Source organism: Gossypium hirsutum, chromosome A05, assembly GCF_007990345.1.
Source record: "Gossypium hirsutum isolate 1008001.06 chromosome A05, Gossypium_hirsutum_v2.1, whole genome shotgun sequence".
Lineage (NCBI taxonomy): Eukaryota > Viridiplantae > Streptophyta > Magnoliopsida > Malvales > Malvaceae > Gossypium > Gossypium hirsutum.
The window spans coordinates 20,296,706-20,368,335 of record NC_053428.1 but is presented as its reverse complement, the minus strand read 5'-3'; the positions used below and the strand labels follow the sequence as shown (position 1 = coordinate 20,368,335).

General features: G+C 34.6%; 7 protein-coding genes and 1 pseudogene across 9 annotated transcripts in view; 3 read left to right on the top strand and 5 right to left on the bottom strand.

Annotated features, from left to right (window-relative positions):
- The first annotated feature begins 25,858 nt into the window (after positions 1-25,858).
- Positions 25,859-32,263, top strand: LOC107958119 (abscisic acid 8'-hydroxylase CYP707A1). Its single transcript, XM_016893793.2, has 11 exons — positions 25,859-26,175; positions 26,297-26,552; positions 27,030-27,033; positions 29,667-29,728; positions 29,929-30,078; positions 30,168-30,416; positions 30,614-30,703; positions 30,828-30,906; positions 31,104-31,210; positions 31,366-31,484; positions 31,859-32,263. The coding sequence occupies exons 1-11, from the start codon at positions 25,976-25,978 to the stop codon at positions 31,956-31,958; spliced, it is 1,416 nt and encodes a 471-aa protein (XP_016749282.1). The 5' UTR covers positions 25,859-25,975; the 3' UTR covers positions 31,959-32,263.
- Positions 32,264-33,065: 802 nt separating this feature from the next.
- On the bottom strand, positions 33,066-35,457 carry LOC107958118 (thioredoxin-like 4, chloroplastic). Its single transcript, XM_016893792.2, has 4 exons — positions 35,168-35,457; positions 33,968-34,585; positions 33,723-33,776; positions 33,066-33,342 (listed from the first exon to the last, which is right to left on the bottom strand). Exons 2-4 carry the CDS (start codon positions 34,436-34,438, stop codon positions 33,223-33,225), a joined length of 645 nt encoding a protein of 214 aa, XP_016749281.1. The 5' UTR covers positions 34,439-34,585; positions 35,168-35,457; the 3' UTR covers positions 33,066-33,222.
- Positions 35,458-35,614: 157 nt separating this feature from the next.
- On the top strand, positions 35,615-37,404 carry LOC107958117 (sterol carrier protein 2-like; annotated as a pseudogene). The gene is made up of 4 exons (XR_001700583.2): positions 35,615-35,914; positions 36,008-36,068; positions 36,826-36,928; positions 37,050-37,404. The product of XR_001700583.2 is annotated as a sterol carrier protein 2-like (transcript).
- Positions 37,405-38,482: 1,078 nt separating this feature from the next.
- On the top strand, positions 38,483-40,865 carry LOC107958116 (alpha-amylase). The gene is made up of 4 exons (XM_016893790.2): positions 38,483-38,765; positions 38,843-38,975; positions 39,593-40,383; positions 40,476-40,865. The coding sequence occupies exons 1-4, from the start codon at positions 38,634-38,636 to the stop codon at positions 40,725-40,727; spliced, it is 1,308 nt and encodes a 435-aa protein (XP_016749279.1). The 5' UTR covers positions 38,483-38,633; the 3' UTR covers positions 40,728-40,865.
- A 1,264-nt stretch (positions 40,866-42,129) lies between these two features.
- Positions 42,130-45,211, bottom strand: LOC107958115 (protein WEAK CHLOROPLAST MOVEMENT UNDER BLUE LIGHT 1). The gene is made up of 2 exons (XM_016893789.2): positions 44,282-45,211; positions 42,130-44,094 (listed from the first exon to the last, which is right to left on the bottom strand). Exons 1-2 carry the CDS (start codon positions 45,041-45,043, stop codon positions 42,382-42,384), a joined length of 2,475 nt encoding a protein of 824 aa, XP_016749278.1. The 5' UTR covers positions 45,044-45,211; the 3' UTR covers positions 42,130-42,381.
- Positions 45,212-54,425: 9,214 nt separating this feature from the next.
- LOC107958114 (UDP-glucuronate:xylan alpha-glucuronosyltransferase 2) lies at positions 54,426-57,569 on the bottom strand. 2 transcript variants are annotated; one of them, XM_016893787.2, is made up of 3 exons: positions 57,308-57,569; positions 56,562-57,195; positions 54,426-55,650 (listed from the first exon to the last, which is right to left on the bottom strand). In XM_016893787.2, the coding sequence occupies exons 1-3, from the start codon at positions 57,503-57,505 to the stop codon at positions 54,707-54,709; spliced, it is 1,776 nt and encodes a 591-aa protein (XP_016749276.2). In that variant the 5' UTR covers positions 57,506-57,569; the 3' UTR covers positions 54,426-54,706. The 2 variants fall into 2 exon arrangements, with proteins under 2 accessions (XP_016749276.2, XP_016749277.2); XM_016893788.2 differs by having other exon boundaries at positions 57,303-57,442.
- A 2,510-nt stretch (positions 57,570-60,079) lies between these two features.
- LOC107958112 (phosphatidate phosphatase PAH2-like) lies at positions 60,080-67,386 on the bottom strand. Its single transcript, XM_041113878.1, is given in 13 exon segments — positions 60,080-60,549; positions 60,645-60,784; positions 61,078-61,173; positions 61,266-61,394; positions 61,807-61,850; positions 62,579-62,651; positions 62,820-62,906; positions 63,148-63,232; positions 64,148-64,221; positions 64,355-64,662; positions 64,741-65,509; positions 65,736-66,149; positions 66,152-67,386. Coding segments are annotated over 12 exon segments (3,051 nt in total). The 5' UTR covers positions 67,067-67,386; the 3' UTR covers positions 60,080-60,549; positions 60,645-60,727.
- Positions 67,387-71,047: 3,661 nt separating this feature from the next.
- The window catches only part of LOC107958111 (BRI1 kinase inhibitor 1), a 1,342-nt gene continuing 759 nt past the window's right edge, over positions 71,048-71,630 (bottom strand). Inside the window, exon 1 of the mRNA XM_016893786.2 lies at positions 71,048-71,630. This exon is cut by the window's right edge and continues 759 nt beyond it. Coding sequence (XP_016749275.2) covers positions 71,171-71,630 — 460 coding nt within the window. The 3' untranslated portion in view covers positions 71,048-71,170.

The window sequence follows — 71,630 nt, the reverse complement described above, 5'->3', positions numbered from 1 at the left end:
ATACCTTGTCGCCGACCTGAAATTCTATCTCTTTCCTTTTAAGATCGGCATACGACTTTTGTCGATCAGAAGCTGCTTTCAAGCTGTCTTGAATCACCTTTACTTTCTCTTCGGTTTCCCGAATCAAATCAACTCCATGTATCTTTTTCTCGCTCAGTTCAGTCCAATATAATGGTGTTTTACATTTCCGACCATACAAAGCTTCATACGGTGCCATTTTAATACTAGGCTGATAACTATTGTTATTGGCAAACTCAATCAAAGGCAAATACCTTTCCCAACTACCTTCAAACTCTAATAACAACATCGAAGCATGTCCTCTAATACCTGAATTACACGTTCGGATTGGCCATCTGCCTGAGGATGAAATGCAGTACTGAAATGCAACTGAGTCCCTAATGCTTCTTGCAACTTGTCCCAGAAACGAGACGTGAACCGAGGATCTCTATCCGAAATAATAGAGACTGGTACCCCATGTAACCTGACAATCTCAGATACATATAATTCAGCAACTTATCTAAAGAAAAATCCATATGTACCGGTATAACGTGTGCCGACTTTGTCAACCGGTCAACGATTACCCAAATAGCATCTTTCTTCTTCGGAGACAAAGGTAATCCCGACACAAAGTCCATTGTGATCCTTTCCCATTTCCATTCCGGTATCGTTGTAATACCCCGAAAATTTTTATATTAAAATATTATCCGTGATATAGTAAAATAAGGAAATAAAGTGACAAAAAGGGAAGTTTTGAGTTATGTCAATATTGGGAAGTATATTATGACATATTGATTCAAGAAAGGATTAAATTGTAAAAGTGAGAAAAATTTTGTGGCCCAAGAGTAAATACTCAAAATTTGAAGGATTAAAGTGTAAATATGAAAAGTTGGAGGACTAATAGTGCAAATATTTTAAGCGTGGAATGATCTAGAAACCAAGGAAAATTGATGAATTAGGACCAAATTGAATAGGTGAAGAATTATGAGAGACTAAATTACAATTTTACCAAATTAAGTGATGACTCAAGATTGGAATTTTAGAAGATCACAAAGGGCAAAATGGTCAATTGGAAGAGAGAGAGATCTAGAGACAATGATGATGTTGGAGATATTTTAGATAAAATAAATAAATAAATATTAGTTTATTAATACTTTAAATTAATTTTTAAATGATATTTTATTATTTTATTATTTTATTTAATATATATATGTAAGGAAAGAAAGGGGAGGATGATCACCATTCTCATGCAACTAATGTAAGAAGAAGAAGAAGAAAGAAAGTTGTCCTTTTCTTACAGTTTAGTCCTTCCTCCAAAAATTCATTATTTTCACCTAAAAATTGAAAGAATTTCTATAGCCATCAAGAGAGAAAGATAGCAAGGAGATGATGGGGAGCAAGAATATCAAGTTGGATTCAAGAAATAGAAGCTGGAGGAGAGAGAAAAATCAAATTAAAGATTAAAGTCAATAAGAAAAGGTAAGTACATCAAGATTTCAATATGTTTTTAAGTTTGTTATTATTAACAAAGCATGGAAATAATGTTATAGTAGAGTTTTCTTACATAAGGTCCTATGTTCTTGATATGTTAGTGAAGAGAAAATAAGAGAAAGTGATGAGAAATGGTGTAGAAAAAGAAAATAAGGGTGTTATAACATGGTAATTGATATCTTGCACTAAAACAGTTATGGACAGCAGCAGTAGTATAATTTTGAAAAATCACCCAAAATTGTAGAAATCGAATTATAGGATGAATAAAATATGAGGTTAAATCTTATTAATTCTAGTTTCTTATAGAAGAAACGGTGTAAGTAATAGATTTGTAAATCATGAAATATAATGAATTTTGTGAGACAAGGTCAGAATGAATTCGGGTTCCCCTATTCTGACTTTGGAAAATCATCAAAAATTGGATAGAAATAATTAGGGGCTTAAATTTATATGTTTAGAATATTGAACGAGTCTATCTTCAATATAAATAAACAGGAATACCATTCAAATTATGTACGAGAAGATAATTAATTTTTAGTAAAGAAGGGTCAGAACTGTTAGACAACAGAATAACGGTAAATTTAAAGAATTAACTGTACTTATTGGCTAAACCAAAAATTCTTAAAATTTTATGGAAAGAATATATATGAGTCTAGTTTCATGGAAAATTTTTGGATCTTAATTTGGAGCTTTATAGCTCCAGATATAAATAATTTAGTGACTATGACACAGATGGACAGCTTGAATATTCATCAAAGTAAAAAAAAATATAGATAATGTTACTTACAAGTGTGTTATATACATTAAGGATGTGGAATAGAGAGGAGGAGGAGGAAAACATATATGAATATTCATTTAGCTTGGCTAATTTGCATATTTTAGGCTCAGGGACTAAATTGAATAAAAGTAAAACTTTATGGGCAATTTTGTAAAAATGTCAGAAATGAACAAATTGCATGAAATGGATTATTTTATTATTTAAATTACAAAATTGAATAAAATTATTAATTTAGTTCAAGATAGGGGGAAAACATGTTTTAGGGATTAAATTGAAAAGTGTTGAAATTATGGAAAATTTTGATATTTTATAGAATTCATGGACTGTTATCAATATGTATGAGAATAATAGCTGAAAATAAGGATTAAATTGTAAGAATTTTATTTTCCTGACCCTAAGGATGAAATCGTCATTAATTAAAAGTTTATGGGCAAAATGGTAATTTTTCCTAGAGCATTAATTAAATGCATTAGAATATGAAATGAATGAAAATGATGATCAAATTTATTTATAAAGATCCGGACGACTCAAATATGAGACTTGATCGTGGAAAAGAAAATATATCGGATTAATGAAATTATAAACACAAACAAGCAATGAGGTAAGTTGGTGTAACTTGAATTGTATTTTAAATACTTGAAATATATGGTTATGTGATGAAAATATGATTTGAATGTTCAATTCATGATATTTGATGAAATATTGATAATACTCGATATAAATTGAAAATAAATCCCGGTTGAATGAAAGGAAAATTCGATGGATCTCTGAAAAGGGATTGACGGTAAAAAGGATCTAGCTCGGACGGGTGATCCTATTCTGATATAGCCCTCCCGAAGAATAAGTGTGAAATGGATTTAGCCCGGACGGGTAATCCAAATTAGGGTCTGAATTTAGCCTAGACTGGTAATTCAGATCCAAGCTCATTAGAGTAATTGTCATTGCAGGGGATTTAGCCTGGACTGGTAATCCCGACAATACTCTATGAGTTTATATTACAGGGGATTTAGACTGGACTGGTAATCCCACTGTAAGGATGAGGTTCGCGGGAGTGTGCTCTCTGATATGAAATGTGTAAGGCCATGGTTGAAAGATACCATGGCAGCCTGATATGAAATGTGTAAGACCATGGTTGAAAGATACCATGGCAGCCTGATATGAAATGTGTAAGACCATGGTTGAAAGATACCATGGCAGCCTGATATGAAATGTGTAAGACTATAGTTGAAAGATATCATGGCAACATGACAGAAAATGAGTAAGACCATAGTTGAAAGACACTATGACATCATGTCAAAGATAAATAAAACCGTGGATGGGAGACGCTATGACATTTGTTGAACAATTGATATTCAGGTAATATGTATCAGATGACGAATGGTTATATGAAATAATTATGAAGATAGATAAAAGAAATAAGTATAAGTACATGGAATATAATTTATGTTAAGTTTGATATAAGCTATTACCGGAATAAATATACATAAAATATATGGAAATGATGGAGCATGAAATATTGATATAATGAAATGAATGATATATGCTTATGAAGAAACGGTAAGAGAATGATATGTTTCATGACATGTACATATATGATTATCTTTGATATGTTGATACAAGGAAATTATGTAAGTAAAGACAATTATTAAACTCAAGTGTGACATGTCGAGAAAATAAGTATATCAATGTTGTATTTATATGAAATATGTGCAAGTATACTAACAATGATGTGGCTTGACACTTAGACAAAGGTCAAGCTATTGATTGAATGGTAACATGTTTAATTATAAGAAGCACTGAAATGGTAAGTACTTGGATGAAAATAAAATTTAAGATTTTGCGAAATTTTTTTATGATCCCGATTTAATTCCGGTTGGTTTTTAATGTATGTTTGGGGCTTCGAGGGCCCAATAAAGAGACGTTGTGATTATTTTCAAAATATGAATAATAAATGACTCAGAATTATCTGAAAATGTTCAGAAAACTCCGGTAATGCCTCGTACTTATTCCGGCAATGGATACGGGTAGGGGTGTTACAATCGTAATTGGCTGTAGTAATCCCGAAGGTACTTGATGTTCAGCTTTAACCTGTTGACATATCAAATATCTTGATACAAACTTAGAAATATCAAGTTTCATCCTCGGCCACCGATACATCCTTTTTAGATCATTATACATTTTATTACTCCCCGGATGTATAGACATAATACCACTATGAGCTTCGTGCAAAATCTTTTGTGTAAGCTTTGAATTCTTTGGTACACATACCTTGCCTCTAAATAGTAAACAACCATCAGATCTGATCTGAAATTCTAAATCAGTACCCGATTCACACTGCACCCGTTTAGCTTGTAATTCATTATCACTTTTCTGAGCTTCACAAATTTGTTGTAGAAACATTGGTTTAGCTTTCAGTTCAGCTATAAGTGTACCATTATCAGACAATGACAACTGAGTATTCATAGCTCGTAAAGCAAATAGAGATTTTCGGCTCAAAGCATCAGCAACTATATTAGCTTTACCCGGATGATAGTCAATAACAAAATCACAATCCTTTAGCAACTCAAGCCACCTACGCTGTCGCAAATTCAAATATTTCTGTGTCATCAAATACTTTAAACTTTTATGATCGGTATAAATATGACATTTCTCACCATACAAGTAAAGACGCCATATTTTCAATGCAAACACAATGGCTGCTAATTCAAGATCATGTACCGGGTAATTCTTTTCATGTGGTTTTAGTTGTCTTGAAGCATAGGCTATTACTTTACCTTCTTGCATTAAAACACAACCTAAACCATTTAATGAAGCATCACTATAAATAATAAATTCCTTACCTGGTTCAGGCTGTACTAAAACAGGTGCTTTCGTCAATAGATTTTTCAATCTGTCAAAACTCTGCTGGCATTCATCAGTCCACTCGAACTTTACATCTTTCTGCAATAGACGTGTCATCGAAGAAGCTATCGTAGAAAATCCATGTATAAATCTCCTATAATATCCAGCTAATCCCAGGAAACTTCTAACTTCGGACACATTCTTCGGCGGATTCCAATTGACAATAGCTGAAATCTTACTTGGGTCTACCCTGATGCCTTCAGCAGATACAATATGTCCAAGAAACCCAACTTCCCGAAGCCAAAACTCACATTTATTAAATTTAGCATACAACCGCTTTTCAAGCAAAGTTTGCAGTACAATTCTTAAATGATCTGCATGCTCATTTTCATCTCGAGAATAAATCAGAATATCATCAATAAATACTACCACAAACCTATCTAAGTACGGTCTGAATATTCTATTCATCAGGTCCATGAATACAGCAGGTGCATTTGTCAATCCAAACAGCATCACGAGGAACTCATAGTGCCCATACCTGGTTCTAAAAGCTATCTTCGGTACATCAGACTCCTTTACTCGTAACTGATAGTAACCCGATCGAAGATCAATCTCTGAAAATACAGTGGCACCCTTCAGTTGATCAAACAAGTCATCAATCTGAGGCAATGGATACTTATTCTTTACTGTAACTTTATTGAGCTGCCTGTAATCGATACATAGTCTTAAAGACCCGTCTTTCTTTTTCACAAACAAAACCGGAGCACCTCAAGGTGAATGACTAGGTCGAGCAAAACCCCTGTCAGTAAGCTCTTGCAACTGTGCTTTCAACTCTTTCAACTCGGTAGGAGCCATTCTATAAGGTGCTATAGAGATTGGAGTTGTTCCTGGAACTAAATCTATAGAAAATTCTACCTCCCTTTCCGGTGGTAACCCAGGTAATTCTTCTGGAAACACATCAGGAAATTCACATACAACCGGCACTGATTGAACTTTTGACTAAGATACTTTATTGTCCAATACATAAGCAAGATATGCATTACACCCTTTTCTGACATACCTCAATGCTGTTATGACTGAAATCACATCAGGCAACTCATTTAATTCATCAGATTCAACCCGGAGCAATTCATCATTCTGACGTTTTATTACAATGTACTTCTGTTTACAATTCACTACTACATCATGTTGACTTAGCCAATCCATTCCCAAAATCACATCAAATTCGTCAAAAGGCAATAGCATCAAGTCAGCTAGAAAACAATAACCCTTTACCATCAGTGGACAATTTTTACAAATTTTATACACTATCACATGTTGGCCCAGGGGATTTGAAACTTTAACTGCAAATCCAGTGAATTCAATAGGTAAATTTTTAACAGATGCTAACTTTGTACATATGTATGAATGTGTAGAACCTGGATCAATCAAAGCAATAACATCAGTATCAAGTAAAGAAAATGTACCAGTAATGACGTCTGGAGCAGAAGCATCTTCTCTGGCTCGAATGGCATACGTCCTGGCAGGTGGCCGTGCTTCAGATCTAACTGTTTCTCTCACCGATCTTGTACTACTATTTGTGCCACCAGCAATTCCAGGTCGTCTACCTCTTTGTGAAACCGAGCTACCTTTTTCAGACTGTTCTGCAACGCTTTCTGACATTTTTAGACAATCTCTGATTAAATGATATTTCGATCCACATCAAAAACAAGCTCGAGAATTCAGTCGACATTCTCCCCAATGATATCTTCCACAATACTCACATGATGACAACATTGGTTTTCTTCTGAAACTCCCAGTACTAACCTTAGAGGTCGCCTGCTGAATTTGTTTTGTCTGACTTCTGGATCTTTACCCAACAGTTGTAATACCCCTACCCGTATTCATTGCCGGAATAGGGTACGAGGCATTACCGGAGTTTACGAATTAATTTTTTTTCAATTCAACATATTTTCATGATAGATTTATGCATTTATATAAGATAACGTCATCACATATCTATAACCAAGTTTGTTAACCATACTAATGGCTAACTTTACATTCATTTCACGTTAACATTTACTTTGTTAGCTTCTACATGCCATTGATTTCCAAAATAAAGTTTCTTTATATACCGAAATCCTGAGGTTGACAGTGTGATGTGTCTCCGACCAAATCCGACCTCCGAGCTCTTAACACTACAAAACAGGGAAAAAGGAAACGGGGTAAGCACTTTGTGCTTAGTAAGCTCATGTAACAAGAATTATACTTACCTAATATTTTCAATACAATATAATAAACATTCATATATCCTTTCAATGCATTATTACCCTAATATGCACAAACTCAACATTCAAGTTAGTACAATAATTTCCATGTACCAATAATATATACTATGATTTCCATTTCCTTGTTATTTTTCCATATTTATCCCGTTGAATTTCTTGGAATTTTCGATGGAATTTCAGAGGTACACTTTTAGTGTACAATTCCGGGTCCGTCAATTCATATTCATGTGCACACATTTCCATTTCAGAGAGCACACTCCCGCGAACCTCAACCTTGCAGCGGGATTACCAGTCCAGGCTAAATCCCCTGTAATATAAACTCATAGAGTATTGTCGGGATTACCAGTCCAGGCTAAATCCCCTACAACGACAATTACTCTAATGAGCTTGGATCTGAATTACCAGTCCAGGCTAAATTCAGACCCTAATTCGGATTACCCGTCCGGGCTAAATCCATTTTACACATATTCTTCGGGAGGGCTATATTAGGATAGAATCACCCGTCCGGGCTAGATCCTTTTTACCGTCAATTCCTTTTCAGAAATCCATCGAATTTTCCTTTCATTCAAACGAGATTTCTTCCCATTTTATCAAATATATCAATGTTTCATAAATTTTCATATAATGAACATTCAAATCATATTCATATCAAAAACATGCATTTCAAGCATTTAAGAATATAATTCAAGTTACATGAACTTACCTTGATACTTGTTTGTAAACAGTAAAAATCTATTAATCCCGAACTTTTTCCTTTCCTCGATCTAGCTTAGTATTTGAATCTTCTGGATCTAAATAAATAAATTTAATTATCAATTTAATACATTTCAAGTTCATATGCAACATTCTCTATAATTCAACTATTATTTATAGTTCATTCAAAGCTGTCTACTTGAGTCATAGTCACTAAATTATTTATAACTTGAGCTACGAAACTCAAAATTAAAATCCGTTAATTTTCCCTGAAACTAGACTCATATATATTTTTACCATAAAATTTTCAGAATTTTTGGTTTAGCAAATCAGTACAGTTTATTCTTAAAAGTCACCCCTGTTCTGTTGTCTAACAGTTCTGACCCTTCTTCACTAAAAATAAATTATCTCTTTATACAGAATTCAAATGATGTTCTTGTTTGTTTCTATTAAAAATATACTCATTCAGAATTCTAGACATATAAATTTAAGTCCCTAATTTTTTTATTCAATTTTTTATAATTTTTTAAAGTCAGAACAGGGGAATCCGAATTCATTCTGACTTTGTCTCACAAAATTCATTATATCTCAAAATTTACAAATCCATTGCTTATAATAATTCTTCTATGAGAAATTAGACTCAATAAGCTTTAATTCCATATTTTTTTCATCTTCTAATTCGATTCCTACAATTTTTGGTGATTTTTCAAAGTTAGTCTACTGCTGCTGTCCAAACTGTTTTAGTGCAAGCTGTTTATTACCATTTTTCCCCTAAGCTTTTAATAAATGATAATTTCGTCCCTACTCAATTAGCCTCTCAATTGAGCTGATTTTTCTCAATTAACATTTTATTCTATCACCTTAAACTAGTTTACAACCTTTAGGGATCAGAATTTCAGCAATAGACTTTAATTCCAAACATTTTCACAATTAGGTCCCAAAAATCAATTTCCATTGAAATTGCCTAATAAAATCATCTCATAAACAAATTAAAGCTTTAATTTCATTCTATTTCATCATAAACTTACAGCACTCAACCATGGTGACTTTAAATTTCATCCATGAAATCAAAAACTAATGAATTTAAATGTAGGATCTAGTTGTAAAAGTCTTAGAAACACAAAAATTACAAGAAAAAGGCAAGGATTAACTCACTTGGTGCAAAAATTATGAAATACCAGCTTAGCGAACCCTCCTATGGCGTTTTTAGCTGCTGGAATTGAAGAGAAATGAAATTTCCTATTTAGTCCTAGTTTTATTTAGATAATTTTGCAATATTACAATTTTACCCTTAATTTATCAATTTTTCTGCTGATTTCATACCATTGCCGTCCAGCCCAAATAAATTTTGGGTCTAATTTCCTTTTATATCCTTTCTCATTAGACTAATAAGCTATTTAATCACTCTAGCAACTTTTACACCTATTACAATTCAGTCCTTTTCATTTAATTGACTACCCAAACATTAAAATTTCCTAACGAAATTTTAATACCACATTAATAACATTTCATAAATATTTATAAAATTATTTTTGACTCGGTTTTACGAGATAGAGGTCCCGATACCTTATTTTACCCAATTTCTTCAATAATTTCTTTTTCTAACTAATCACTAAATTGATAAAATTTTCCTATCAATATTTTCATACGATTTTCCTATCATATAAATTTTCAAGCAAAAATATTGAAATAAATCTCTTTAAATCGGATTTGTGGTTACGAAACCACTGTTCCGATAACATTGAATTTACACCATTACAACTCTCCCCCCTTTTAAGGATTTTCGTCCTCGAAAATCTTACCAGTAAAGAGGTTTGGGTATTGTTTCCTCATTGCCTCCTCCGGTTCCCATGTTGCTTCCTCAATCCCGTGCTTTTGCCACAATACTTTTACCAAATTTATCTTTTTATTTCTAAGCTCTTTTGTCTCCCGTGCCAATATCTTGACCGGTTCTTCACTGTAAGTCATATCCAGTTGAATCTCTACTTCTGTCGGAGAAATAACATGTGAAGGATCTGATCGATATCGTCGTAACATAGATACATGAAAAACATTATGGATTCTATCAAGTTCCAGTGGTAATGCCAATCGATAAGCGACCGGTCCAATTCTTTCTATGATTTCATAGGGCCCGATAAATCTTGGACTCAATTTACCCTTTCGACCGAATCGAAGAACTTTCTTCCAAAGAGACACTTTCAGAAATACCTTGTCACCGACTTGAAATTTAATCTCTTTTCGCTTAAGGTCGGCATATGATTTTTGACGATCGGAAGCTGCTTTTAGACTATCTCAAATAACCTTTACTTTTTCTTCTGTTTCCCGGATCAAATCAACCCCATGTATCTTCCTTTCACTGAGCTCTGTCCAATATAACGGTGTTCTACATTTTCTACCATACAAAGCTTCATACGGAGCCATTTTAATACTAGACTGATAACTATTATTGTAAGCAAATTCAATCAAAGGTAGATACCTCTCCCAATTACCTTCAAACTCTAGTATACAACATCGGAGCATATCTTCCAATACTTGAATTACACGGTCAGATTGACCATCTGTCTGAGGATGAAATGCAGTGCTGAAATACAACTGAGTACCCAAGGCTTCTTGCAATTTGTCCCAGAAACGATACGTAAATCGGGGATCTCTATCTGATATAATGGAGACAGGCACTCCATGTAACCTGACAATCTCAGATATGTACAGTTCAGCTAGTTTATCTAAAGAATAATCCATACGTACCGGAATAAAGTGAGCTGACTTTGTCAATCAATCTACAATCACCCAAATAACATCTTTTTTCCTCGGAGACAAAGGTAGCCCCGATACAAAATCCATAGTGATTCTTTCCCATTTCCATTCCGGTATAGTAATTGGCTGAAGTAACCCCGAAGGTACCTGATGTTCAGCTTTAACTTGTTGACATATTAAACACCTTGATACAAACTCAGAGATATCACGTTTCATTCCCGACCACCAGTACATCTTTTTCAGATCATTATACATTTTATTACTCCCCGGATGTACAGACATAGTACTACTGTGGGCCTCGCGTAGAATCTTCTGTATGAGCTCTGAATTCTGAGGTACACATACCCTACCTCTGAATAATAAACAATCATCAGAACCAATCTGAAATTCAGAATCATTACCTGACTCACACTGTGCCCGTTTAACCTGTAACTTCTCATCATTCTTCTGAGCTTCATATATTTGCTGTAAAAATGTCGGTTTAGCTCTCAATTCAGCTAGGATTGAACCATCATCAATCAATGATAACCGGGTATTCATAGCTCGTAAAGCAAACAGAGATTTCCAGCTCAAAGCATCAGCTACAACATTAGCCTTACCCGGATGGTAATCAATAATAAAATCATAGTCCTTTATCAGTTCAAGCCACCTGCGCTGTCTCAAATTCAAATCTTTCTGTGTCATCAAATATTTCAAGCTTTTATGATCAGTATAAATATGACATTTCTCACCGTACAAGTAATGCCGCCATATCTTCAGCGCAAATACAATAGCAGCTAATTCAAGATCATGTACTGGGTAATTTCTTTCATGTGGTTTAAGTTGTCTTGAAGCATAGGCTATTACTTTACCTTCTTGCATCAAAACACAACCTAAACCATTTAATGAGGCATCACTGTAAATAACAAATTCCTTACCCAGTTCAGGCTGCACTAATACAGGTGCTTTCGTTAATAGGTCTTTCAATCAGTTGAAACTTTGTTGACATTCATCAGTCCACTCGAACTTTACATCTTTCTGCAATAATCGAGTCATTGGAAAAGCTATCATAGAGAATCCCTGTACAAATCTCCGATAATAACCAGCTAAACCCAAGAAACTTCTAACTTCAGATACATTCTTCGGTTGACTCCAATTGACAATAGCTGAGATTTTTCTTGGATCTACCCTGATACCTTCGGTAGATACAATGTGTCCAAGAAAACTCACTTCTCGAAGCCAAAATTCACATTTACTGAATTTAGCATACAACTGCTTCTCTCGTAAAATTTGCAACACAATTCTCAAATGTTCTGCATGTTCTTCTTCATCCCGAGAATAAACCAAAATATCACCAATGAATACTACTACAAATCTGTCTAAGTACGGTCTAAATATCCGGTTCATCAAATCCATGAATACTGCAGGTGCATTAGTTAGCCCATACGGCATAACTAGAAACTCATAATGCCCGTACCTGGTTCTAAAGGCTGTTTTTGGAAAATCTGACTCCTTTACCCGTAACTGATAATAACCTGATCGAAGATCAATCTTTGAAAACATAGTAGCACCTTTCAGCTGATCAAATAAATCATCAATCCGGGGTAACGGGTACTTATTCTTTATGGTTACTTTATTAAGCTGCCGGTAGTCGATACACAATCTCAAAGACCCATATTTCTTTTTCACAAACAGAACCGGAGCATCCCAAGGCGAATGACTCGGTCGAACAAAACCCCTGTCAACAAGCTCTTGCAATTGTGTCTTTAACTCTTTTAATTCTATAGGAGCCATCCGGTACGGAGCTATAGAGATCGGAGTAGTTCCCGGAATCAAATCTATAGAAAATTCCACTTCTCTTTCTGGTGGCAATCCTGGTAATTCTTCTGAAAACACATCAGAAAATTCACATACCACTGGAACTGCCTGTATCTTTGACTCAGATACCTTGGTGTCGAGTACATAAGCCAAGTAAGCATCATACCCCTTTTTGACATACCTCTGTGCTGCCATTACTGAAATCATATCAGATAACCCCTCTGTCTGATCAGATTTAACCCGGAGCAACTCACCATTCTAACATTTTAACACAATATATTTTTGTTTACAATTTACTACCGCATCATGCTGGGTTAACCAATCCATACCCAATATCACGTCAAATTCATCAAATGGCAGTAACATCAAATCAGCCGGGAAACAATAACCTCTTACCATCAGTGGACAATTTTTACAAATTTTATCCACTAACACAGACTGGCCCAAGGGGTTCGAGACTTTAACCACAAATTCAGTAGGTTCAGCAGATAAATTTTTAACAATTGCAAGTTTAACACATATATATGAACGCATAGAACCAGGATCAATCAATGCAGTAATATCAGTATCAAGTAAAGAAAATGTACCAGTAATAACATCGAGTGCTGAAGCATCTTCTCTGGCACGAATGGCATATGTCCTAGCAGGTGCTCGTACTTCAGGCCTACCTATAGTATCTTTTGTAGCTCCTCGACTACCACTGACATTACCGGATGGTCGAGGTGGTCTGCCCCTCGAAACTAGATTACTCGGCTTCGATATATGTTCAACTTCTTTTTCAACCATTTCTGGATAATCTCTGAGGAAATGGTCAAAAGAACCACATCGGTAACAAACCCCACTCTTAAATCGGCATTCACCAAAATGAGCTTTATTACAGTACTGGCATCTTGGTTTAAGAGTGCCAACACTGCCAACACTGGTCACTGATGGAGTAGAAGGCCTTGGATTAGTGCGTTGAGAACCTCGTTCTTTGCCCGAATACCCAATGGCTGAAGTAGAACGATCCTGATATTTCTTCAATTTCTTTGAAGCAGAAAACTGGGATTTTCCCATCGGTCTTTTACTAAAAATTCGAGCTTCCCTCTCAGCCAGTTTCTTTTCTTTGCTCAATTCTTCTGCTTTATAAGCTCTCTCTGCCAATGTAGCAAACTCTCGAATTTCAAGAATTCCAATCAGTAACTTAATGTCTTCATTCAACCCTTCTTCGAATCGTTTGCACATTTCAACTTCTGACTGTACCCATTCTCGAGCATATTTACTCAATCGAACAAATTCTCTTTCATATTCAGATACTGATCTATTGCCCTGTTTTAGCTCAAGAAATTCTTTTCTTTTCTGGTCAAGGAACCTCTGGCTGATATATTTTTTTCTGAACTCGGTCTGAAAGAATTCCCATGTAATTTCTTCTTTCGGAACAACTGAAGCTTTAGTATTCCACCAATGGCAAGCTGTATCTTTTAGCAGTGAGACGGCACATTTCAGACATTCTTCTGGTGTACAAGATAATTCTTCCAGAACCCGAGTAGTATTTTCTAACCAGAATTCAGCCCGTTCGGAATCATCATCAACTGCTGCTCGAAATTTTTCGGCCCCATATTTTTGAATTTTATCTACTGGAGCTTTCTCTTTTCTGACAGATTCAGTACTTGTACCTTGTGGGATCTCGGGAACCGGTGAAGGAGCAGGAGGGGGAGCTTGAACTTGCTACACTACAGGGTTAGTTCTTAAGTATTGATTAAACCATTCATTCATCATTTGAAAGAAGGCTGTTTTTGCCTCCTCCCCTCGACCCTCTGTCTCGGGCCTTCTACTGCTAATTTCTTCTCTTTGTACTGAAGCCGGAGCATGACTCCCAGCTTCCTCAGATTGAGCTCGGTCGGATGACATTACTATAAGAAAAACACATTTTAAATGGTCAGGAGATATCACACTATCAATAATAATTTAAATGGCATGTATAGCTAATCTCGTATTTGCTACATCGGTCCTAGAACCGGCTAAACCGTAGCTCTGATACCAATAAATGTAATACCCCTACCCGTATTCATTGCCGAAATAGGGTACGAGGCATTACCGGAGTTTACAAATTAATTTTTTTTTTCAATTCAACATATTTTCATGATAGATTTATGCATTTATATAAGATAACGTCCTCACATATCTATAACCAGGTTTGTTAACCATACTAATGGCTAACTTTACATTCATTTCACGTTAACATTTACTTTGTTAGCTTATACATGCCATTGATTTCCAAAATAAAGTTTCTTTATATACCGAAATCCTAAGGTTGACAGTGTGATGTGTCTCCGACCAAATCTGACCTCCGAGCTCTTAACACTACAAAACAGGGAAAAAGGAAACGGGGTAAGCACTTTGTGCTTAGTAAGCTCATGTAACAAGAATTATACTTACCTAATATTTTCAATACAATATAATAAACATTCATATATCCTTTCAATGCATTATTACCCTAATATGCACGAACTCAACATTCAAGTTAGTACAATAATTTCCATGTACCAATAATATATACTATGATTTCCATTTCCTTGTTATTTTTCCATATTTATCCCGTTGAATTTCTTGGAATTTTCGATGGAATTTCAGAGGTACACTTTTAGTGTACAATTCCGGGTCCGTCAATTCATATTCATGTGCGCACATTTCCATTTCAGAGAGCACACTCCCGCGAACCTCAACATTGCAGCGGGATTACCAATCCAGGCTAAATCCCCTGCAATATAAACTCATAGAGTATTGTTGGGATTACCAGTCCAGGCTAAATCCCCTGCAACGACAATTACTCTAATGAGCTTGGATCTGAATTACCAGTCCAGGCTAAATTCAGACCCTAATTCGGATTACCCGTCCGGGCTAAATCCATTTTACACATATTCTTTGGGAGGGCTATATCAGGATAGGATCACCCGTCCGGGCTAAATCCATTTTACACATATTCTTCGGGAGGGCTATATCAGGATAGGATCACCTGTCCGGGCTAGATCCTTTTTACCGTCAATTCCTTTTCAGAAATCTATCGAATTTTCCTTTCATTCAAACGGGATTTCTTCCTATTTTATCAAATAAATCAATGTTTCATAAATTTTCATACAATGAACATTCAAATCATATTCATATCAAAAACATGCATTTCAAGCATTTAAGAATATAATTCAAGTTACATGAACTTACCTTGATACTTGTTTGTAAACAGTAAAAATCTATTAATCCCGAACTTTTTCCTTTCCTCGATCTAGCCTCGTATTTGAATCTTCTGGATCTAAATAAATAAATTTAATTATCAATTTAATACATTTCATGTTCATATGCAACATTCTCTATAATTCAACTATTATTTAAAGTTCATTCAAAGCTGTCTACTTGAGTCATAGTCACTAAATTATTTATAACTTGAGCTACGAAACTCCAAATTAAGATCCGTTAATTTTCCCTGAAACTAGACTGATATATATTTTTACCATAAAATTTTCAGAATTTTTGGTTTATCCAATCAGTACAGTTTATTCTTCAAAGTCACCCCTGTTCTGTTGTCTAACAGTTCTGACCCTTCTTCACTAAAAATAAATTATCTCTTTATAAAGAATTCAAATAATGTTATTGTTTGTTTCTATTAAAAATAGACTCATTCAGAATTCTAGACATATAAATTTAAGTCCATAAATTTTTTTATTCAATTTTTTATAATTTTTCAAAGTCAGAGCATAGGAATCCGAATTCATTCTGACCTTGTCTCACAAAATTCATTATATCTCAAAATTTACAAATCAATTGCTTACAATAATTCTTCTATGAGAAATTAGACTCAATAAGATTTAATTCCATATTTTGTTCATCTTCTAATTCGATTCCTACAATTTTTGGTGATTTTTCAAAGTTAGTCTACTGCTGCTGTCCAAACTGTTTTAGTGCAAGTTGTTTATTACCATTTTTCCCCTAAGCTTTTAATAAATGATAATTTCGTCCCTACTCAATTAGCCTCTCAATTGAGCTGATTTTTCTCAATTAACATTTTATTCTATCACCTTAAACTAGTTTACAACCTTTAGGAATCAGAATTTCAGCAATAGACTTTAATTCCAAACATTTTCACAATTAGGTCCCAAAAATCAATTTCTATTGAAATTGCCTAATAAAATCATCTCATAAACAAATTAAAGCTTTAATTTCATTCTATTTCATCATAAACTTACATCACTCAACCATGGTGACTTTAAATTTCATCCATGAAATCAAAAACTAATGAATTTAATAGTAGGATCTAGTTGTAAAAGTCTTAGAAACACAAAAATTACAAGAAAAAGGCAAGGATTAACTCACTTGGTGCAAAATTTATGAAATACCAGCTTAGAGAACCCTCCTATGGCGTTTTTAGCTGTTGGAATTGAAGAGAAATGAAGAGAAATCTAGATATTTCCTATTTAGTCCTAGTTTTATTTAGTTAATTTTGCAATATTCCAATTTTACCCTTAATTTATCAATTTTTCTGCTGATTTCATACCATTGCCGTCCAGCCCAAATAAATTTTGGGTCTAATTTCCTTTTATATCCTTTCTCATTAGACTAATAAGCTATTTAATCACTCTAGCAACTTTTACACCTATTACAATTCAGTCCTTTTCATTTAATTGACTACCCAAACATTAAAATTTCCTAACGAAATTTTAATACCACATTAATAACATTTCATAAATATTTATAAAATTATTTTTGACTCGGTTTTACGAGATAGAGGTCCCGATACCTTATTTTACCCAATTTCTTCAATAATTTCTTTTTCTAACTAATCACTAAATTGATAAAATTTTCCTATCAATATTTTCATACGATTTTCCTATCATATAAATTTTCAAGCAAAAATATTGAAATAAATTTCTCTTTAAATCGGATTTGTGGTTACGAAACCACTGTTCCGATAACATTGAATTTACGCCATTACAACAGTAGTAGAAGTGTATTTAGAATCTTTAAAATCCCTCACATTTTTTGAAGACGGTGGTGGTGCGGAACTAGTTGCTAATCTCTTTTCAAAACTCTTCTCTTTCGAACGAGCTAACCCTTCTTCCAGTCGCTGTGCTCTATCAACCAACACAGGAAATTCTTGTAGATGTAATGGTATGAGAGGAACATAAATTTCTTCATTTAATCCCCACTCAAATCTCCTGCACATATCTGCTTCACTTGTTACTAGTTCCTTAGCTTATTTGCTTAGTCTGATAAATTCACATTCGTACTCAGCAACAGTCATATTATTCTGCTTCAGATCCAGAAATTCTCTTTTCTTCTTCTCAAGATAAAGTTGACTCACATATTTCTTTCTGAATTCAGAAACAAAGAAATTCCAATTAATTTTCTCTGCAGGATGAATATTCACGACAGTGGTCCACCATTGGTAAGCCTCACCCTTTAGTAAAGATACTGCACGCCTCAACTTTTCATCTCCGGTACACTGCAATTCTTCAAATATTCTTTGACTATTCTCTAGCCATTCTTCGGCCTCAGCTGGGTCATCATCTTTCTTTCCTTTAAACTCTTCAGCTCCATATTTTCTTATTCTTTCCAAGGGAGATCGATGACTAGTTATAGATGGTTGTGGATGTGGAACAGCAGGAAGAGAAGATGGTGGTGGAACTGGTGGAGTATTATTAGTTCTCACAACTTGCTACAACAACTGATTCATTGTGTGTAACAAGGCAGCAATTGGAATTTCTTCTCTAGGCGGTATCGGCTTAGTTTCAGATTGAGTTCTTTCTTCAAATTCAAGCTCCCTATCATCCCGTAAGTTTATCGATTCACTTCGAGCTTGGGTTCTATGTTGATCTCTTTCCCTATCAAAGTTTGGCGCCCTACTCTCCACTTCATTTTCCGACTCTTCATGAGATCTATTTGACATCTTTAAGTTTCTACAATATTCACAAATTATACAATTAAATAATTAAATAAATAAACCTCATCTCATCTCATCTCATCACATCAATTTATAAAATGGCATGTACGAATAGACTCATTCTCAGCTCAAGAATTCAGAAAACCTAGGCTCTGATACCAATAAATGTAACACCCCTTAATCCTAAACCGTCACCGGATCAGGGTTATGGAGCATTATCGGACATATTGGATAACTTAGAAATAATTCATAAATAAATAACATTCATAGCATAGTTTAACTTTTAAGTCTTACAATAGACCCTCGAGGCCCAAAATACGTATTAGAAGTGGAACGATTTTTTTTTAAATTTTTTTATTTCGGCAGCATTTCTACTTATTTTGTATAAAACCCCCTTCAAGTTCAAACAAAAAACAACCAATACCATATATACTATATAAACTTTTGTACCATTTCATTAGTATAAACATTAAAAATACTAATTACCATTTTTTTTTACAACAAAAGTCTTGTAACATTCTGATGTGATCAAAATAACACCTATGTACATGCTACTTTTAATTCAAAATATGGTACCTACTTATGAAGCTCTTGAGGATGTGATGAGATGAGAGATCTTCTAGTCGACTATACCGCTTCGAGTCTAACTATATCTACGCGTTAAAATTAAACGCGTTAAGCCAATGAAGGCTTAGTAAGCACTACAAGAATAAATAGGCAAATAAATCCTATTAAAATATTATAATCCCTTTTGATCAATATATATTTATATGCATATAAGTTTCTTTAGATGTATCTTATATTAACAAAATTTAATTTATTATTATATATAAGTGTATAAAACTTACCTTAGTACATTGATAATTCGCTTTGGTTCACAACTTATAACTTTATCCCAAAGTAGACTTAACAGAATACACTGGATATACGGAACAAATACAGAAGTGCATTATTATGCACAAATGAACAGAGAGCACTAAAGTGCTATACAGAGAGCACATATGTGCTAAACAGAGAGCACTTAACGTGCTAATAATAGAACGGAGAGCACTAATGTGCTAATAATCAGAGAGCGCGCTAGAGTTCCTTAATGGCATGCCACTAATATCCTAGTAGTTCTAAATTCATCTACTTGGGCATTAAAATTGAATTTCATACATTTAAATACTTTACATAAATATTTCGAAAAAGATTTCTCATTTTTTCATCATTACAATTTAGTGCATATTACACAATTCACAAATATCACATCTTTTTCACACATATACTTTTGTCACAATATTATTACTTAATGTTCAAACAATATAATTTCTTATATTCTCCAATTATAATTTTCTTTTCAAATTTCATAATTTCATAATTCCATAATCTATAATTATTATTATTTATTTACTTATAAATTTAAATATATACATATATATTACATTTTTATTTCTAAATAATTCTATACTACAATATAAACATCTAAATAAAATTAATTAAAAAAAAATCTTGTAGTACTTACAACAAAAAGATTGAGATGATGTCTTCCTTCACTCCTTAGCCTTCTCTTTTCTTTTTTCTTCAATTAGGTCCTATCCTTTCTTTTCTTTCTCTTCAATTTCATATAAAACATATAACATTTATATGTTACAGAAAAATAATTAAATGACATTCCTATGCTATTAAAAAAAATAAACATGTATGATATAATAAATTCATCATTTCTTACATTAACTTACATTTCAATTTATTCCATAACTAAAATTATTTCCATTTCTATTACAATCTATGCTTTATTTTTATTTAAATTCTACTTATAACTTAGTTTAACTCCCAAATTTTCACTAATAAACCCCAATTTCAAACTTCTTATAATTTACTCCTTATTGCAATCTATTTCACAATTCAATCTTTTTTTCTCAATTCTAATTTGAATTTTTCATAAGTTCAATCTCTAATTTATCCATAAATTCAACAATAACTATATAAAAAAAAATCTACTAACTCTCAAAATTTCAACATATACCTAATAGTATTTTGTTCTAGGATCATAAAAACTCAATAATTACAAGAAAATGAATTAAATTGACTTACCAAATTGAATTTGAACCCTTGAAATCCCAAATTTTCTTTTTTTTTCTTTTTCTTTCTCCCTTTTTCTCTATTTCGTCCCTGTCCCTGCTATTCTGTTTTATTGTTTCTTCTTTCTATTATGTTTCTTTATTTACTTATGTTTTATATATTATATATAATATAATATAATATAATAATATGATATATTATATATTAATACTTAAATATTAAATTAATATAATATATAATATATATTTTTATATTAAAAATATCTTAGAATTTTTTTCTTTCAACATTAAACCGCCTCATTTAATAATAATGGCATATTTGCCTATTTAGTCATTTCTATTTTCTTTAATCTATAATTAAACTTTCACACTTATTTCAATCTAATCTTTTTTTCCTAATTATTTCTAATTAAGTCGAATTCACTTAATCAAAACCTAATGAGACACACAACTAGCTTCGTAAATATTTATAATAAATATTTACGAATCCGATTTATCGGAACGGAGTCCCGAGAATGTATTTTTTTCTCTTTTTATCAATTTAACTATATAATCAATAAAATTTTCCTATCAAATTTTTCATGCAGTATTCCTATCGTAATATAGACTATGCCACAATATTAAAATAAATTTTCTTTCTAGATCGGATTTGTGGTCACGAAACTACTATTCTGATTTTACTGAAAATGGGCCATTACAGGGATGGTCTGGTAATCCTGCTAATTATTCTGATTTAAAGATTTTTGAGTGTCCTGCATATGCTCATGTTGATAATGAAAAATTAAAATTGAGATCCATTATATTCATTTTTCTTAGTTATAAAGCTGGTGTAAAAGGGTATAAGTTATGGTGTCCTGAAAATAGAAAAGTTGTGATTAGCAGAGATGTTATTTTTGATGAAACTCTTATGCTACCTAACTTATCTCTTAAAGACTCTTCTAATAAAGAAAATCAAAAGCATATGGAGCATTGGATTAATACAGAGTCAACTCCTCAAGCCAGTACAAAAATTGAGAATAGAGTTGCTTCTTCACCACAATACTCTATCGCCAAAAATAGAACTAGAAAAGAAATTAAACCTCCAAAGAAGTATGCCGAGGCTGATCTAGTTGCTTATGCTTTAAATGTGACTGAAGATATAGATGCGAATCAAGAGCCATTTAATTATTCTGAGGTGGTTAGCTGTGAAGACTCAGAAAATTGGATGTTTGCTATGCAAGAGGAGATGGAATCACTCCACAAAAACAAATTATGGGATCTTGTGAAACGTCTTAAAGGTAAAAAGGATGTTCGTTGTAAATGGGTGTTTAAAAAGAAAGAAGAGACTCCAGGAGTTGAAGAACCCAGATATAAAGCAAGGCTTGTTGCAAAGGGTTACAGTCAAATTTCAGGAGTGGACTTCACAGATATGTTCTCTCCAGTTGTTAAGCATAGTTCGATTCAAGCTTTGATTGATATTGTGGCCATGCATGATTTAGAGCTTGAGCAGTTAGATGTAAAAATTACATTTCTACATGGAGAATTTGAGGAGGATATTTACATGCAACAACCAGAGAGTTTTATAGTCTCAGAAAAAGAGGACTATGTTTGCTTGCTGAAAAAGTCTCTTTACGGTTTGAAACAGTCACCAAGATAGTGGTACAAGAGGTTCGATTCCTTTATGACTTCTCATGATTTCAAAAGAAGTAGTTTTGACAGTTGTGTTTACTTTAAAAAAAAATAGTGATGGTTCTTTTGTGTATCTACTTCTTTATGTTGATAACATGTTGATAGCATCAAAAGATAAAGGAGAGATAAGAAAAGTCAAAGCCCAACTAAGTAAAGAATTTGAGATGAAAGGTTTAGGACCAACAAAGAAGATACTTGGAATGGAGATTCTTAGAGATAGAAAAGCAAGTAAATTGTACCTAAGTCAGAAGGGGTACATTGAGAAAGTTCTTTGCAGGTTCAATATGCAGAGTGCTAAGCCTGTTAGTACTCCTTTAGCAGCCCATTTTAAACTTTCATCGGTTTTGTCTCCACAATCAGATGATGAGATTGAGTACATATCACATGTTCCATACTCTAGTGAAGTGGGATCTCTCATGTATGCTATGGTTTGTTGACGTCTAGATTTATCATATGCAGTCAGTGCAGTTAGTAGATATATGGCGAATCCCGGTAAAGAACACTGAAAAATAGGTCAGTGGATTTTAAGATACTTACGAGGTACTACTGATGTTGGCTTACAGTTTGGAAAAATTAGAGATGGAGTCATTGTGTATGTTGATACTGATTTTGCTGGAGACCTTGATAGAAGAAGATCTCTCACTGGTTATGTCTTTACAATCGGAGGTTGTGCAATCAGTTGGAAAGCCACTTTGCAAACTACAGTCGCTTTGTCTACCACTGAAGCTGAGTATATGGCGATTACTGAGGCTTGTAAAGAAGCTATTTGGTTGAAGGGACTCTTTAGTGAACTCAATGAAGACCTTCAAATCAGTATAGTATTTTGTGACAGTCAAAGTGTATTCTTTCTTACAAAAGATCAAATGTTTCATGAGAGAAAAAAACACATTAATGTTTGGTATCATTTTGTTCGTGATATTATTGCTCGTGGTGATATAGTTGTGAGCAAAATTAGTACTCATGAAAATCCTGCAGATATGATGACTTAGTCACTTCCTATAACCAAGTTTGAGCATTGCTTAGACTTGGTTAGTGTTCATTGTTGAAGTTAAACCCTTAAGGGGTTTTATGGAAGAGGTGGAGAACTTGTTCGTTGAGAGTTCACGATGAAGAATTTATTAATTGAGAATTCGTGTCAATGTTGAAATTGTTAGAACTAAGTGACCCGAATCCTTATTTAAATAAAATACAGTGGTAAAATAAAATAAAAGAAGAATCCATATAGAATTACACTTCTTTTATTTTATTTTAAAATAAGGTTTTTTAAACTTTATTAAACTCTATCTATTTTATATTGATTAGAATAAGATGTTTCAGTCTTACTAGAATATGGCTTTATAAGCCTATAAATAGACATAGTCTATTCCTCTTGTAATAATCCGAATTCGACATAGTGAATTTTCTTCTCCTCTGTCCGTGATTTTTTCCCGAAAAAATTTCCACGTAAAATCTGTGTTTTTTATTTATTTTTTATTTTATTTTATTTTATTTTATTTTTTCACTATGAATATATGAAGAGAAATTGTAAACTAAAACTATTATAATAAAATTTAAAATAATTTTTAATTTTAGAAATCATGTATATCTAATACTTTTTAATTTTAAAAACAAAGTTTTAAATAATGTAAATTATGAAAAAATAATAATAATTCACTAATTTTTGTTTGTCGGGATAATTTTATAAATTTATTAAGGGGTAAACTAGTAAACTACACCACAAGTCATCTATCTATTGTCTCTTTTCTTTTTGGTCATCCAACTAATTAAAATTATTTTTTTAATCCATTTCCATTAAGTGCCATTAAATCTCTGTTAGGATGATGACTTGGCATGAAAAAATTGGTATAATAAATTTAGTCCATAAATTTACATGTTATATGGATTTCGTCATAATTTAAAAAAATTAATCCTCAAAATTTACAAATGATCTCAATTAGATCTTCAAAATTTACCTTTCTCTTTCGCTTCTCCCATCACCACTACCATCATTACCTCCATCTCTTCCTCCACCAGCTTTCTCCAAAGAAAACTTTTTTTTTTTACCGACGGTGCCCTCGGCAACAAAGATGTCGCTGGCAAAATGGCTATACCGATGACCTCATTGAAGAAGAAAATGGTCTCAATGACCATAATGTTGTTCTTAAATGTGCTAAATTCCAAAACGCCATCTCTAAAGGTTGTTACTCTCTTCACTTCTCTTTTTAAATCTTTTTTCGATCTGAGATTTTGAAAAAAAAACATGAAACTTTTGGTCTTTCTTTATGCTGTTTTTGTTTTTGGTTTTCACGTCTGAATTACTTAGCCGTAATGGTTTTTGAAAAAAACACATTTTTTTTCTAGTTGCTGTGAAACATTTCAATTTTTATGTTCTGAAAGTTTAAATCTTTACGTTCACATATATTATGTTATTTCTTGATATTTGTTAATTGGATTTCTTCTTTTATTTGTATAAATTTTGGTGTTATTTTGTGAACTCAGAAGAAAGAAAACAAGTGGAGAAAAAAGGGAAGTTGCTTTTGGATAAAGGTGAGGGTGGAACCAACAATGGTAATGGCAATGGGGAAAGTGGGAGAGAAAAGTAAATTTTGAGGATTGACATCATTTATAAATTTTAAGGGTTAATTTTTTTAAAATTATGATCAAATTGATATAATATATAAAAATTAAAGGTTAATATTTTATTATATCGATTTTTTAATTGTCACGTTACTCTCACACGGAAATAAGTCAAAAAATAATTTTGATTAGTTGGGTGACCAAATTAAATAAAATAATAAATGGATGACCAAAAAAGAAAAGATGCAATAGTTGGATGACCTGTTGTGTAGTTTGCCTAATTATTTAAATTCAAAACTTAAAATTAAATTAATATTTAATTAGGTATATATTTTAATTAATATGCCATTATTTATATTTAAAAGAATTATAATCTTCTATGATTTTTTTTTAGAAAAATGTTATATCACTGAAATTAAATTTAAAATCTTAAATTGAAACAGATTAAAAAAAAACGTTTGAAGTTTTTTTTAGAACAAAACTTTTAAAGATTATTTTTTTAGATTTTATTATTCATTTTAAAAAGATTATAACTTTAAACAATTGTTTTTATTAATTTAAAAATAAAAAATAGAAATTATATATAAAAAAATTATGTTGCCACACGTGAACAGGATTGACATACGGAAAAAAAAAATTAGGCTGTTAACATCATATGGAAACTTAAAACCTGGTAATATAATATAAAAATATGTTATTTATAATTCTAACCATTTAAAAAATAATAGTGAATAAATGGATATTTAAATATTAACATGTATGATTCGTTGCCTTATCTTAGTGAACACTTCCTTAATACCAACAAAAATAAATGGTAATAAAGATAAGGATAGGTTTGAATTTGGTACATGAGCTTATACCTGGTGAAAATTGTCTGTAAAATAACGTCCAATGGTTTTTGGTGGATTTCTATGAATATCTTTTATCTTACCATATATGTGACAAAACATTGAATGACATACATACATACATACATACATACGTCCTTCTTGTCTGTATCTTTCTTTCAATTTTTTCTATATAAGCGAATGCCTTCTCCTTCCACGAGTGACCATATAGCCAAACCTAGAAAATCTTGCATTTTATCGTAGAACGAGTAAGGGTTAACCTAATTAAGCTAACAGCTCTCCAAAGGGGGATCATTGTGGTCGACACAAAAATGGCTGGAATTCTTGTATATGCCACCATCTTACTTATGACTCTAGTCTGGTGTAGATTGTTAAGAAGACAAAAGAAAGGATCCCAAGGGAAAAGTGAGACCCAGCTTCCTCCTGGATCAATGGGGTGGCCTTATATAGGAGAAACTCTCCAACTCTATTCTCGAGACCCAAATGTATTTTTCGCTTCCAAACAGAAAAGGTTTTCGAAACCCTCCTCGCTTTGCTCTTCTGCTGCCTTTGATTCTCTTTGGCTTCTTTTTTCTCTTTTACTTTTTTTTTGGGGTGCTTTTTTCACTGAACTTCAGTACATGGTGGTTCAGGTATGGAGAGATTTTCAAAACGCACATATTAGGCTGCCCTTCTGTTATGTTGGCTAGTCCCGAGGCAGCTCGCTTCGTGTTAGTAACTCAAGCTCACCTGTTTAAGCCCACGTACCCCCACAGCAAGGAGCGTCTCGTTGGTCCAGCGGCGCTGTTTTTTCACCAAGGAGACTACCACACTCGTCTCAGAAAGCTGGTTCAAGCCTCATTGTCTATTGAGGCTATTCGGAACTTGGTGCCCGATATCGATGCCCTAGTGTCACGGACTTGGAGTTTTCCCACACATCCGTGCGGCCTTTGGCTTAAAAATGCCTAAGTCAGCCTAATTTCCACCAATAATGGATTCAACCGTAAAAACGCCTAAGTTAGCTCAATTCGCAACAATAAAGGATTCAACAGAATTCCCTTAAAGTTTCCATGAAGAACAGCGGAAGAACGAATTAAGAACGATCTTTGAAAGATGAACAAAAGCAAGAACGCTTGAGAGAAAAGTTTGAGTAAATGCTCTCGATTCTTATTCACAAAGAATAATGAAACAATTACAGGAGTCAGTACAAATGAGGGGGAGGCTCTCTATTTATAGTTGAGCTCCCCCAAAACCGATGGCTACAATTAAAAGCTGTATTCAATTAGGACTCTAACTTTACAGAATTAGAGGCTGTGTACAATTAGAACTTCTAAGACTACTTAGTCCTATCTTCATTATCGGGCCTATCAGGCTTCAATGTGACAGGCCTGTCCAACAGCTCTTTGAATCGGGCCAGTTCTCGTAGGCCAAATGATCCCCATCTGAGCAACAGACCTCCATTGGATGCATTTGGTGCGCTTGTCACGGGCTTTGAACTGCGGCCCGTGACATTCTCCCCCACCCATTCTCGCAACGCCCTCGTTGCGACTTCTGAATGGCACTGACTTGATTCACTTCGGTTTCGTCTCGTCGCCTTAGCCTTTCCCTTTCTTAGGGATTTTTGCCTCGGCTTTTGTCGCTTCTTAACTCGAGCCGTCCTGCTCGTCGCATTTACTCTGGTCAACTGTCCCACATGCATCGCTTCTTTTCCTTTGAAGTCTGATGCACCACCTACCTCTCCCATAGGTGGAAGCCTTGTCGATGACTCGGCCAACTCCGACGCTTCACTCAACTTGAGCCTCATTGGTCTCAGCTTCACTGTTTTCATCACAACTTTCTCCACTAAGTTAGATGTCAAACTCACCTCTTCCTTGGGTGGAAGCCCCTTTGACGACTCACCAAGCTCAGACGTTGCCTTTCTTTCGACTCCGGCTTGCTTTGGACAGTTCCGCAACTCATGCGGACCACGGCACAAGAAGCACTTAACTTGCTTCTTTTTGCTCCTCTTTGCCCTCTTGGCTTTGGCTTTTCCCTTGCTCGAACCAAGCTTCTTGGGCTCATTGTCTGCTCCATCGTTCCCCTCGATGACAGACTTCTTCGGACACTTCCGCAACCTATGCGGACCATGACACAAGAAGCACTCCACTGGCTTCTTCTCGCTTTCGGCCTCCTTGGCTTCGACACCCTTTGCGCTCGAACCAAGTACCAAGGCCTTACCCACTGGCTTCTCCTTAAGCGCGGATTTCTTCAAACATTTCTTTAACATGTGTGGACCGTCGCAGAGAAAGCATTTTAGCTTGTCCCTTTTCCTCTTGGGTTTCTTCTTCCCAACTCGTGGTTTCCCATTACCACCATTGTCGCCGTTGTCATTGCCATTAACTCTATCTTCCTTGTGATCCATTTCACATACGTCCCTTCCATCGGACTTGGAAGACCCAAGCTTGTCTTTCCCTAGACCAAGCTTCACCACGGACTCAACTACCATCATGGCTTCCGACAGGTTTTGGACACTTCTTTGTTCCACCTCATGTCTGACCCACGGCTTTAATCCCTTTTGAAAAGCAAGCAATGCTTCTTCATCGGTCACATCTGAAATTTGGAGCATGAGTTCCTTGAACTCTTGAACATACTCCCTCACTGTGCCCCGTTGCATTATCTCTTGCAACTTTGCCCGAGCTTCTTCCTCGGCAAATTCTGGGTAAAACTGTCTCTTCAACTCGCATTGGAACTCTTGCCACGTCCCAATCTCACCTTGCCTTTTATTTGAGGTCCTACCTCGCCACCATAAAAGCGCAATGTCAGTAAGAAACATTGAAGCAGTGTTTACCTTAACCGCATCCTCCATGATGCCTTTGGCACGGAAGTAGTTTTCCATCCTCCACAAGAAATTATCCACATCACATGCAGACCTTGTCCCCACAAACTCTTTCGGCTTTGGGACATCCTCATTACTGAGTGCTGCATTTGCCACTCCTTTCCCCACGGCTGCTTGACACAAGGACAGCTCTCCCTCGAGCTCCTCTATTCTTGTGCTCAAAGCCTTCGTCGTGGCCATTGTTTCCTCCTTCAAAGCCATCATCATGGCCTCGAGAGCATCATTCCTTTCCGACAGCTTATCCCTGTGTGAATTAAACAACTCGTTTACCTTGTCCATGGTGGAATCAAGAGACATCTTTACATAGTCTCTGGACTGCTCCTTCCAGTTTGCTATGTGATCCTCGACCCCATCGAGTGCCTCCTTTACATCCTCCATGGATCCCTCGAGTTTACCCACACGTTCCTCTACTGCCGATATTGTCTCCTTCAAAGACTTCCTCGCCCACCTTTGTTCAAACTCTTCTTTCGACATCCCAACGGTGCCTTTGAACCAACAACTCGAATATTACTTGGTTCAAACCTTGGCTCGGATACCACTTGTCACGGACTTGGAGTTTTCCCACACATCCGTGCGGCCTTTGGCTTAAAAATGCCTAAGTCAGCCTAATTTCCACCAATAATGGATTCAACCGTAAAAACGCCTAAGTTAGCTCAATTCGCAACAATAAAGGATTCAACAGAATTCCCTTAAAGTTTCCATGAAGAACAGCGGAAGAACGAATTAAGAACGATCTTTGAAAGATGAACAAAAGCAAGAACGCTTGAGAGAAAAGTTTGAGTAAATGCTCTCGATTCTTATTCACAAAGAATAATGAAACAATTACAGGAGTCAGTACAAATGAGGGGGAGGCTCTCTATTTATAGTTGAGCTCCCCCAAAACCGATGGCTACAATTAAAAGCTGTATTCAATTAGGACTCTAACTTTACAGAATTAGAGGCTGTGTACAATTAGAACTTCTAAGACTACTTAGTCCTATCTTCATTATCGGGCCTATCAGGCTTCAATGTGACAGGCCTGTCCAACAGCTCTTTGAATCGGGCCAGTTCTCGTAGGCCAAATGATCCCCATCTGAGCAACAGACCTCCATTGGATGCATTTGGTGCGCTTGTCACGGGCTTTGAACTGCGGCCCGTGACACTAGCAGCCTCTACCGTAGATTCTTGGCATGGGGGGCATGTCGTTAACACCTTTCATGAAATGAAAAAGGTTATTGTTCGGTTCAATGTCGTCGTCAAACAAATGATTGGGTCAACTAGTTTTTTTTTTTTTTTTATAATTCATTTCCCACTTTAACAAGTACTGAGACAAAACAGTTTTTCCTATTAAAATATATTAGTTTTGAAAAGTTTTGTTTCATACTGTCTTTGGATCTCTCTGCTTAACAATTTGTCTCCAAATGATTGCAGTTCTCTTTCGAAGTTGGCATACTAATGATCTTTGGCCGCCTCGAGGCTCGATATAGGGAGGAGCTTAAGAAGAACTACTTCATAGTTGACAAAGGCTACAACTCCTTCCCTACAAACATCCCTGGAACTCCTTACAGAAAGGCATTGCAGGTAATAAGCAAATCCAATTCCTGTTAGTTCACTCCTAAAATTAACCGTCTTCTTCCCTTTTTCCGGTGACTAAAACGGATTCCCTTCAGGCAAGGAAGAGGTTAAGTAAGATATTGAGTGATATCATAAGTGAAAGGAAGGAGAAGAAGTTGCTGGAAAAGGATCTTTTGGGTTGCCTATTGAATTCCAAGGATGAAAAAGGCCAAGTCCTAACCGACGATAAAATCGCCGATAACATCATTGGAACTCTTTTCGCTGCTCAGGACACGACGGCCAGTGTCATGACATGGATCGTCAAGTACCTTCATGACAACCCGAAACTTCTAGAGGCAGTTAAGGTAGGGCTTGGGACAAGCCAAATTAACCATTTTTTCCCTTTTTTTTTGCCGGGGTCTAGAACAGTCTATCTTTCTGTATGATCACTATGCCCTCATTTATTGATTGTCTTTGTTGTTGAAATTTTTATGTTCAGGCAAGATCAGTACTACTACAGCATAAACTTAATAAAATTAATATGGTGAGCCTGTTTTTGTAGGCTGAACAAAAGGCAATTAAAATATTAACTGAAGAAAGCAATCAGCCGCTGAGTTGGTCACATACTCGGAATATGCCAATTACTTACAAGGTGACTGAGAACCGTCAATTACAATGACTTGCATAGTGAAATTTGTTCCTTCCTTGACTCCCTAACTTGGATTTGGCTATCCACTAAATCTGGCTAACAGTGGAAAGCATTTTGACTTGGTCAGGTTATATTAGAGACTTTAAGAATGGCAAGCATCATATCCTTCACTTTTAGAGAAGCAATTGCTGATGTGGATTACAAAGGTGAGGATCAATCGATTTATGTAATACATGAACCCCGCAAGTTAGATTTATTTGGGTGTAGACTACATTGTCATAAAAGTGCAACTTTGCCTAAATATGGAACAAACATCCATGTAAAAACTATAGACATAAATGATGATCCCTTTAGGTTTTGTTGCTGAAGTACTTAGCCTTGTCGACTCTAAATTTGCCAACAGGTTACCTCATTCCGAAAGGTTGGAAAGTAATGCCTCTGTTCAGAAACATTCATCACAATCCCCATTTTTTTACTGATCCGCAGAAATTCGATCCTTCAAGGTTTGAGGTATGTAAGTGTTTTCGATGTATACAATGTGTTTGGATATTTTCATTTATGGTCTTGGCATAAACGTTTATGCTTTATGATTAAAGGCGTTTCTCTGGTTGTAGTACATAAGATGAGTTTATCTCACTGGGTTCCTTTTTTTTTTTTTTGGGTAGGTTGCCCCAAAACCCAATACTTTCATGCCATTTGGCAGTGGAGTGCACGCCTGTCCTGGAAATGAGCTTGCAAAATTGGAGATGCTTATAGTGACCCACCACTTGGTTTCCAAGTTCAGGTATGTTGTTTGGAAATTAAAGTGCAAATAATATGCAATGCTCCTATCATACAAACACACCACACTGTTTTAACAGTAACTTGAGTGTTGGACCATATTCTCCTAACGGTCCCCTTCACTGAGATTTTCTTATTGTCACTGCAAAAAACATTCCTAATCAAGTTTTAAGGGAATGTTCTACTATATGATGTTTTGAGACAATCCTTCAATGATATTCCTTTTCATGCAAGTGGCTATTTGAAGTAAGGTGACTAAATTCATTAAAATGATGGAAAGAGACACCAAGAAATCGAATTATAGACCCTCGGTGTTGGAAGGGGACTTGTTTCTTTGCAAATAACTGCTGACAGTAACATTTTTGTTGGGTTTTGCAGGTGGGAAGTGGTAGGATCCGAAAGTGGAATTCAGTATGGCCCATTTCCAGTCCCTCAGCAAGGACTCCCCACCAGATTTTGGAAAGAATCTACAACATAGAAAGGCAAGCACGGATGGTGGGTGGATTACAATAAGAGCAGTAATGCAATGCTCCGCTCCCATTTCACTCCCTTTGTCTCTACAGCAAAACTTTCAACTGAGCAGTTTCCATTTTTACCACCTGATTTATAGCAAATCCCCTTCCAAGCTCTCCTGGGGATAGATACCAACTTGTTTCCCATCCATCTCAGTTTTAGTTCATTCTCATTGTCATTAAAAGCCTTTTTTACTCCATCTTTTAGCGGCAAGCAAGTTGTAGCTCCAAATTTGATATTTATGATAATCGAAAGGTTTCAGTTAACAAACAAGTACTATTCCAAATTTTACATTTATATCTGCAAATCGTTTTCACAAAGGAGCTCTCTGCCAGGGGCTGCAAAGGATACATGTGTCAAACTACCATTGGATAAGTTACAATGGATGTTGTCTCCAACAGGTGTGCACCCTTTGAAGCACACCCAAGCTTGCTGACCACAGTTTGTGCTGTCTTGCCCTTATGGACCCTACTAACTAGATGTGGATACCAGAGCTTGATAGCCTCGATTCAATTACCATTTTAATCATTACCAGCCAGCACCAGCTTTGGCTGGCCATGATATTTTATGCATCTTTTACTGATGTGGGGAATGCATTTAGTTTAACCCTGCTGAGTCAATCGAGTTCATAATGGCCTGCTTGCTTGATTTCTTTTCTTCACATACTTCAAATCTGGCATAAGAAGATGAACAAGAGTTATCTTCATCCTTCTGAGTGTTGTATGTATTGATTAAATCCTACTTAACCACTCTTTTCAATTTGTTTCATTCGAAAATCTGTCTCCAAGACATGACATTGAACCTTATCATGCAGTGAGTGGCCAGGCAATATATGATTTGTATATATGGTTTTCCCCTCATTTGAATCGTGTCATATTCCTTATCATCTAATTTCTAGATATGCCATATCTAGAGTTTGACTTGAGAGGTTCACTAATTTTTACAAAAGCCATATCTAAAACTAAAAGGCTTCTTCATCTTCGTCAGATAAATTCCAAGCATATTATAACTCAACACACAGCTGAAAATGAACAAGCAAACAATGCCATTGAAAATAAAGAGCAAAACAATGGGGCAAAAAGAAAAACAGTTTCACTATTTAAGTACACCCTGTAAATAATGATTACAGTAGTAATATGTTATATACCAATTAATCTGGTCCATCCATTCCAAGCATCTTATGACTATTTTATTGCAAAAGCAAAGTTTGAAAATAAGGGAACCTTTGCTTAAGCATCTTGAGTAGTAGATGTATATTTCATAATGGCTTCAACAATTCTCTCCTTGTCTCTGGTTGGAAATGCTTCCAAGAGAACTCCATTCTTATAGAAGTGAAAAAGAGGCACTGCCTGCAATAATTCAGATTCATCTTAATATACAGTGACACGTGACAATCATCTTTGCATATTAGGATACATCTAAAACTTCCATCCTGATTTTTGTAATAGATGTAAAATTTTACCTTTCATACTGATTTCTTTATTAGCAGTTTGATTTAAAAAAAAACGTTCACAAGTAGCCAAAATTCTTTTATCCACAAATTAAGATTTCTAGTCTGTTTCAGCTATGATAGAATCATCCAACAGAAAAGACAGCAAGCAAATTTTGGTTACGCTCAAGTTCCCATATTCATCATAAATGAATCATCCTAAATGGCTAATAATTGTAACAGATTTGCAAATTAGTCAGTATTTGGAGGAATGGGATTAAATGTTCAAATAGAGATTACCCTGATTCTAAGTCTTTCAGCAACTTCAGACTGTTCATCATACTCATCGATTACCTGCGGAAGAAAACAGATAATAAGAGCTCATGTTTTTGTGGCTCAAAATCCCCTCCTATCAACCATGAAAATTCTATCTTAAGCTCTTCTATTCTTTAACAGAAGCCATAGATTAGAATATAGGATAGATGCATGAATTATAAGCAATCAACAAAAAATTTCAAAGTTCGGGTCGTGAAAAAGACACTCACATTATGTTTCAAGAAAATTACTCCAGCATCTTCATCGCCAGCACCCTTGCATAACTTTGAGAACCCTTGCTCGATGTACTTACAGCTTCCACAAGAAGTCCGATAAAAATCTACTACAACTAAAGAATTAGTTTCTTTGGCCTTTTCAAGAATTTTTAAGAATTCTTCATCAGTCTTAAATTCTCTAACACAGTCCACAGGGCACAGATCGTCGTCTTCGTCAGATAATTCCCCTTGATTTTCATCAGCCACACCTTTGATGCACCCGTGTTGTAATGCGTGGCTAATTTCCAAAGCATCCAAGTGGGAACTTATAGTTATAGATGGTATTTTGGCCATCAAAAGACTAACATGACTTTGATTATGATGTAAGTTGGGGAAGGTACAGGTAATTCTATGATTGAATTGTCCATAAAGATTTTTTCTGAAAATGAAAGAGGTATTACTGTACAGAATATTCTGCTGTTGCATCACTGCCTACAGCAATCCCTCCACCACAGAAATATAAATGAAACCACCCAAAATTTATGAATTTAGAGGATGAACTTCAGATCATCTTTCAAGCATATATCACTTGTTCCTTGAATGCTATCAATCAGACTGCCATCAGTAAGTTCACTATATACATATATACCAACACAAACATACAAACCATCAGAATTTTCTCCAAGATTAAAATCTGTGCTCTATTTCTAACATAAATAACCCTCCATGGATTCATGATAAGTCTAAAACTCAATGACAAACAAAAATAGAAGGTATGATATAGGATTTCATATTCCCAAGTTATCAGAAGTGGAATAAATGACAGTGTTTTCATATCTTTATCCAAACTCTACAATCTTGAACTAAATAAAGCAATATCCACGTTCCATTTACACCCCAATTTTCTGATCTTCCATTTTGTTTTTACTTTACTTCACACTAGGCCATTTTCTCTATGAAACCCACTGTTATTATTGAAGTTATGTTTTCTTTCTGCTAAGCAAAAGCATCATAAAACTAATCGATCCACTGATAAGATCAGTTTATAGCTCATAAATACTCGTCGGTCCTCACATATTTGCGATAAACATAAACTACAGGGAACCAAGTTTCGACAAGAACAGCAAGCTAAAAGTTAAGAAACTGAGTATTAAAACTACGAGTTTTCTGCATAGGAGAGAAATTGAAGAACTTAATGAAAAGCTAGCAGCTTACCTGCGGGCAGTCGAGAGTTGAGCTTATGCCGATAACTGAAGAAGCTTCGAATGAGAAGCGGACACGCCACTACCATATCCGCTTTTCAAGTTTTATACTTTATCCATATATCCGTTTATTCGCCTCTTCCTTAATTATTTGTCTAAGTGGAACGTCTTTTGTCCCAAATGTTATTATACTAACAAAACCAAAATCAAATTTGCATGTAAAGGTGAATCATCTACTACTAATTAAATTGAAACCGTCTTTTCGTCCTTCATACTTAAATTAATCTTTGAATGACATGGTTATTCTTGGAATTAGTTAGTTTTACTTAAGTCTTTTAATGAGAAAATAAATTTTGGGTTAGCCCATTGATCATAAAATATCAAAACCCAAATCCCAAAGGCCCAAAAGACATCATCTTCAAGAGAAAATGCAAGCAACTATTAACAAATCCCATACTAGAACTTTCATCCAATAAAAAAGTTTTTATTGGAAAGTGTGTCAGGTTTGATTATATCGCCTGGGAAACAGCGTCGTATGGGCGAAGAAAACAAATTTCAATCGTAAGCCCAAGCTAATTTCCAGTCTCTTCTTCTTCTTCTTCTTCGGTTTCTGTAATTTTGGTTTAATAATGGCGAATACCGAGTTGAAATCCGATAATTTTGGTTTCTGTAAGCCCAAAAGGCTCACTTGGCTAGTGATGCTGGTAAAGAGCTCACCAAGAAGATCGGCCTCGTTTACCAAATCAATATTGCCCCCAAGGTCCATCCTTTATTCAAATTTTAACCTTTTTCCAAAATTTCAATTTTATTTAAAAGCTTGCTTTAATTTCTGGGTTTTATTTATGACGTGTAGAAAATTGGATTTGATGAGGTTTCTTACATTGTTGACCTCAAGAAAGGAGAGGTTACTAAAGGTTAGCCCCTTTAATTATTTAAGAGATATTCCATTTTTGTTAATTCAATCTTTTCTTTGTCTTGGTTGGGTTTGTTTATATGATCTGCCTCTTGATTAGATCGTAGCTTGTAAATTGCAAAGATGGAATAGTGTTTGAAGTTTGTATCTGTTGCATTGTATAATCTGCTGAAGTTTTTGCTACAAAAGTTAATCTTTCTATTGGAAATTAAATGGCGTGCTTGCTTGGTTGCAAGTATCTGGCCTCTAGACCGCTGCTCCTTTGCTGCTAACTATAATATACATTTTGTTGCCAGGATTTTTATCTTTTTGTCATTTTTATATTTTTTTCAATCATGTTTATTTGGTTATTAACCTCTTTGTCTCTGCGATAATGGTAGCACGGCTGACCCCGTTTCACTAATTCAATAGCTTCCCCATCTTTTTGCCATGGTAATAAAAATTTATTAATTTTATGTCAGCTTGGACTGCTACCCCTTATTAGTTGTTCAATGGCTAAGTCCCCTTATTTTTTCTCCCAATTAGCACTTGAAGATATGGTGCTTTTATGTTAAAGATTAAATTTTCTGTATCTTTGCCATATGAAATTGGTAATCTTGACTTTTTCTGTTTGTAACTGTTTAGTGTTTATTTCGATTACTTTCTCCTGGAGATTCAAGTATGATTTTGTCAATTCATAGACATATACGATCAAGTCCCCCTAATTGTTTTGTCTTTCAATATAAAGATGTTCATTATCTTATCACTCTGAAATGCAGGTAAATATGAAGGGGGAAAGCCTGATGCTATATTTTCGTTCAAGGATGATGATTTTATGAAGGTTGCCACTGGAAAGATGAATCCACAGATTGCTTTTATGAGGTACAATTCTACAATTTCCATTTATTTTCCCTGTAATGTTAGTGATTTCTTTTGTCCCGGGGGATGGGAGTTTGCAATGTCGAGGATTTCCCTTGTTAATACAGTGATATTGATGATGCAGGGGTGCGATGAAGATTAAGGGGAGCTTGAGCGCAGCTCAGAAGTTCACTCCTGACATTTTCCCAAAACCTGCAAAGATGTGAGCAGGGATGCTAATGTATTATGTGTTAGTTCTTTCGTATGTTGCTCCAAGTGGGAAAATGATAAATGGAAGTTGTCCGTGTCTCTGTGATTCTGTCAACCTTTTTCTTTGATAGTACACTTGACTTTTGTCATTGCTTTATATATTAGATTACCAGATCGTAAGGCGACTAATCCATAAGGATTTGTACTATAAGGTTCCCCAATCCATTATATTGAACAACTTCAATATGTTCCTTGGTCTTTTAATAAATACAACTATATGCTTTGTTGGATCCACTTGGCCATTTTAATAAAATGATTGCATAAAGTACTCCAAGTCAAACATTGGATAAGGCTGCTCAATGATAGCAAAGATTAAGGGAATTTTTCGATCGAGACTGAAAGTGTCGGAATAAGATGCCAATGGAAGAGTTTTTTTTCTTTCTTTTGATAAATGCCAATTATTTGTTTAGCCAAAAATAATAGCCTTTGATTACATTATACTTAGATAAGTCAGAAATTAACAGAAGAAAATTTTATAAGGATTTCCATATACTAAATATTTTTTATCTGCTGATCTAGATAGATGGAAGTTGTTCAGCACTTGTACACAATATATTTGAATATATGGTAGTAATGATTTTTCAAATATATAGAAAAAAAAAACTTAAAAATTGAATATATCCATATAAAAAAACATATGTCTAGATAGGGGAAAATGCAGCATTGCATGTATTGTTTTTCTCGTGTGAATGAAGGTTGGCCGCAATTACTACTTATATATTATACATTCCTAGCTTTTCGATATTATTATGTCTCTTTCCATTAATCTCAAACCAGAACCTTTTCATAGGCTTCCAGGATCTGCTATTTCCTGTAGGATGGCGACGTTACCGGCCTATACATGCACTATTTTACAAGGGAATTTTGCTTTGACAGAAAAAAAAAAAAAGAACTTTTTGTTTTTGCAATTTTCACAACTTGCAAGTTACAACGTGATTTGTGTGTAGGCAAGATAAATACTTATTACGTAAAGTAGATGATGAGAATTTCGTGTGAGAAAAGAGCTTATCTCCATGTATGAAATGACCCACCAGAAACCCTACTTGCGGGGACCTCATCGAGCATTCCCCTTTGGAGTGTCGTGGGAAACGAAGAATCGAAAAGCGTTTTTGGCTTTAACTGATGAAGTCGCTACTTGCTACCCATGCACCACAATGTGCCTCCACTGCTCGAATGTCCGCAAAATAAAGTGTTTTAGTGTAAACACCTTCCTCCTGATTATTCTCAGCTATGTCCAACATCTTTGGCTGTTTTATCCAGGAACCAAATAAAGAGGATAAGAATATGTATATGGCAATAATTAATACAGATGACTTATTTGCGAATCAAGATTGAAGCAAAGAAACATTTCCTCAGTTTCAGTGTTCACAATGAACCATATGTGCATTGTGTCATCTTGAAACAGGAATTGGTGCCTATATAAAGCCAGAAGCATATCACCATTCACCAAGCTCGTCTCATGAGGCTAAGAGAACGAAACATATATATATATATAAAAATACAGAGAATGAGTTGTGTAACTTCACTTTGCTTCCTTTCTCTTTTCCTCTATATCTTTCCATCTTTGACGTCTCCAAGCTTGCTATTCCAGGTATAGCTTGCACTTGTTATTTCATCTACCCTCACGACTTATCTGCAATTCTGCGACTAATTGATGATGACGTGTAGGGTTTCAACTGGGAGTCGTGTAATAAGGCTGGAGGATGGTATAACTCTCTCAAGAACTCCATCCCTGATATCGCTAATGCTGGTGTTACTCATGTCTGGCTTCCTCCACCCTCTCAATCAGTTGGACCCCAAGGTATTTCATGTTTCGAGTGCCTATTATCGATTGTGCGCCTGAGCTGATGCCAATTAAGATTATGTTAATTACCTTTAACACTGAAAGATCTAAGGAAAATTAATGAGTATACACCTTTCAATTAATTCACCATAAAAAATGACATGTTACAAATTTGGAAATTTAATCTCAACATCTATAACTCCTTTCCTATGCTCGGACTGCGGCCTCTTTGTATTAAAAGAAAAATACCTTTCTATTAGTACTCTTCCCATGAAAGAGATATTACAGTTAGACCAAAATAAACATGAAAGTGAAAGATGAGACGTACCCATGTTTGTTGAGGAGGGATAAAGAGCTCGATGCTACTTAATCAAGGTTTTGGCTTTGAGCTTTATTGATGGAAAAGATAATGTTTGGAGAGCTTTACCTCCTATTTAGAAGCCCGACTTGATTTCATATTTGATCAGACTCAATGTGACTACTAAACAAGAGTGAATTTCAAATTAAAAAAAATGGGACATGCATATACATAATCTCTGTTTACTTTCTGTCCTGTTTCCCCTTCTCTTTTATTGTATTACTTCGAATTGCTGTTAAGGAAGCACGTAACAAATATTTTTCCATGTGTGCTCCAGGATATCTGCCAGGAAGGCTATATGATCTTGATGCATCGAAGTATGGATCTCAGGCTGAATTGAAGTCACTAATAAAAGCTTTCCATCAGAAGGGAATAAAATGTTTAGCTGACATAGTAATAAACCATAGAACAGCAGAGAGGAAAGATGGAAGAGGAATATACTGCATTTTCGAAGGAGGAACTCCAGATGATCGATTAGATTGGGGACCATCTTTCATTTGTGGGAACGATAAGGAGTATTCAGATGGGACAGGCAATCCCGACACTGGACTGGATTATCCACCAGCTCCCGACATTGACCATCTCAACCCAAGGGTTCAAAAAGAGTTGTCTGACTGGATGAATTGGTTAAAGACCGAAATTGGTTTTGATGGATGGAGATTTGATTTCGTGAGAGGGTATGCCCCAAGCATCACCAAAATCTATATGGAACGAACTTCACCAGATTTTGCTGTTGGGGAGAAATGGGAAGATCTTTCCTTGGGGCAGGATAGTCAAGATGCACACCGTGGAGCTCTCAAAGATTGGGTTGAAGCTGCCGGTGGGGTTGTCAAAGCATTCGATTTCACCACGAAAGGGGTTCTGAATGCTGCAGTGCAAGGGGAGTTGTGGCGGTTGAAGGATTCCAATGGGGAACCTCCTGGAATGATTGGACTTTTGCCCCAAAAGGCAGTGACTTTCATCGATAATCATGACACAGGGTCTACTCAAAAGCTTTGGCCTTTCCCATCTGATAAAGTCATCCAGGGCTATGCTTATATTCTCACCCATCCCGGCACTCCATCAATAGTAATTTCTGTCATCCTCTCTTCTTTCTTTCTTCTCGTTTTTCATTATCACCATTCAGCAACCCAGTGAATACTTGAATTTATGATGTGCAGTTCTATGATCACTTTGTTGATTGGGGATTAAAGGATGAGATTACTAAATTGGCAACCATAAGGAGAAAGAATGGGATCAGTGAAACAAGCAAGGTTGATATTCTAGCCTCTGATTCTGATCTGTATGTTGCCGCAATTGATGAGAAAATCATTACCAAGATTGGCCCAAAGATGGACCTGGGCAACCTTGTACCTTCCAACTACCAGCTTGCTACCTCAGGGAAAGACTACGCCGTGTGGGCAAAGAAGTGAGACAGTGGACACAACTCAATGTTCAAAAAGTGTCCCTCGACGATGTTCAAAAGGCTCATACTTGGTTAAATTTCTTAATGGCTATGTCTGTATGAATGTTACTGAGAAAATAAATAAATGAATATATGTTTAATAGTACTATAATCTACTTTGTGATGATTGCCTTGTCAAAAATAAGCTGTCAGATCTCTTGAACAATTTTCCAGGGGTAGTATAGCTTCAAGTTATATTTTTTTATGGAGAGAGGTCTTTTCTACAGAAGATTAGTATACATGCATATACGGGTCGGTAAGGAAGGAAAATAACATAGAATAAAAAGTGAAAGAGAAGGGGAAAAATTAAACCGTGAAAACGAAAGGAAAGAAAATAATAAAGAAAGAGACGAAGTGATGGGATTCAATTGCAATTTCAAATGGAGATTTGATTGAAAATAAATAAAAGCATGGTTAACTCTCAATCGATTCTCACTATCGAATCGATTTCTCCCAAGGCTAAAGAAAGCACTGAACCTGCTCCGAAAATGCTGTGAGAAAGAGGATCTGTTGCTTTAGGATGTAACTTTTGGTTCATGAAGAAGCGACCCCTCCGCATCAAGATAGTCAATCGCTGCTCCCAGAACCTGGGGAAGACTAAATGGGCGAAAAGAAGACATTCCGGGGGCGAGTGAATCAGGCTCCGTGCCAGTCAATCTAGTTGCTGGTTGATCTCCCTCAGGGCGAGTTGCTATCGCTGCTTCCTCTTTCGTTCAAGCGGCATGAAGCTCATCTTCATTGGCTGACTCGGAAATGAGCCCGTCACCCGAGAAGACGGACTGACTGGCATCGTACAATATAGAAGGTTTCAAATCATCATTGGAAACCGAGATTTGATGTCAAATTATGTTAAATTTGTGAAGCAGAGTTCAAAATATATTATTTTGGTCGATGTAATTTCCTTTTTCATATTGTTTTGATAAAGCAACAGGCAAGTTTAACAGGGATCTCATGAATGCTACCATAAATCAGGAGGGCTTGAAAAGCTGCTATTGTTATAAGATAGTCCTTAAAATGTCTCCATTGTTGATAGTCGTTTCATGCATGATAACCAGTAAGACTTTGATATGACATAGTGTACTTGAAATTTCAGAAAATTTATATTTTTTCTTTTGCATTGATCTATTCCAATTGAAACATATCATGTTTTGATGACATTGTTTATGCTTCCAATTGTGAATTATTAACACACAAACAATCCCTTACAAGAATATTTTTAAGAAAATACAGAACATAGTATTAGGGCCCCGCTCTAGATTTTATTCAAGATTTTAGCATCGAATTGCAGTTCAAGGGCCCAAATCTACTAGTTTCTTTAAAATTTTGTTTTCGGAAGGACTAGGTTAAAAATTTCTTAAAATAAGCATACTGTGAAGAACAAATCAAATTCTATCCTGGCAACAAACATCGCTTTTACAAGTGTCTCAAAAGCCTACACAGAACCATCTCCCTTACTCACTCCAGAGTCCAAATCCTTCGGCCGTACATGATACAACCCTTCCCAGTATGCAAAAAAAAGGTTGTCAACTTTATCGTACATCAAAAAAATGTTCTCAATGGCTACGATAACCCAGGAAAGAGGAGGTAAAATCACAACAATAGGTACCGTATAACACGACACTTCATTTACGACTTACGTGGGACTTGGATGAACTTGAGTGTGACTTCTTCCAGGAAAAAATGGTGAAAATCTTGGGCAATAACGACTTCTTCTTTTTCTTTTCAAGCTTGGGTTTGGGGAGTGATTCGGTTTCTGCGTTGTTCCCCTGCTTATATGTCTTGGAGCTTGCTGAAGTACTGGGTTTAAAGTTTTTGGTTTCTTTCTTTCCTTCAGAACTTGGCCTTGGAGGGTTTTCCCCTTGACTCAATTCAGTAGCCTTTGGTTCACCCCTCCAATTTCTCCATTCTTGCTCAATACCAAACTTCCTTTCCCTGGCCTTCTCAGCCTTCACCATAGCAACTTTTAGTGCTTCCTTTCTTTCAGCCATCTCTCGGTTTACTTCTTCCAACCTTTCCAAGCTTATTGACTCAGATTGCTTAGCTACCTCAACTTGAGATACAACAGCTTCTACCCTTAACTTGGCTTCTTCCTTTGCCTCATTTGCACGTTTACCGAGGTTGTAGTACTCCTCTGTGGAAAGTGTTACACTAGGTGGTGAATCCATATTATCAATGCTTTTAGTTGATTCGCTCTTTTCAAATGCTTCGATTGCAGCTAAAGCTAACTTTTCCGAAGCCTTGGCGGCCTCTATCTCTTTTTCAGCTGCAAGTAATCGACTCTCCATAGCACTTGCTCCCGCCTTTACTTGCGCTGCTCCTTCTTCTGCCTTGTGCAGATCTTCACGGGCCATTTCAGCAAGTGACTTAGCCTCATCAGCCACTCGTTTTACTGTTGCCAGCTCAGCCTCCGAAAGAGCAACTGCACTTGAAGCCATGTGTTCTCTCTGCTTATTGGCAAGCTCAGACTTATCCCTGTCAAGCTCTAATTTTAATGAAATGGTAGCCACCTTCAAACAATCCACTTCTGCACTTGCTTTTTCTATATTGACCTTGGCGTCTTCAAGTTCCTTCTGTAATGAAGCAACGAAAGCGTGTACATCAATGTGAGTTGTCGTCTTTGATGTCTGTGACTTATAAGAAGCTAACTCAGCTTTTAAATCAAGGAGCAGGGCTGAAGCAAAGTCTATCTTTGATTTCAGATCCTTTGCTGAATAAATTTGTTGATTGAGTCTCTGAAGCTCCTCCTCAACCTGTTTTAGTTCCTTCTCCCAATGCTTAGTATCTTGGTCTCGGGCCAGGGTTACTCTAATCCTTTTCCCTTCTGCTTCCACATGGGCAGCATGTGCAGACTCTAAGATCTCGCTTGTGGCAATCAACTCAATAGTCAATTCTTCCACCATTTTCTCAACCTCCTTTGAAGCAGAAACAACCTCTTCAGCTTTCTTAACCGCGGTATCTCTTTCATTCATCAAAAAAGCATATTCCTTATTTAATGTTTCTAACTTTTCTTTAACGAATTTCAGTTCCGAAACTGCAGCTGCATGCCTGGATTTAGCAACCTCAAGCTGTGCCCTTGCTGCAACACTAGCCTCATCTCCAATCCCGTGTTCCATCTCATCCACTCTAAACTTGGCTAGTTCATAGTCTTGCTTTGCCTGATTCTCTTCAGTTTGTGCTCTCTCCAAGTGTAGCTTGAGCTTTTCTGTTTGTCTCTTTGTGCTGTCCAGCTCCTTTAATACATTCAATTTTTCCTCTTCAGCATCCTCTGGTCGTTTCTTATATTCAGGCTTCTCTTTCTGCACTCTCACAAACATTTGTTCCACAAGCTTGCTTCTCTATAACACAAAAATAAATTTTAAGTTTCAGTGGAAATGAACAAAGTAGGCAGAGAGAAAAGAAGAATTTATGATGATCAAATAAAATTGATAAAAAGCTTAACAAAATTAAAGATAAAACGACATTCATTAGACATAACAAAAATATATTGCAGCATTGCAGATTATATTAACATATCTAAAATACCTCCAAAGTTCGATTTCTCTGAGCTTTCCAATCAACGATTCCTCCAAACTTGGAAACAGCTTCTTTAACTGATTCAAAAGGTGCTAAAAGATCTCTTTTTAAATCTACTTGCTTTTTCTGTGAAGGGCTAAAAGATTTAGCAGATCTGATCATCTTTCGATGATGCGGAGTGAGATCAGTGATTTGGGATACATGATCCTCATTTTTAGCATCTCCTGTCTTAGAGTCATTGACCTTGGAAGAAGATGAAATGACGCCATCAAGCATAACAGGAGAACCATCAAGAGAGGACCCAGCATCAAAAAGGGGCAAGGTAAGCCCACTCGTTTTCAATTGATGGGCGGAAACAGAAGGCAAAAGCTTGCCATTGTCGTTATTAATAAGCGAATTAACAACAGAATTGGCTTCTTGAGATTGTTGTCCATCAGAAAGCCTAGCTGGTTCTAAATGGTCATTTTTAGAATCTCCAACCATTGGATTGGAACCAGTACTTTGAGAGGGTTCTTCATCAGAATTGTCATGAGTTCCCCCTGTCCTCGAGTCATTCATCAGTCTACCCTGATGATCTGTCTCAATTTCAACTGACGAAGTTGAATCTGCACATTCTGTTCTACTGTCTTCTTGTCCTTTAATTACTGACAAATGACTTTCAGGTTGTTTTGTTTCGTTACTTGCTGGACCTTCACCAGAATTATGGTCCATGTCTAAAAGTAATGAAACAGGTTCTGAACGAGGCATCTCTTCTGCTTTTACATTCCCCATCTTTGAAGATTATAAGGTGTCTGAAACCAAGAAAACAGACACCATTCAGGGGACGTGGAAAAGAAACAAAAATTCACAGCTTAATCAAGATCTAATTCCACGAACAAAAGGAGCAGAGTTGAAAATCAGCAATTATATGTTTAACATAAAGAGTAAATTTTAGAAAAATGAATTAGTGTCTACAACTGCATTCATCTAGTGTAGATCCTCAATTTAAGTTAACAAGTTTTGACCAAAGAAATCAGGAGCAAAAGTTAGAAAAAGAACATTAAAAATTAAATGGAATAGAGGTTTTTTATAGGTTCAACTGGGTCTAAGCCTGGTTTTAAAACAATTTCCAGGATCAAGCCCGGCCCTACTCATCCAAAGAGTATATTTCACTATTTTAAAAAATATATATTTAAATTTAATTATAATATATTAATATAAAAAAATTTGAATAGTAAAACAGGTTAAACCAAAGCCTGACCCAAAATGGGCCGGCCCAACTGAGCCATCCTGCAGTACATGAACACCTCTTCTGGCAAGGTAGAACAATTTGTCATCTCGTACTTGTTTTCCTCCATCCATGTTAGCACATGCACCATATAGATGCCATCTTTTGTTAGGCACAGATGTTTAATTAAAGAATTTCATGCAAAAGCTCCTTTCACTTAAATGTAAAAAGACACGCCAACTTTCATCTCAAGTCTCAAAAACAAAACGCCATTCAACCCCACAACTTTCATCTGTAATCTTGAATTCGATTCCTAAGAGTTGGGGAATAAATGTGTAAAAGAAGTAAAAGAAGCTAAAATGTTAATTAAGAAGCCATAAATTATTTGAAGTCTCGATTGTTTCCGTCAGCCAAAAAGATGGAAAATACATAAATAAAATTAGCTTGATTACATAAGCCAACGTCGTGATAATAAATTCAACTGACTCAAACACTAGTAATTTAAAAAATTCTCAGAGCTTCATTCTCACAGAAAAAAAAAAGGCCGCTTAATTCATAATTAAAGCATCGATTTTTCAGAGATTAATGAAAAGCTAATTAATAAATGTCATTCCAGAAAAAAGAAAAAGGAACTTACCCGTATTTCCCAAACACCAAATGATTGACAAAGAGTGAAAAGTAAGCGAATGATATTTGAGATTCAGAAAATCAAAGAGAAACAACTCCTTAATAAATAGAGAAGGGGTGAGGAAAATTTACGGCTAAAATTAAGAAAATGAAAGAAACAGAAAAAAAAGCCAGAGGGATCACCCGTGCCTATCTATTTCTCGTCTCTCTTTTTCTTTTAACAGTTCAGTTCCTCTCTTCGTCGATATATTTTTTTAATTAGTAGTTGTATAATCTATTAGTATTATTTTAAATTTTGAAGTGGAAATTCTGTTTTTAAACTAAAGGAGTTGGCTTTGAAGGAGCAGAATTGTGTTTCGGCCAAAGGAATCTCACATGATAAGTCGTTTTATTTTTCCAAAAAAAGGTGATTTTAAAATTTTAGCCACATTTCGGCTTAGCTCAAACCTCAAATCAGTTGGCTTTCCCAAAAAATAAGAAGGGAAAAGGTTTGGATTTTTTTTTTTGAAACAATGACGAGGGTAGGAGAACGCTCAATGACCGAAGAGCCTCTAATGCTGAAATCGAAAATCAAATCATGAACCTTATATCAAAATAAAATTGTAGAGTTATGTCTTGTATTTTTTGAATTTTTTTAATTAAATTATATTTTTAATTTTTTATTTAAATTTTAATTAGTGTAAATTATTTTAATATTAAATTTTTACTTAAATTTTAATTAGTGTAGGTTATTTTAATATTATTTTATCTATGAATTTAGCTTATAAATAGGTTTTTTTCCATATTAGAATATTAATTTTTACAAGCTTTCAGAAGATTTTGTATTTACGTTTTGAGAGTTCTTATTTAGGGTTTCAGAGTTTAGTTTTATCTCCATTTTTTGTATTTTTTGTTTTTGTCATTTTAGTGAAATTATTTGTACATATGATTTTTTATCCTCTTCAAATGGGGTTTTTCACGTAAAATATTTGTATTAAATCTTTTCAATTTCTTCATTATTTTACTTGTTTGTTGCTTAATCGGGTTTATTCCCAACAAACTAGTATTAGATATAGTTCGCTTTTTGCAATCAACCTATTCAAAGATAGCAACAATAAGGTTTGATAATATAAATTCGATAACATCACAAATTTCAATCCGTGGCAAGTTTCGATAACGAAAATTCTAAGTTGGGGCAATCTTGAGAAAATTCTTATAGAGAAGAAGCCTCCAAACATGGATAAATCAAAATGAGATAGGTTAGATAAAAAGGCTCTATCCACGATTCAATTATGTCTAACAAATAATGTGTTGCAAGAGGTTTTGACAAAGAAAACAACATTCACATTATGAAAAATGTTAAAACCCTCTAGCGTGTAACACCTTGAAAATTTCTACAGTAATATATTATCCTTAATATAGTAAAATAAGGAAATAAAGTGGCAAGAAGAGAAAAATTTGAGTTATGTCACTGGGAAGTATATTATGACATATTGATTCAAGAAAGGACTAAATTGTAAAAGTGAGAAAAGTTTTGTGGCCCAAGAGTAAATACTCAAAATTTGAGGGATTAAAGTGTAAATATAAAAAGTTAAAGGACTAATGGTGCAAGTTTTTTAAGGGTGGAATGATCTAGAAACCAAAGAAAATTGATGAATTAGGACCGAATTGAATATGTGAAGAATTATGAAGGACTAAATTATAATTTTACCAAATTAAGTGATGACTCAAGAATGAAATTTTAAAAGATCACAAAGAGAAAAATAGTCAATTGGAAGAGAGAGAAATCTAGAGACAATGATGATGTTGGAGATATTTTAGATAAATTAAATAAATAAATATTAGTTTATTAATACTTTAAATCGATTTTTAAATGATATTTTATTATGTTATTATTTTATTTAATATATATATATGTAAGGAAAGAAAGAGGAGGGGGATCACCTTCTCATGCAACTAACGTGAGAAGAAGAAGAAGAAAGACAGTTTTCTTTTTTTTTAATTTGGTCCTTCCACCAAAAATTTACCATTTTCACCTAGAAATCAAAAGAATTTCTATAGCCATCAAGAGAGAAAGATGACAAGAAGACTATGGGGAGTTAGAATATCAAGTTAGATTCAAGAAATAGAAGCTGGAGGAGAGAGAAAATCAAGTTAAAGATTGAAATCAATGGAACAAGGTAAGAACATTAAGATTTCAATATATTTTTAAGATTAATATTATTGAAAAAACATGGAATTGATGTTAATGTAGAGTTTTCTTATATATGGTATGTTCTTGATATGTTAGTGAAGAGAAAATAAGAGAAAGTAATGAGAAATAGTGTAGAGAAAGAAAATAAGGGTGTTATAAACATGGTAAATAAACATCTTGTACTAAAACAGTTTTGGATAGCAGCAGTAGGCTAAATTTTAAAAATCACCATAAATTGTGAAAATAGAATTAGAGTATGAAAAAAGATATGGAATTAAGCTTATTGAGTCTAGTTTCTTATAGAAGAAACGGTGTAGGCAATGGAATTGTGAATCATGAGATATAATAAATTTTGTGAGATAAGTCAGAATGATTTTGGGTTCCCTATTCTGACTTTGGAAAATTATCAAAAATTGGAGAAAAAAAATTAGGTTCTTAAATTTATATGTTTAAAATCCTGAAGAGTTTGTTTTCAATAGAAACAAACTAGAATATCATCCGAATTCTGTACAATGAGATAATTAATTTTTAGTAAAGAAGGGTCGGAACTATCAGACAACAGAATAAGGGTGACTTCAAAGAATAAACTATACTTATTGGCTAAACCAAAAATTCTGAAAATTTTATGGTAAGAATACAAGTAAGTATAATTTCATGGAAAATTAGCTAATCTTAATTTATAGTTTTTTAGCTCAAGATATAAATAATTTAGTGACTATGACGCAAATGGACAGTTTTGAATATACATACAAGTAAATAGTGAAATTATTGATAATGTTACTTGTAGCATGCTATATAAATTAAGGATGTGGAATGGAGAGGAGGAGGAGGAAAATATGTATGAATATTCAGCTAGCATGGCTAATTTGTATGTTTTAGGCTCAGGGACTAAATTGAATAAAAGTAAAACTTTGTGGGTAATTTTGTAAAAATTTTAGAAATGACCAATTTGCATGAAATGGATTATTTTATTATTTAAAATTACAAAATTGAATGAAATTATTAATTTAGCTCAAGATTGGGGAAAACATGTTTTAAAGATTAAATTGAAAAGTGTTGAAATTATGGAAAATTCTGATATTTTATAGAATTCATGGGTTGTTATCAATTTGTATGAGGATAACTGCTGGAAATAAGGATTAAATTGCAAGAATTTTATTTTTTTAGCCTAAGGATGAAATCGTCATTAATTAAAAGTTTAGGGGTAAAATGGTAATTTTGTTTAGGGCATTAATTGAATGTATTAGAAATGAAATAAATGAAAATGACTATCAAATTTATTTATAAAGATCCGGATGACTCGAATACGAGACTTGAACGTGGAAAAGAAAATATATCGGATTAATGAAATTATAAACATGAATAAGCAATGAGGTAAGTTAGTGTAACTTGAATTGTATTTTTAAATGCATGAAATATCGATATAATGAATCACCTAATTTATGTTTATGGAGAAATGGAAAGAGAATGATATTTATCATGACATGTAAATATGTGATTATCTTTGATACGTTGATACAAGGAAATTAAGTAAATTGAGACGAGTAATAAATTCAAGTAAAACATATCAAAAAAAAATAAGTACTCTAAAGGACAATATGTTTGATTTTAATTAGTTCCAAATATGAACGTTAGATGAAATGAAATATCTGATGAATAAATCGGTAACTCCGGTAATGCTCCGTAATTCTATTCCGGTGACGGATCTGGGTTAGGGGCGTTACAACGCGGCTAAGTCTCTAGTTAATCGATTAGTGCTGAAACAACGTTTATACACGTTCTACATGAACAAATGTGAGCACCTTAGAAATTACATCAATCAATTTATTACTCTTTTAAATGATTTAAAGAACGTTGAGGTTCAGATTGACGATAAATATCAGGCTATGCTATTATTTTGGCTCTTTACCCCATTCATACAAGTCTTTCAGGGAAACGTCGATTTATGGTAGAGGTAATCTTTCATTTGAGGATGTGAAGAGTCATCTGTTGAACAAAGATAGGCTTGACAATGAGTTTGGTTCGTATAGAAAGTTAGACAAGCAAGCATCAATTTTGGTAGCATCAAGGAAGCTAGACAAGATATCGCTATTATAAAAAGTTAGGTCATGTCAAGGTAGATTAATGCATACAACGAAACAAAATGACTGCTGAAAGCAACAAGGAAGATTTAGCTGGTGCTAATTTGGTTATAACAAGGGTGATGATTTATTATTGGTGTTAGCAAGTGAAAGCTCCGAGCTTACATTCGAGTGGATTCTAGATTTGGGGTGTTTTTTCCACATGTGTCCCAACAGGGACTAGTTCTCCACATACAATTCAGTTGAAGGTAAAGTTGTGCTCATGGGGAATGATTCACCTAGTAAGGTAACCGATATTGGTATTGTTTAGATTAGGATGTACGACATGATAATTAGGACACTATCAGATGTCAGACATGTGCCTGACTTAAAGAAAAATCTCATCTCATTAGGAATTTTGGACTTGTAGAGCTGTAGAATTAACATCGGGTCAAGCGGCATTAAGGTATCTTGTGGGACTCTCATTTTAATGAAAGGTAAAAAGATTGACATTATTTATGTTTTAGAAGGATCAACGGTGATTGGTGAAACATGAAGTTCCTCGTCTGTTAATGAGTTGAAGTTTACTCATTTGAAGTAGAGACAACTTAGTCATATGAGGGAAAAAAGTATGATCGTTTCGTATAAAAGAGATTCTCTTTTGGGTGCAAGTTTTGAAAAGATAGGAAACTACGTTCGTGAAAATCAAACCTGAGTCAGTTTTGATTTGGAATTGCACAAATGAAGACTAGAAGTCTTCCAGCTTCTAAGCACAACTTTGACTCAGTTAATATCTTGCATAGTTCAAGATAAGCTCGTGGTGGGCTTTAGCAAAGAAGGCATTGTGGAAATACGTGTTAGGGTGGAGATGTGCGAAGTTATGCGTCGTATTTTTTTGGCTTTTCTTTTCCCAATTAAATTATGTTTTTAGTTGTTATTTTAATTTAAGTTTCTCACTTAAACTCTGATTAGTATAAGTTATTTTAATATTATTTTACTTATGAATTTAGCTTATAAATAGCTCATTTTTTTCACCTTAGAAAAATAACCCATTACACATTTAGGTATTAGTTTTTACAAGCTTTAAGAGGATTTTGTGTTTATGTTTTAAGGGTTCTTATTTTAGGTTTTGGGGTTCAGTTTTACAAACGTTATCAGGAATGATTGGGCATAAAGCGTCTGTAGGTGGCTTTTAAGTCCGCCGTCACATCCCAAGGCTCAACCCTGGACAGGCTGTGGAAAATACCAAGCTGGAGTACGATAGGGCCAGAGGGAATTTCTGGTGGAGTGGTGAAATGTGTAGAGATCGAAAAGAACACCAATGGCGAAAGCACTCTGCTGGGTCGACACTGACACAGAAAGATGAAAGCTAGGGAAGCGAATGGGATTAGATACCCCAGTAGTGCTAGCCATAAACGATGGATACTAGGCGTTGTGCGTATCAACCCATGCAGTGTTGTAGCTAACGCGTTAAGTATCTTGCCTGGGGAGTACATTCGCAAGAATGAAACTCAAAAGAATTGACGGGGCCCCGCACAAGCGGTGGAGCATGTGGTTTAATTCGATGCAAAGCGAAGAACCTTACCAGGGCTTGACATGCCGCGAATCCTCTTGAAAGAATCTTTTGTACTCTTCGTTTGTGTTGTTTTAGTGAAATTATTTTTACTCGTGATTTTTTATCCTCTTCGGAAGAGTTTTTCCACTTAAAATTTTTATGTTTGATCTTTTCAATTTATTCGTTATTTTATTTGTTTGTTGCTTAATCGGGTTTATTCCTAACAAAAACAGTTCGAGATTAAAACTTAGATATTATTTATTAAACTGAAAATTTGAATTTTAAAATTAATTATTATACTTTTTAGTCTTGAATTTATATTGTAAAATTATTTGATAAATTAGTCAAAATTAAATATTGAATCTTATTATATTATTGGATAAAAGTAAATGTTGATGTTTAAAAATGATTTATTTCTTAATTTTAAACTTATTAATATAATATTTTATATTATTTTAGATAATTTGAGAAAAATTAAATATGGAAATCTGAATAGTTTTTCTAAGAAAGGTAATTTATTTGAAATATATATTTTCAAAATAAAATAAAATAAACAAATCTGAATTAAGGGATAAATAGCTATTTATTTTCTTTGAAAATTTTATATTAACTTAAAGAATAAATATAATTATCATAAAAAGGATTAATATACATATTAAACATATTAAGCATCTCTGCCTAAGATGCACTCAATAAAATACAAACATTAAAAATTTATTAATTAAGCTTTTTGATTAACTGTTTCATAGTTTATCAGTAATGTATTGAATTAGTAGTTAGCATAATTGATGAAATTTTGATATTTGAAGATTTAATTAATTTTTTTTTGAAAAATTTGAATGATTTATTACATCCTTTAGCTTAAAAAATTAATTACTTATTAAATGCATCCTTAGAAACAAGGTTTTCTCTAGGTTATTTTAAGTAATTGGAGGGATCGAGATTTGTGTGAGAGTTTGGAGATAATAGTGTCAGTTGATGCGTGGAAGAGAATTTTATCCTGTAAGTGGCAATAGAAAAAGTAAGAAACTGTGATTGGGTTTATATCAAATGAGTATTATTTTCCTTAATTTTCAATTTAATTATTAACCCATTAAAATTATTTAACTATATTTATATTCATTATAATAATATTATTTTTTGATTATATGACTATAAAATAAATATTATTTTTATTTTAAAATGTCACATAAAAGAATTTAATAAAAACATTTCAATTATATTAATAATTAAATCTGGATTTTAATATCTGAAAAATTAAATAAACTAAATTCTTTTCAATACAACAAATGAGGATAAAAGTACCGCAAAACTTCTTATATTATAGTTTGGATTCCATTTGTCTCTTTACTAAAAATATTTTTCAATCATGTTATGGATTTTTGTACGATTATTTGGTTTCTCAAATATGTAATATTGTAAACATTAATCTTTTGCTTTAAAATCCTCTTCACTTATTGTGTTTATGGATGTTGTTTTTTCGAGATTGATAACAAAAACTTGATTTTGATTTTCAAACTTAACAATAGTGGAATATGCATAATTTTATATGCACTCTACAATATCTGATATCTATCTATACGATATATAAATGCAAGTATGCATGCTCTCTAAATAAGATTCCGTATATATACAAGGTTTGGTTAGGTGTACCTCATAAATCTGCTCAACCAAATAGCACATTTTGGTTCATTAATCACCATCATTTGATCTAATTCTTGCCTTGCACACAAATAATCAAGTTTCTTGTGACACTGCTTCCCTCAGGTCAGTCTGTCATGGTGGTTGAGACTAGCAATCAAACAAAAAGAGAATTATTAAACCAAAGGCCGCTGCAGTCCGTTACGGAAAGGGAACTCATTAATTTAAACTTCTGTTTGCAGCAAATTCTAGCCTTTAATTAATATCCATTGTTCTCCATTGAAGTCTTCCGTTAAATGCCTCAAACTTGCATCCCAAAACAATCCCATTATTTATTCCTAAATATGTTCAATCCTGATTACCCTAAGTCAACATCAGATGACAAGTTTTTTGCCTCTAGATAAATGTATATAAACTGGTTTCCAGGTAAGTGTTAAATGGGGTAGATATTTAATTTTTAAACCACTTCTAGAGGATCTTTAGCATGTATGTATAAGATTGGGATTACTTTACCAAAAGTTAAACTTCATAGTAACATAATAAATATATTTTTAAAGTATTGTTGGTCAGTAGTAGACGGACCACCTTACATCAAGTTTGGCATTGTATTCTTAGGGTGTATTCTATTTTAGTTTTGAGATTTTATCTTCTGATTATACAAAAAGTCCAAGTATTTAAATAGGCAATGAATTTATAAAGTGGGAGCATTTTAGAGTAATTGAATAGGTGAAGTCATGATAAGCTAAAGAGTTAAATATGAAAAGACTCAAATTCTTTACCTATAACATATAAGCCATTAATGGAGGAGTATCGAGAGAGAGGGAGACATTTCAAGAATATAATATTAAATTTATTAAAAGAAAGATATATGTACTTTAAACAAACAACACTTTACAAATTTTTTCTCCATAAAATCCATCATTTACAACTACATTATATGTCAATTTCAATGCGAATTCCCAGAGGAATAAGAAGCATCAAGTAAATTCTATGCTGCATGTATTATACAAAGAACTTAAACGCTGTAATCAATGTCTGCTCATACAAATAATATGGTAAAGCTATGAAGGCATAAATTATAAGGAAAACATCTCAATAATGTTCCTACAAAACCAAATTAACAAAAATATTCATCAGAAAAGAAAGAAAAAAAAAGAAACAATCACAAATTCTAATTGATCAAAAAATTTCGCCTTGGGTCTGTAATATTTATCTTCCAATGCTCATCTTGGAACCCTTCCTTTTCAGCCATTTTCCTATCCCAGTCCAATTCAATCTTTCTTCGCTCTGTCAACCCACACTGCTGCTGCAACTTCTCATCCATGGCGTCATAAAACTTCCACCATCTTTGGTGTGCCACATCGCTGGCGTAAACACGTTGGTCCCCAATGTCCCAGTTACAATCGTAATCCCTGTAACAATGCCAAGGCTTCAACCCCAAGTAATGAATGGAGTAAACTTTGGGTGGGTCGGCTGCAAAAAGCTGGCTCTTTAAACCAGTTTCAACGGTGCTGTTGGCCCAGAAGTTCTTGAGAAAGTTCACTCTCCTCGGCAAACGATGCCACCAAACGAACACTTCATTCAGAAAACCTTGGTCTCCTCCATTGTACGAGAATATTTCCTTACGTTTGTTCATTAAAAGCTTAAAGGTGCAGTTTGATGGCTCGATCACCATAATACCCGAATTGAAAATCCAAATATCGTTGCCTGTAGCCGTCATTTGAGGGAAATGGAAAAGAAGATCAATGTTCTTTAAGACAAGGATGTCTGCATCAATGAATATGACCTTGTCATAATCCGTTATCTGCCATAGCCTGAACTTGCTGTAGTTGTATTCATTGTAGGTGCCTTTTTCGGCTCGAGGGTTTCGAATTCTTTTGATGAAGCGCAGTTGCCACCCGGCCGCCTTGAGGGAGTCGCGTTTTGGCTTCGTGATGGACCGATCTAGGAGAAGGATCAGGTCACGGTTGGTGCCGGTTTTTAGGAGACTTTGGGCAAGGGTTATGGCACCACAAACGTAGGATTCAGATGAATGGAGGACTGTGACATAGGCTTCACGCTTGGCGGTACTTGTTGCCTGTTGGATCTTGGAAACATCAAATACTTCGTCGTTTCCTAAAAATGTTTATTCGTTTTCTCACCATTAATGTATAATTCATGGAATTTCAATCAATTTTGGGTGCTTAGTCATCACCAAACTGGACTAATTAGTGCTAATCAAATTTACTGCTGCAAGTAAAGATGAGTAATAGAATGACGCATTGCTTACAAATAAAGGAAAATATAATGATATATTGAGTTAACGTTAGATGTACAAATATGCTATCCAGCTTTGATTGCGAATGTTGAACTAAAAGAGTTAATGCATGTGACGAAAATTGGTTGCATTTACCATGATGAAAGATTGGAGTTGGTATCCATAGTGGGAATCAAAGATACATAGAAATGAAGAGAGAGAGGTCCCCCTTCGACTTTTAGTTGACTAAATTGATTCCTTAGTCATAACTAATGAAAACAATTAGCAGAACATATAAATCATTTTTTTAATTAATAATTATGGAAAAAAGCAGTGGAGCCAAAGACAACAAAAGCATAACAACTATAACTTAGACTTTGTCAGCAAGCAAAATCAATTTACTTGGAAGTTGGTGATGGTGTCAACATCAATTGTTTATAATAGTTCTTCTTCTTTATTTCATACTATTTTTTCATTCTTTCGTTTTCATGTCCCTACTTGTGATCTTCAACTACTTGCAGAAAGTTCAGTTAATTGATAATGAAAGTTGAAAAGTTGGTAAAGGAAAGTAATTAGAAGTAGAATCGAGCGCCTGTAGCTCAGTGGATAGAGCGTCTGTTTCCTAAGCAGAAAGTCATAGGTTCGACCGCTATGTGGCGCGTTTGTTTAGCTCTTAATTTTTATATTCTTTTTAGAGCTGTCTATGTCTTCCATTCCTCAAGCAATGCAAGCATTAATTCATACATGAGGGAAAGAAGAAACAGAAGTAGGAATTTAAGATGAAGCATACCTTGTCCCCATAATGGCAAAGCCAGATTGCAAGAACCAATAGGCAAAGAAACCTTTTCTTCTAATCTTGTTATTTCGGGTTCATAGTACCACCACTCACCTTCCTGTTTCACCAAATCATTGCATCGAAATACCTCCAACATTGGCCTGCACTTGCTCAGGAACACCACTTTCGTCCTCCAATTCCAATCCCTCTTCCCATTTTTAACTGCCAGATTTGCCACTATCAGGTGAACTTGGAGCCTAAACACGTCCCTAGCCCATCCGTCTACTGGGTACTCACACGGCAGTTTCGCCACTATCAAGTCCAAGTCATCGTATTTGCTGAAATCCGGCATCGGTATCTCAGGGCATATTGGCCCATCGATTTCTTCCTCTTCGTCAATCCATTCCGGAAACAAATCTTTCCATACGAAAAGCTCCGACACTCGCTGGAAATGGATTGGGATTGTCTCTCCATGTTTCTCCCATTCACTGTAATCCTCATCTTCAAAGTTCAACATCCCAATCTTAACTCCACCTCCAATCTCATCTATGAAACTTGGCACTTCCAGCATTGTCAAATTCCTCTTTCTCTTTGGTTTCATGGCTTCAGTTTCTTCCAGGACTGCCTCCATCTTCACCCCTTTCTCCACCTACAACAATCGTATGAAATAAGACAAACAGATAATATGATATATAAACATATCATAATCATACATACATGCAAATCAAAACAAAAATGGAATTTGAGTCAGCTCACCTTACCTTGTGATGGCACTCACGCAAAGAGCACCTAACAAGCGATGCCGCATTCTGGAAATAAGCTGAAGACGATGGGCGCAAAAGAAGGGATGCATAGATAACCAGAAAGAAAGCAAGAAAAACCAGGTTGATTCTAATAACCAAAGCTTTTGAAGGAGCTGCCTTGATAATCTTTTGAAGACCTAGTCCCAACTCACCCATTCTTAAGCTAAGGTGTGCTACCTCAATGCGACCTCAATATATATATATAGGTGTATATTCTATATGCATAATTATAATAATTATAACTACCTCTTTTATAGTTCAATAAATTAGGATACGAAAATTTTAGAGTAAAATGCAAAAGAAATCGAACCATTTAAAAAGCTCCACCTGTCGTTTCCTTCGTATTGGGTTTCCTTGTTGATAAAGCTTGTAATTTACTACCATCCCAGTCTTAATCCCATGCTGTTGGAAACAATTTCCCCTATCTTCCCAACATACCCCTCCTCAACACACTAAACTACAAATTTGTACAATGGAACTTTAAATACCCATTTTTTTTTTTTACTTTAAAATTTCATGTTTTCAGAAAAAAAAGAAGAAAAAAAAAGAGTTAAATACATTTTTACGTAAATATTACTTATGATATGTATGTGTACTTATAAGCTTATCAAATTCATTGCCTCAAATATTCCCTTTCTAAATGAAAGCATAAAATCGTTCGGAAAATCCATCCCACCAATAATGATAAAATTAAAAGGTAGCGGCAACCGCTTCCCTACTTTTTCGGACCTCTTAATTTGTTAACTTTATTTTGGTACGTCATTTGTTGACTTTTTTTAGGTACAAATAGGTTTTAATGGAGCATATAAAAATTATGAGAATAAATAAAGCCAAATACAAGGGATAAAAGGGTAGGAGACAATTTTCATGAAATATTTAGATGAATAATAATTTTAGCAGGCCCTCCAACAACTATTTGGTTGCCCTGTCAACTTCCTACGTGCTCTGAAATGTCACTTGTAGCCCTTAGAAAAAAATTTGCTCGCCATGTTCTACCAATATCTGCTTCTTTTTTACAGTTGGTCACTTTTCTTTTTTCTTTTTTTAATTTAAGGTTGTATTTTATGCGTATATATTTATTCATTTTGAATTAATTAAAATTAAATTGCTTATCATAAATTAAAATATTTTAATTTTTATCATGGTTATTTGAATTAGATTACATCAATTGGATTAGAAACTGATTATGGGTATTAGTCTTTATTTGAAGAAAAGCATTTAAATGGTCGGAGAACTAATATGGATTAATTGAATTGAGTGATTAAATTAAATATTTTTATTTTATAATTTTTAATAATTTATTTAATCGAACTGATTGTAAGCCAAATCATTTTGATTCTAAAAAAATAATTTTTTATAATATCAATAATTAAATATAAAATGCTTTATTTTATTTAACAAAATCACTATAGTATAGGTGAAGTAATAGGCTCAAAATTTAGGTTAGCAATCAATATTTATCAGAACTCATCCGAAATTATTAGAAACTAGACGACCAAAGCCAAAATGAAAGGTGAACTATCCAAGATTTGGAAGTAAATGTCAACTTCTTCATTATTGCAATAGATTTGGATTTGGGATATAATATAAATTTATTTGAATAAAAAGAACAGTTCGAACCTCGCTCATTAAAGTAAAATGATGATACACCAAACATCCGGAATGCTTGAAATCCTGCATACTAGGTGAATAAGCTATTGCCTATTGTATTTACTATCTGTTCTTTTTTATTCGAGATTATATTTTTGTGAGGTTGAAGTTTTATTTGAACTCTTCTTGTATTATTACTTCAATCTTACACTTCTTTTAAAAAACATTGAATTCCTTATCACTCTAGTTGGTATACTTAATAACCTTAATTATCTAATTCTTGATATAATATAAGCCACGTGTGGTATTACCTCATGTTTTTTTAGACCAAGCGGCCTCGACTTTTTTGCCTAGCTCAGTGCGACAGCTAAAATGAACAGAATTTTATATATGAATCCCCAGTTGTCGTCCTTGACTGGTTCCTTGGATTTGTACAAAGCATCAAACATTATAAAGGCTCGAATATGCGTCTGCATGTTTTATTTATGGATATGGTACAAATATGAGAAGCCTTGAATCACTTCTACCTCGGGAAGCCAAAAAATTGTGGAAGGGACAGACAACCAGGTTTTGATTATCGGAAATTGCGATTAAAACTTGTAGCTACTTTGTTGATGGTAAGCGAGATATGAATGTTGACGAGTTCAATGGATGGTTAAAGGGATTTAATGAAGACAACGATAGAAGGATAAGCAAATACGAGCTTGCCAACACCGAGAGGATGGTTTGCTGGGAGAAGAGCAAGCATGGAAGTGATGTCAATGGCAATGGGTTTATTCATGACAATGAGAGATTTTGTTTCTTCTTCTAAAGTGTTTTGATTCGAGTCCACATCCCTTTATTCCTTCCATTCCTTTCTTCTTCTTTGATATGTTTATCTATCTATATGTTGAGTTGAACAAGTTAATAATCCAAAATATCGACTAGTCTTCAAGTTGAATGCTATTATCTACAGCCTGAGAATAAAAAAAATTAAAAAACTTAAAAAAAAAAAATCTCACACTACAGAATGAAAAGAATTTTCAATTAATTATACACATTCATCTTGTATCAGTTTTCTGATGTATATACTCCACTAAATTCTGTAAATTGGATACAGATAATCTTATCTGAACTAATGATGAAAATATATTCTGCATCAACAATAAAAATATATATATATATTAAAAAAAAACAAAGATTTAAGACTACCCTTTCTCCCTCGAGAGTTTTTGAGGAATGTGTTCTTACACTTTCTAACTATATCGAATCCCATGGATTCACTATACAGAAATATATATCAGAAAACTGCGACGCCAAATACAACCGAGATGAATCAACCTTTTCTTTTGTGCAAATTAATTCACTTTGGACAACGAGAGTCGGCCAGTCCTATATTTTACAAGACCATGAAGTTCTTGCCAACAGCAATGGATCACACATATAACCCATAATTTCCCCAAACAAGCTTGTGACAATTCTGAAAGATATACAGGCTTTAATGACGATACCTAGTTAGATCCCGAAAAGTGCAGGCTAAGAGTGGGAAGGTGTCGGCCTCAACTACAACTTGTCTAGTATTGACTGCTCTGTGGAGTTACATAAACTGCAACTCAATTTCCAAGCACATCCTAGAATGTTATTGACACGATTCATTTCAGATAACTAGCCCACAATCTATCTGGAGTTTATAACAAAAAAAGGCAAGACTGACATCAAAATGTACCTCGACAACTCCAAAATCGTGGTAGACATCATTGTCTATCTCAGTATCCGATTGCTCAAGCAACAAAATTCCAGCTGACTTCTTCATATATATATCAGAGGTGGCGGCAGTTTCCAGAAATTCCATGAGTTAAATTCTTCCTGCAATCAAAAGAAATAAAGGATAAAAAAAAATGAAAACCCATAAAAGTAATTAAAGAAAACTAGAGATTTTAAACAATATATCATCAGAAAAAGGCGAGACAGGGGTTACAGTTGTCGCCTAGGTGAAAGATGGAAAATCTAGAAAGCAACGAATAATTGGGTTTCTTATCAAGAGAAAAGGACAACAAAACTCATTTTCAACCATCTTTACAAATGGAAAGGCTCGAATTGGGGGAGAAAAACCCACTCCATATTGTGAGTTATAAATGGAAAAGAACAGGTAAAAAAACCTGCTCAGAGGCCATTGGTGGAAACACGCGATGAACAAGATCATGAAGGGAACTGTAAGATTTCGTGGCAACATGATGATTTGTAACAACCTCACCCTGCAAACTTGCAACGGTTAGAAGAGAAGTTTGGTGCAGTAACATTAGAAGCATTTGGTCATCTTTCTTTAAGCATGAAAATCTTAGATTACCTTTGGATTAATAGTGAAGATTTTCCCTTTTGGGATTCCGACCTTAAGATAGCTCATTTCATCAGTGTCTCTGTTCCCAAAGCCAGCATAGAATGGATTGCAATCTAAAGGAAACAATGCTTTGATATCCTACGAGTCAAGAGAAATGAAGAGAAGGCATTAAAATTTTATTAATTTTAGCCATAAAGAATTTTAAGCTAAAAGTTCAGACACAACATTAAGACAGATTGAGATCACAAGGAATGAAGTGTTGAGGTAAAAACTAATTCAAGAATTGTAATAATATAAAAAAAAATTATAATTAAACCAATTTAAAATCTCATTTTGCGGAGAAGTCCAATAAAATAAGACATCCCTTGAAACACTGTAAGTTCCTCTCAGACCTGTATGCAACCCATCCAACTGATTTGACTCGCAACCCAATGGGAGATGTATAAAAACTTGAAAATGCAGGAAATACTAATATTAATTTATTCAACAGTGAAAATAACACTATCAGATACCATAATCAGAACCAAGTTTGTAAGAGCAGAGAACTAACCTCTAAGCACGCAATCTTGAATTCATGAGGAGCTCTTCTGATAACTGAGAAATATATAGGATGTGTCAGTCCAAATAACGTGATTTAGGGTATTTTTTTGGGGCAGGAGACAATGAGACGAACAAGAAAATATGTATGGAAAACTCAATATGATTGAAGGGTTAATAGCATATGCACCAAATCAGAAACATTATCATTTAACTACTTAACCGTTAATTTGGGTTACAAAGTAGTCATGCATAGGAAGCTTTTAACTTCCTAGGCAAAGGCACATAAGAGGAACACAAGCTTTCATATTAATTGTAGCTCAAAGTGTCACATAACTTAACTTTGACTTTTACGTTTTAATTGCATGTCTCATGCATCTATTTCCAAAGGTAAAACTATGGCTGCTCATCTTAGTTATTGAAGAAATGTCATAAATATCACTAATGCACCATATCTCATGGATTTCATAAAAGTGAATATAAAAGGAGTTATTTGCCTTATCCTACAGTGGATTGGCAATTTAGATGGTCGTATGCCACAAAATCTTTTAATTTCATGTACTAATTAGACTATGAAATTAAAAATGGTAATTTAGAATAACATAACTGATCCTAGACTACTAAATGCATAATTCATGCAACAAAACCCAAAATATAATAGAAGGGAATTAAAATGGTATATGTAGCATATAAACAGCAATCCCAAAACAACAGCCACATATCTCACACATGAAAAGCACCACCAGAAAACTGTTTCATTAAGTCCAGGAAATGCAAACATTTACCTTCTCTATATAGGGACGGAAAAAGCCCATCTGGGGAAATAACAATTGGACCATCTGGTAAACCCTTACCATCCTACAAACAATAAGATATGTTTGGTAAACAGTTTCCCATTTTTTATGAGCAATGCTGGTAAGCCAAACAAAGAAAAATGACAAAGAAAACATGCTTTTTTTTTTTTTGACTTATTGAATCTATTGTTACTGCACAATATAAGAAAAGCATTAAACTAGCACAGTTCACCTGTTTGAGGTTGACTAAAAATTGTCTCGTGATATACGCCTGGGATATCGCCCGTGCACTCAGAAAAAGCAACTCGTACCCATTTTCCTGCAATGTGGAAGAAGAATTTTGATGCATTGAAGAATGCTAACAGTGTTATTCATATTCACGCATATGCAAAATCTGGAAAGGCTATTTCTTTCTGCCATCCAAAATAATACCATGATCGTATACCAGGGCCTTTGATAAAATGTACATGGTTTACAAACCAAAGGCCTTTTTCTGGTTATGCACACAAGAAGGAATAAAAGTATCATGAGCTGAAAATTTAAGATGAAAACTAACCAACCTTAATAGCTGAAAATAAATGTGCAACACCTGTTTGTAACCAATCTATCCCAACCATAGGCATGAACTGACCTAGAACATCTGATCTGTATAAACAACATAAATGCCAGAAATGACCGAAAAAGAAACCTCAGTCAGCAGCAGTTCAGAAAATAAGAAATAACCATGGTCAAAGAGAAGCCTATTAAAAATTTCAAAGAGCAACTCAAGGTAATGTGATGCTAGCTATCTCCAATATAATAGTGGGCTGCAAGAGTAGAACTACGAAAACAAGCAGAACTCATTTTCAGAAAAGGACATCCATGAATTTTGAGCCAAGATTAAGATTTGAAGACAAAACAAAATGTATTTGGGTTATCCAAAAGTTTACGCTAATGCTGCATATTATAACAAATAAAAAGGATCGACTGAAACAAAGAACTAAAGAAAAATGCCACCAATAAAGCTCATGGAACTCCTAACAAGTACATTTCTAGTGACTGAAATGACACTAATCATGGCCACTTTCTTGGGGCTATAAAAAGATAGCAATTTGATTTTTTTTTTCCTGGCATATCTTACAACCAGATGATCAAATAGTAGTTCTCTGTTGTTTCACCCTAACCAACAGACTAGCATCCATAACAATGCTTTCTTCTTTCTTTTGTATAAGACTATGAGTGTGTTTCTCAGGCAATTAACCTAAAACTCAGCCCATTGGTGGTATGACTCAATTTGGATGGAGATTCCCCTCCTAACTCAACTGCAAACAAGCTTTAGTACAAAAGCTCACAAAGCCAGTAAAATATAATTACCAAATTAAACTTATATCGATTGTAATGTGAAGCATGTACTGAATATCAATTGTGACATGTGGCTTTCATATAAAACTGACATTTAATTACCAGAAAGTGAAGTTAACGACTTACAAATGAACTTTAACCACTAACCAGTACGCAATCTAAAACATGAAGTAGCATAACATGATGTTCTGGATCAGCAAATCTCAGAAACATCCTTACCTTGTAATTGTCCCATCAACATCTGAGATTACTATACGAGTGTTCCATTTCCACAAATAGATTCTCGAATCAACCTGTTCCGTACATGATTTAGAGTGAGCACATCCAGACTACAACTGCCAAATCAGAATTGACCTTAACAACCAAAACTTAAATAAGAATTCAGAAGGAACATTTAACTTCAAGTAAGAAATTAGCAAAAAGGACCTGCTGCTTCCCTAGCATAGAGGTGGAAAATGTGAAGGTTATATGATTAATGCCATCCTTTAAATTCAACGATGCCAGCTGTTCAGAGGTCGGAGTGATTGCCCTGATCATCTTCTTCACCTGCTTGGTTTTAAGCACATTTTTATCATCATCACTAGCAACGGCACTGTCTACAGCATTCTTAGCATCCAAACCTCTGTTATCAGCTGGAGCTGACAGCACATCTTTCCTAGATATTGATCTTTTCATAGAAAAAGGCCAAAGCCTCCAGCTTCCACTACGGGAGACTACAGCTTTTGATGGATCCCCTTCAATGGATTTTACCACTCTGTCAAACAAAGAGAAAAAAATGAAACGAAAAGAAAAAGATAACCAAGTTCTCTTACCAATGCAAGGATTGTAAAGAGTATTTTCCAGCTTCCTTGAAGTCTCACTCTCCTTGCAACTTGGCTTTCCATGTGCTAATGGCCGTTCATCATCTTCCTTGATTGATATCCACTTCAGGGTTTCACAACTAGAATCCAGAGAATGGCTTAGAGGAAGATTGTTGTTTACATCAAACTTGGCCACAATAGGCCACGTAGTAGAAAGTGATTCAATCTGCCACCCATTCTTCTCACCAGCTACCTTATGATTTCTAGAAATACTAATACGATTAGAGACTATCCCTGCCTTTTCAACAGAAAAATCCAGATCAGTTAATGGACTCTCCTGAACAAAATTGTGAGGATTCAAACATGGCTCATTATTCACATTACATAAACCATTTAATTCTTCAGTTTCAGTACAAATTGAGGAATGAAGATCTTTATTTACACAATCTGGCTCATGGAGTTTGAATTCATCAAGGTCACTGAAAAGAAATTGCTCATCCTCTGAAGTCGCCGATGGTGGAACACTTCTCTTTGGGTCACTATCACCATAAAAGTTCTGAGAATCATCAACAGACCCCAAAGAAGGATGGAGAACATCCTTGATAGTTCTAGCATTTTCAACATCATCACCTAAATCACTGATGGTGGAAGTAATGTGAATGCTATGAGACTTCGTTTCCTCCAAACCAATTACAGGATCAACACCGACCATTTCAACTGACATGGTTAATACCCCTTCAGAATCTAACTCCTTGTCCTCATTTTTCTTGAGAACTGTAACCTGAAGTAATACTTCAGTTCAGCAAGACTTTCAACTATCACGAGAATGCTATTCAAAGAGAAAACCTAGGTTCAATATCATTTCTAATGTAGTTCAAAGCAGTTTTGTTGCCTTTAAAAGAGTAATGCATTACTAGATAAGTTGCAAAATTAAGCATACCCTTAAAATCTTATTTTGTTTAAAAAGTCTCTTGCAATTAAACATAACATTTTTGATGAGAGCTCACCTCTGGAAATAGCTCAGTCGCTCTAAGCAGTGGTTCAGCATGAACATGTGCTTTACCATTTTCTATGTCAGAAAGGCACAGTGTTTGATGAGTTTGCTGACTGGAACAATCCAATGTTATTACTGAGCTCTCTGATGTTTTGCAGTAAAGAAAAGCTTGAGGACCATCTGAGACATTCTCCTTAATGGAAATCCCACAGCCTGGTAAAACAACATTGCTTTCATTATCAGCCACTTCTTCATCAAACCACTTGTCAATACACGATTCAAACTTATATTCACTTTGCAGATGAGGAACACTCATCCCTGAGACAGCAACGGTCTCGTTGTCAGCATGATCAAAATTCCTGACACTACGGTCATCAATAGTTCCTAATACATTGGCAATTACTTTGCATTTATCTTCCATAAAACATTCACCTACAAGGAGGTTTCAACCATTTGCTGCTCAGTGCTTACACAAGACACTTGTACATTAGCTTCCTCAACAGAACATTCTAGGTTCTCAAGGCCAGTATGAGAACAGCTGACATTTTGCTCGTTGCAGTAATCAGTTTTGTCCAGTACGGTCTGGCGATCAATACTCTTGTCCTCCTTATCATGTACATAAGCCTGAGACAGGTTTTCTGCATCATTCTGTATCTCCTCTTTGAAACCTTTATCGGCCAATGCGTCATTTAAAGAAGAAAATCGTAAAGCATTATTGTTTGATCTGATAGAGGTGAGATTGGTAGACCACTTCACCTCCAGCAGCTCAGCAGCAAACTCGGCACGCTCCAATGACTCTGATCTCATTACACCAGTACCACCAGCACCGTCCTGGTAACTATCCTCCTTTGTAGACCTTTCTCCAAAAACACGCCCAAATATCCGTGACCGCCGGGAACTAGTCCGACCCACAAGCTTCCCATTATCCAGATCAACCTGAGCCACTGAGTTTGAGTTATCATTATCATAGCTGCAACTCTCGGACTTCATTGGCTTTCTATTACCAGACAACAGCTCATCCCCGGAAGAAAAAGGAAATGATACACCATCAGATTTACTTTCTTCAACATCAATCTCCCTGAGAAAATATGCTTCCCCTGTATGATCAAGAAACATGCGGAAATTCGCTTCAACGCCATTAACAGCGATGCTTACCGTCCTTACCCTTGACTTTAAAACCCCTTGAAATTTACCGAACTTAACATACCAAGGCGATGATTTGAAGCTCCCATCGGGTTGTTCTACTACAATTATATCCACTGCACCGCCAAAAGGATGAAAGGGACCAGAAAAAGTAAACACACCGCGGGAGATATAGCTACCTAGCCTGCCCACCGCATGCATCCTCCTTTCGATGAATTTCTAGGATCACCCAAATCTCAAATACTTGAAATTTCAACCATAATCTACTGAATAAAAGTGTAGAGCTGTAAATTCTGCAAAAAACCCAGATTATAAACACTGAAATTTGAGTACATAATTAAAAAGCTCCAATCGATCATATGGTTTTTTTAGCTGAAGACAAAATAAGGCACTCGTTAGAAAGAGAGAAAACAAAATGTATAAATTTGGGAATTGGTCAATGCAAACTAGCTGGAAGAAACAAACAAGAAAAGCATTAATCACACTACCAAAGAAGATAAAAACAGGAGAAAAAAGGGAACACTCACTTCTATTATGTTCGATAGCGTGTTTCTCAGTTGTAAATTCAACGCTAAAAAAAAGAAAAAAAGGAAGAGACGTGACGTGACCAGCCAAGCCAAACTAAATAAAAAACCAACCGCCAGAAAGAGAAAGGGCAGGCAGACAGTTGACGTTAATTAAAGCATATTCGTATCTGGAAGATATGGTGTAATTAAAATCCCCACCTGCAACAACTAACTAAATAAAAAGAGAATCTACGGCTCTCAAAAAACTAACAAAAGCATAGAAAAGGAAAACACCTGGGAAAAATAGAAAGAGAAAGCTTCAAGCTTGAAAGAAAGGCCAAGAGTGAGAGAGGAAGATCTTTTGTTTTGGTGATTTCCTGTTTTCTAACTCGGGAAATGTCGAGAAAGAGAGATTTGAGAAGAAATCTTTGACATGTCTGCAAGAAGAGCATTTAAGTTAGGTGTAATGTAATTGGTTCTGTCTTTCTCCTAGGACCAGACACCAATAAACACAAAACATCAAACATAAAACATATCTATGCATGAATGAAGATAGAATGAATAACCATATAACAGAACCCAACTACAACCATTGACTAAACTCTAATGAACTTAAGCCGATCCCTTAGTTTAGGATCACTACAAACAATATTGAACTTAAGTATTACTATTCATATTTTTCTTATCAAAAAGAAAGGTTGATATTAAGATTCACATTTTAAATTTATCAATTTTTTTTTTAAAGATTTGTTAGATTTTACTCTTAAGTGTTTGTACTTACAAATCAATTGAGTATCATTTTAATTTAAATCGGTAGATTAAAATTTTTATGATGGATTAACAAGTCAACTCATCCCAATCTGGGCTGTTTCGTTTATGATGTAAATATGGAGATTTTGGACGCTACAAGTGTGAAAATTACATTGCACTTATCATGAAGAAACGCTCTGTTACTACGTGTATGAATATTAAGGAAGATATCACAGTCAATTTTGCAGGAAAAACAAAGCCATGTCAATTTCTCTATTAGATTCTCTGCCTTGTGGATTTACTATCAAATTAAAAATTTTAATTCTAACCAAATAATAATTATTAAATTCATTAAATTATATTATTTTTAAAATTTAATGTGTCAAGCATATTATTGTATCTGTAATCCTATGTCTGTTTGTTATTTTCACATATTACTCACAAAAAATCAGTTATTAAATTTAATGATGATCGTTTGTGTTAATACTAAAATTTTGAAATTTAAAAAATATAACTACTAAAAATAATTCAATTGGTGAATATGGAGTAAATTTATAACTTTACGCATAATATAAGACTAATAACATAATTTAATCAAAGAGATTTAACAGGATTAAAATTTTAAATTTTAAAAAATACAGAGATTAAAATTGATCAAATTAAAATAAAAATATTAAATTCATAATTTACACAAAGTACAATGTCTAATAACAGAATTTGCCCTATATTTAATTTCAAAAAACATAAATCGGAAGGCATGTATTTATTTGGGTCAACCCAAACCATAGGCGCAGTTGGGTCCCCTGAAGTCTAAACAGCTACATCATTCAATCTTGGTGAATGGTTGGTGACAGAAATAAATTCCAACACAGCTTAACTCAATCGATTATATGATAAACTTATAAGATGGGTAAGTAGCCTAGATCTTTACTTTGATGTCAACATGGTGAAACTCAGATTGAACTTTGGATTGTTTTGAGCGTATGGGTTTTCTTTTTTTTTTTTTTGGTATCAGATGTTTCAACTGATCAGTTTTTCCAAATCAGTGGTTTGTCAGCTAGTTGTTATTATCTGCTGAACAGGGCTTGCAATTATATTAATAGATGTTTAATCAAATGATCGAATTCTTTTTTGGAACTCTAATCCAACTGCTATATTTTAGAAAGCTGTCTATTCCTTCTAATATGTTTCTCTCTTTCTGAAAAACTTCAAGAGAAAACACAGGCACAATGACAAAAACTGGTTCTGATATTTAGAAATATTCAAGTTAAAGAAGGGGGAAAAAGAAAAGAAAAATAATAATTCCTTGGTCAAAAGAAAATCTTCCATGAAAATTTTCACTAAGACATGGGATTTTCTTGTTAGTCCAATGAAATAGAGACATCATATGACCACAACAACCTCTCAATGTCTCTTTCCCTTCCCTTATAATTGATGGGGAAAGTGTACCCTTCAATCAGTTGCTTCTTTGCTCTTATTTTATTCATCTTTCATGTTCATTGAATTTTGTATCCCTCTGCCACTATTTTTTTATTCTCAAGTTAAATGCTTTAGGTTCATTGTTTGTTTCAGTAACTTTCTTCTGGAAAAGTTTAAATATGAAACAATCCATATCCAGGAAGCATTGCAAAACAATCTGATTCTGTTGTTTTTGTATACAGTGAAAAATAAACAAACACATTCCATGGACCAGAAAAGGGCACATTACTTTTACATGCTCGCTGTTTCACATCATGATTGTTTAGAATTCCAATCATGGGGGGTTTATTTATTTATTTCTTGAGCCCTGCAGGCATCACCTTTTTGTGGGGCTTCTTTGTTTTTCATGCTGTTTGATAAAAGGGAATTCCCAGGTGGTCAATTCCATGATTTCAGATATATAATCATCCCATATCTAAAATCCCAGCCAATAAAATAATACTAGTTTTTATTTATCTTATTTTAGCAATGCATGCATGTGTATAACTCATGCACACATACTTGAGAAAAATGAGTATCTTGAGCATGGCAGATCTTGTTGCCTTTATAGACTGTGTAGCTTTGTCGTGATGATATTCAGTTTATACACTTAAAGATAAAAGGGGAAACTCAGACAAATGATGCCATCATTACAACCTATCATCATCCTCATTATTATGATCATGGGTTTTTGATCTTAAGATCTGTGGCACTCAAAATGAATCAATGTCTTTGATATGAATTAGCTTCCAACACTGATGAAGGCATATGCAATTAGTTGTGCTTGGTACTTTTGGAGAAATTCTGAAGCTGTCAAGTCATCATGAGCGTCCCAAGCTCTTTTTTGAGACCCACCATTGATACCACTTGATCTTTTAGGGTATCTACGACCATAAATGGTTTTTTGTTCCCTTTTGATTGCCTTTTTTCTTGTAGGGACTGAAGATTTTAAAAAAGCTACTGTGCTCTTCTGTTTAACTTTACTTCCCTCCTACTTGCTGTAGATTCTAACTTTGCTTTTTTCCTGTGGGCTCTTATAGTGTTTGAATCATGGGAAAATGCTAAAGAAAGAAAATTTTCAAGCAAAATGACCAGATGAAAAAAAAAATGGGGTAGGCTTGATGATGATTTGTTAATCTTTTTACTGAAAATTTTGTGACCTTTGATATGTGCTGAGGTTAATCACACTGTTTGAGTTCATCAAGGGATTATTAAAACAAAACTCTACTAAACAAACAATAGTAAGAAAATAAAATACGTTATAAATGGCATCTCATATTTAACATACTGGAATTTAACAGCTTTAAGTATTAATTTACTGCAACTAATGAATCATGTGAACTGATTTCTTAGTCCTCAAATCTTTTGATGTTGAAATTGTGTTAATTGTTTCATCAAACTGTGACATACTCTGCAAGGTAAAAGGCAATGAAAGAACCAGTATTTCATTTTAAGATGGAGAAATTCATTAAAGCAATCATCTCATACTCCTTTATATTGTACCATTTTATACACAGGATAATATATAACTATATATATAAATTGATAGAAGTTGAATAAACATATGAACAGAAGAAAATCAAAATTATGCCTAGCATTTAAATTTGTCTTCCCCTTGAATGGAATTCTTGCAATGAGCAATTGCAGCTTGAATTGCAGCCTGCAACTCTTCCATGGTGCTGTCACTGGTTGAAGAAGGGAAACCTGTGGTTGCAACAAGAAGACCACTGTTTGTAGGCGATGTCCTCATTGAAGCCGGAGCTGAATAATACTCTCCTCTTCCTTTCCTTGATCTCAACTCTTTCTCTTTGTTCTTCCAACTTAAATTGCCTGAAAACGAGTGAGATTGCCTCTGGAGATGCCAGTTATCTCTCCTTCCTCTGAAGAACAACAATGGCCGAACCATCCTCACGTACCTCTTCAAAACATGTCTCAAATCGAATCTCATCTTTGTCTTGTGCTTCTCTTTCTCTTCTGTTTCTCTAACGCCACGCCCTTTGTGGTGCCACCTTGGTAACCCGAATAACGTGAAAGACTTGGACTTTGGCCTT

Bases quoted from the DNA above. Each gene is read 5' to 3' on its own strand.
- LOC107958119 (XM_016893793.2), top strand. From the start codon at position 25,976: ATGGCTGGAATTCTTGTATATGCCACCATCTTACTTATGACTCTAGTC. The intron at 30,079-30,167 runs GTAATAAGCAAA...GATTCCCTTCAG, and splicing joins CTTACAGAAAGGCATTGCAG to GCAAGGAAGAGGTTAAGTAA. The intron at 30,907-31,103 runs GTGAGGATCAAT...ATTTGCCAACAG, and splicing joins TGCTGATGTGGATTACAAAG to GTTACCTCATTCCGAAAGGT.
- LOC107958118 (XM_016893792.2), bottom strand. From the start codon at position 34,438: ATGCAACAGCAGAATATTCTGTACAGTAATACCTCTTTCATTTTCAGA. The intron at 33,777-33,967 runs GTGAGTGTCTTT...TTTCTTCCGCAG, and splicing joins TAATTTTCTTGAAACATAAT to GTAATCGATGAGTATGATGA. The intron at 33,343-33,722 runs GTAATCTCTATT...GAATTATTGCAG, and splicing joins CTGAAAGACTTAGAATCAGG to GCAGTGCCTCTTTTTCACTT.
- LOC107958116 (XM_016893790.2), top strand. From the start codon at position 38,634: ATGAGGCTAAGAGAACGAAACATATATATATATATAAAAATACAGAGA. The intron at 38,766-38,842 runs GTATAGCTTGCA...GATGACGTGTAG, and splicing joins CTCCAAGCTTGCTATTCCAG to GGTTTCAACTGGGAGTCGTG. The intron at 40,384-40,475 runs GTAATTTCTGTC...TATGATGTGCAG, and splicing joins ATCCCGGCACTCCATCAATA to TTCTATGATCACTTTGTTGA.
- LOC107958115 (XM_016893789.2), bottom strand. From the start codon at position 45,043: ATGGGGAATGTAAAAGCAGAAGAGATGCCTCGTTCAGAACCTGTTTCA. The intron at 44,095-44,281 runs GTATTTTAGATA...TTTGTGTTATAG, and splicing joins AGAGAAATCGAACTTTGGAG to AGAAGCAAGCTTGTGGAACA.
- LOC107958114 (XM_016893787.2), bottom strand. From the start codon at position 57,505: ATGGGTGAGTTGGGACTAGGTCTTCAAAAGATTATCAAGGCAGCTCCT. The intron at 57,196-57,307 runs GTAAGGTGAGCT...CGATTGTTGTAG, and splicing joins TGCGTGAGTGCCATCACAAG to GTGGAGAAAGGGGTGAAGAT. The intron at 55,651-56,561 runs GTATGCTTCATC...AAACATTTTTAG, and splicing joins TTTGCCATTATGGGGACAAG to GAAACGACGAAGTATTTGAT.